Source organism: Oryza glaberrima, chromosome 1, assembly GCF_000147395.1.
Source record: "Oryza glaberrima chromosome 1, OglaRS2, whole genome shotgun sequence".
Classification (NCBI taxonomy): Eukaryota; Viridiplantae; Streptophyta; class Magnoliopsida; order Poales; family Poaceae; genus Oryza; species Oryza glaberrima.
The window spans coordinates 15,076,102-15,148,190 of NC_068326.1; the positions used below are offsets into that span (position 1 = coordinate 15,076,102).

A 72,089-nucleotide genomic window follows, 5' to 3' on the forward strand; every position below is an offset into this window, starting at 1 on the left:
GATTGGATGAAACAGGTTATTTTGAATGGACTATGTGGCGAGCACCATATGGAAAAACCGAGGACGGTTTTTCGTGAAGAAGGGGAGGATGATGTGACCATGGCTACTACAGATACAACCATAGCTCACATCATGGATGAACAAGATGATATCAAGATCAAGTCCTCCAAGTGCTGGAATCCGATTCGGCCACCTGCTACAATGCTGACTTCAAACGGCTACCGAATCTGCATACGACCTCCGTTTTCGGCCCATGAGTACTTGATGGAAAGTTCTCGAAGTCCTCTTTCCAACAGATCTAGCCTCATCAGCAGACTCTTATCTCGTTTGGCCGTAAATACAAAAACAAGGTGTTGCGTTACCTGTCATGGGCCAATGGGCTTGTAACTTCGTTTGGGACCCCAGCCCAAGTGGGGCCCATGTGGGGTGCGCCCCAAACTGGTGGAGCACGACCCTAGGCACCCCTAGGTCGTCCTCCCACCCCTATATATAGCTAGTTACCCCTTCAGGGTTTCTCGGGTTTTGTTTAGATGAAAGTTTAGCCATTGCTACTTCGCTTGCAGCGCGCGTGTCGGCTAGACCGTCCGTCTGCTTGTATTCGAAACCCCAACTTATCGTGTGTATTCATTCCTATTTGTAATTCAGATTGCTTTTATCTTGTTCTTGCTTGTTTCTTTGATTTGCTTGCAGGAATAAGGTTGATCTGCACCGGCAAGATCAACAACCCACGGAGAGGTGTATCGATCGCTAAGGCGCAACACAACGTCTCGTACGGTTGTAGTCGGATCGTCAACGTTTCTCCCAAATCGTAGTTATCACAACTCACCGAAAGAATTGGGCCAACAACAGCCTTGAGTGTCGAGAGGAACTCAGGGTTCATCACAAAACCAAGTCCTCCTCCTAGAACTGTTCGAGTTGATCATCGGACATGGCATTAAATAAAGCAAGAACAGAAGACTTCGATGAAGAAGCACCAACATCCAAAGAAGTCGAGGAAGAAACCAAAGCACTAGACTTAGAATCAACTTTACGAGCAAGAATATTCATCTCATGAGTTTTCAGCTTTGTATAAAGCGAATCCAAAGTCAAAGTAGACATATCAACTAACTCCTGAATAGATGTAACTTTCATCTCCCAAATAGACATGTCAAGACCATTCAAAAAGTGACGAGAAATCTCAGATTGTGGATAATTAGCATCATAAGAAGAATCAACAAATCTAAGATCACTCAAAATTTTATTAAACCGAGAAAGATAGTCATCCAAAGCTTCTCCAGGTTTCATCTCAAATTTAATATACTCCTTTTTTAAAATATCACGACGAAGTTCTTTAATATTATTTGTTCCTTGATGAAAATTACTCAAAGCAATCCAAATCTCATGAGCAGTTTGAAGATGAGCAACACAACCATAATCCGAACGAGAAATCCCACTCAAAAGAATATTGCGAGCTTTGCAATTTTGTTCAAACTCAGTTTTTGCAGCATCGGTATTAATAACTTCGGGAATCACATAAGGATGAGAAACTTTTCTCCAAATATCATAACTCTCAGCCATAATGTAAGATTGTATCCTACTACACCAATGAGAAAAATCCGTTCCATCGAAAACATGAGGCTTAGTTGAAAACTTATTAGAAGCAGCCATGGCAAAAACTCTAGATCGGTTAAAATCCAAAGAAGCAAACAAGGCTCTGATACCACTTGTAGGATTGAATAACAAGAACTAAGCCAACCAGAGGGGGGTGAATGGTTGGTATACCAAAAACCAAAAACTTTCAGCGGAAATAAAAGTTACCCTCGAATTCGACGGAAGTCGGTCTGACCGAGATTGATCTGCCGGTCTGACCGAGTGGATGCCGCCGGTTTGACCAGTATAGATCACCCGGTCTGACCGCCGATGTCACCTGCCGCGCCTATTGTCGCCGCCGGTCTGACCGCCGTGCTCCCGCCGGTCTGACCGCCGCCTTGCCGTCGGTCTGACCGCCGGTGAGTTGCCGGTTAGACCGCCGAACTCGAAGAAACACAAATCGAAGAACTCTTAAAGTAGATGATAACTTTATTACTTCTCTCTGTGTTTACAAAGTGCAACAACAGCACTCCTTACAAAAATCTCGAGTAAACTCGAAACCCTAACTAAACTAGCAACTCAATTGCTCTCCAAAGCGATACAGGGGTAGGCAGCCTAAAGCCACGAACCAAACTCATACTAAGAGTCCTAAACACCTTAGGAACCCCTCTAGTACAAGAAAGAAACTTTACATAACCAATCGTACCAAATTTGGACTCCTTCCAAATTCGACTCCGCATCCCATACGCACACAATACCTCCATCGTATGCCATATGAAATCTTTACCAACCACGTGCATCAACTCTAGCCTTAGTATCTCGCATGATATCTGACCACCACGGACATGATCTTACCACCAAGCCGACACCCGGTACATCACCACAAATACTCTCTCGAGGCATCGAGTCACCTACACATGAAATAAACAAAGAAACTATATTCCAAGACCAATATATCTCCAACTTTACTCATTAGTAGCAAACAACAGTATTACATACGCATAGTATCCATCTAGAAGCCATAACCATGAAACAATCACGGATATCCAAAGAAACAACCCAAAACTGAAACCGACTCAGCGTCGGCCGGTCAGACCGCGGGCCTAGCCGGTCTGACCGCACACATAGCACCGGTCTGACCGGCAACCTAGATTGCAATTACGAAAATATAACAAGATTTGGTGAAAGGTGTTAGACTTGCCTGAGATACCCGCATTCGAAGAACGAAAAAATCATTGTGCATATGAGATGTCTAGTTCCTAATGTTGGCGGATGGCATGAGGCCCTTCGACCAGATCTGCCGAAACCCGTGGCGAAGGCTATGGAGCAAAAACGGCGTGAGGCGAAGAGTCGCACGAGGGCCTTGCCAGGCCAGGGGCATCTCAGGCGAAGGGTGCAAGGCGAAGACTATCTGCCGAAGGAAGACGACTTCGCCATGGCAAGTTCGCCCCCGCAAGGGCCGAGGAAGCCTTTCCGGCCCATCAAGTCTAAGGGCCGGCGATCGCCAGACGGCCCATCAGGGGCCCATGAGACCCTATAACATTATGTACCCCTGTAAATGTCCCTTTCGTAAGGGTAATCATGTAAATTCCCCTGTACAACCTAAACCCTAGTAGTAAGAACCTGTAATGGGGCTATAAATAGTCCCCTAGGGCCATGTAATAGGGCGGGAGAAAGGAAGAGAATTCAAAAACTTAATACACTTCGTTTTTCCAACCACTGTTAAGTAACCATGTCTTTCGACGTATGCAGTTGTCATTTAGACAACAACTGGCGCCGACCGTGGGGACCTCCGAGCGAAACCACTGAGAGCGAATGCCACCGAAGAGGGTCGTGAAGGAGAAGGTTGCCAGGCGGAGGGAGAGCGACGCCGGACCGGACATGGCTGCTGTCACATCCTAAAAATTTTAAATATATATAAATTGTTGTTTAATTGGAATTATTAGAATTAATTTTAAAAGCCTAGAAGAGAAGATCTAATTTTAAATAATAAATTCCAATATAAAATGGGGCCAGATAAAATTTTATTAAATACTTTGCTTAATTCTATAATTCCTAAATTTTTCTGGGATTTATTTGAGCTAAGGAAGTATTTTTAATAAATGGAATTGCATTTCATGAATAATTTAAATTGGAAAAAGTTTCAAAAAGTCTCTTTTGGCTTTGGGCCGAAAGTCGGCCCAAAACCCTCTCTCTCTCTCCTCCTCGGCCCAAGTCAGCCCAGTCCGCAGCCGCCGTTCGCGCGCGTCCGCCCGCTGACAGGTGGGGCCTGCCTGTCAGGGTCGTCGTCTTCCTCGCGCCGCCGCCGCCCGAAACCCTAGCGTCGCGCCGCCGTCGTCTCCTTCCAAATCCGGCCGATCCTTTCCGTTTCCGATGAAATCAATAGAGGGGAAATGATCTTCGGGACCTCCTCTACCTTTTCCCTTTTGGAACTTTATCTAAATCGCTTTGGAAATTCGTGGATTCGATCTCGAATCGGATTCGTCTCTCTCTCCCGAACCCTAACCTTTCCTTCGCGTCGCCGGTCGCCGTGGGCCTTCGCCGCCGCCTCCTTGCCCCTTTAAAAGGATCCCCACTGTCTCCGCTACCCGTCGCCACCCTCGCCTTCGCCTCTCGTCGCCGGTAGAGCTCTAGCACCGTGTAGCTTAGCGCCTCCGTCGCCGCCGCCGCTCCAGCCGTGCGCCGCCGTCGCTCCAGTCGTCGCCGTCGCTCGGGAAGGCCGGCGTCGTGGTCGCCGTCGCGTCGCCGTCCTCGTCCGCCCCTCCGCCGTCGCTGTCGACCGCCGGAACATCGTCGCCGTCGTCAAGCCGGAGGTCGCCGCCGCTTCTTCTTCGCCGCTGTCGCCGACCGTTGTTCTTCCGCCGTTTCTTTGGTCACCGGTGAGTTCGCCGTGCCGTCCGCTACCCGTAGGTGCTCTCCGTTCGCGCCGCCGCGCCGTCGTTCGCCGGCGAGCTCGCGCGGTTCGGTCACCGCCGGAGGTGACGTCACCGCTGACGCCATCGGTGCCGACCGCTGAGGTCTGGCTGTGGACCGATCGATCCCGGCCGTTCGTTTTGGATGGATCGATCTCGGCCGTCCGTTCTCGTGAACCGTCGCCGTGCACCCGGTCCACCGCAAACCCTAGCCGCTGACGCAATAAATCCTCTTTTCCTTTTCAAAAATAATTCATTATTGCGTCATAATTCAATTAAAATCCATATAAGTGTTTTAATCCGATTTAATCTTTAAAAATTCATAACTAATTCATCTTAGCTCGGATTTAGTTGGTTCAAGTCTCTAAATTTTTCTAAAATTGAGATCTACATGTTAAAAATATCCACATGTACTGTTCATGCTTGTTTATGTGCTATTTTGGTGTTTTGCTCTTTTTTGTTTAGATTCCGACGTTTCCGGAGAGTCCGTTTTCGCAGGAGAAGAATTTGAAGAGTTCCAAGGCCAGCAAGGCAAGTCACACAGATCCCAAACAACCCCTTTGAGCATGTTGATCCTATTTAAAGCTATTGTTTATATTTAACTATTGCATTTATTTTCAAATGTCATTGGGTGGAATTAACCTATTGTTTGTTATAGCCCTTTTGTTCTTGATTACTTTATTCCTTGATACCTTGGGTTCTTATAAATTGACTAGTTGAGCTTTATATTGGTTCAGCTAGATATTAGATGTGATTGCTTAGCCATGCTTAGAAACTTTAGCACACTATTGGGATAACTTATGACTCACTATTATTTAATGATGGCTTAATGATGACTCATGATGGTTAATCATGATTGGTAAATTAATTAATTTGCCAACTAAAACCTGATAATGGTGGGTTGTGAGCACATGGTTTTGATGGTCGTGCTCATGACAATTAAGGACCGGTTCACGAGTTTCGGTTGTGAAACATTAACCGTGCCAACCACAAGCCAGCGTGGGCAACGGCTTTACCTTTTGTATAGCATGGTTCATGGCGGGGCACCAGACTGAGAAGTGGCGGAGATAAGCCCACGGGGGTCGCTGGGGAGTCCATGCCTTGTTTATAAGGGGGTGATTATGATCCAGGAACGGTGCGCTGTGGTGGATTGTGTTGTGCGAGGGGTACTGTCACAGCTCCTTTCTGAGGTACCATGGTGGTATCAAGGCGCATGGTGACATGTCGTGGGGCTGTGTCTTGTGGGTACAGTGGTACACCTCTGGTCAGAGTAAAACTATTCGAATAGCCGTGCCCGCGGTTATGGGCGGGTCTAACAATGTCTTTCGTGATTAGTCTCACACCTCTCATCATAATAAAAGATACTATGACTGGTAATAATTTGATTAGCTCCTGGTTTGGAATGGAATATTCCTGGTTTGGAGATAGAACTGTGCAGCCGGGATTGGTTGTTCAGAATGGTTGGGCCTATGCAACAGGGTATGTTGTATAGCGTTGGATTAATATTGTTTAATTATTACTCAACTGTTTTACTAAATTCTGAAATGTTTATTAAATGCTGTTTATGCAAATGAAACCCTACTATGCCATCCTTTGTTATCCTGTGCACTTGCATATTTGCTGCGTGGCTTGCTGAGTATGTCATATACTCACCTTGCAATCATTCATCAGAGGAGGAGTTCTACAGTGATGCTGATGGTGTGGAGGATTAGGTGTAGCCCTGGTCAAGCTGCCTGTGGAGTGGAATCGTCTGCGCCGTTTATCTTATTTTCCGCTGCTTAGATCTTTATTGATTGAGAGGAACTATCTACCTCTGTAATGACATTTTATTCGCTTATTAATTAGAGTAATAATTGTACTCTATTACCAATTTGTTCAATTTGTTATTGTGTGCCTCGGCTGATTCCTGGACGAGGGTTCGCGCACATGTAAGCGTTTGGGATTTTGGATAGAAATTCCGGGCGTGACAGCTGCCGAGGAAGGAGCAGAGCTTTCGGCACCCGTGGCCAAAGATGGAGGAGCATAAGCGCCATCACAATCGCCTTCGGCCCCTGTAACCTCTGTGCAAGTGCCGAACGCGACCGACGTGGCAAAGACGGCTGCGGTGGCAAGGGCACTCCAGACTAAGGCGGAGATCCTTTCGACAAGCCAACCGGTGGTGCCCCAAGCCGCTCCATCGCAGTCGGCAGCGGCCCCAACGGCGCCCGCCGTCGAACAGGCCCAAATAAGCCTTGACCCCGAAGCACAAGCCGAAGCCGACATGGAAGCCATGCGGTGGAACATGACACGGCTCCAAGACATGCTTCGCCAAATGCAAGAACAACAACAAGCATACGAGGTGGCAAGGCGGACCAAGGCCACGTCGGCTCCAATCCTTTAGTATTCGGCAGGCTATGTCCTACCTCAAGTCCATCCGCAAGTGACGACCCAGCCCTTTCCGCCACAAGCCGCACAAGCGCCGGTGTACTTCGCCGGGCAGCATCAACCACCTGGCCAAGCGCCACAATCAGTGGCGGAAGGGGCTTTGGCTCTATAAGCGCAACTCCAAGCTTTCCTTCAGCAACTCAACCAACCCCACTGCATTTCAAACACAACCCCATCGGCCCGCCCGGAGGGGAGTACAACTCAAGGTCCGCTTAATTGGTTGTCACCGATTCAGCCAGGCCTGGGAGTTTTACCGTGGAATCAAGGACCGCAGTTCGACTTTGTCAACGCTGCCCAGGCGCCAACCGCTCGGCAGCAAGCACCGACTCCAGGCTTCGGAACAAACCAAGCACCAATTCAAGCTGCCATGACGTGGTCACAGCCAATTTTTGACCCGTCCATGGCGGCTCAGCAAGTACCACCAGTTGGAGCCGGGCAGCCGAACGCCATGGCCCAACCTCATGCACAAGCTGCGATTTCGCACTTCGCCACACCGTACCCGCAGCAAGGTGCGGTAAACAGGGCGGGAGGCGAAAAGGGGCTACCGCTGAGTGGGGGAATCAAGACTCATCTAATCCCACCCCAGTTCAAGTTCCCACCCGTCCCACGCTATTCGGGCGAAACCGACCTGAAGGAGTTCCTCTCCATCTACGAGTCAGCGATCGAAGCGGCTCATGGTGACGAAAATACCAAGGCGAAGATAATACATCTCGCTCTAGACGGCATCGCCTGTTCTTGGTATTTCAATTTACCAGCCAATAGCATTTACTCATGGGAGCAATTGCGCGATGTTTTTGTCCTTAACTTTCGAGGCACCTATGAGGAGCCGAAGACGCAGCAACACCTTCTCGGCATTCGCCAAAGGCCGGGGGAGTCGATAAGGGAGTACATGCGTCACTTCTCGCAAGCCCGGTGCCCAGTTCAAGACATAACCGAGGCGTCGGTTATAAACGCCGCTTCGGCCAGACCGCTCGGGGCGAACGTTGAAATTCACACTCCCGAACACGGTTTTCCTCGTCCCAGCTGGGGTAATCACCGTCTTCGAGTTCACGGTGGCGAAGAATATGGCGCCGAAGAGCTCGGCGCTGAGCTCAAACCCGGAAGTCCGACACGCCCAGTCAAAGATGGAGATCCGAACTAGCGCCGACGAGCTCAGCTACGGAAGCTCCACCTGGAAGAGGCAAAGGATCTCCGGCAACAACACGTTGCACGGAAACCGCAGCCCCGCCTCAAAAAACACAGCGAACACCACCGTCCGATTATCGACAGGCTTCGGCACCACGGCTTTCCCCGGGGCGAAAGCCTGCCCCTCGACCACCGCCCCAGAGCTGACCAGCTTCACCAGCTCGACGTCGTCCACAAGAGAAACCCCCAAAAAGGCGGTGCTGTCGTCATCGACTCGGCCGGGATCCGGCCCTTTCGCCGAAGCAGGGTTTTGCTTGCGAGGAGCCATGGCGAGTGGCGTGTATGCGGTGGCGAAGAGAGCGAATGGGCGAAACACCTAAGGGGTCGAGAGACGCTGTGGAATAAAGAAACGGAGGAAGAGGGCGCACGCGGTAAAAATGGTGAGTGTACCGGTGAAAAGGAAAGAGGGGTGGAATATATAGCTTACCCGAGCGACCGTTCGCCTACCCACCAGTAATAAAGCGTCACGTGTCGCAAGGGTAGGCGAAACGGTAAATTCCCACCGTCTGAGCGGCACAGTAAAAAGCCCATGAAAGGAAGGCCCAATACTGTTCCGTTCGGCCCGGGAAAAGAAAATATATAACCACCACTCGCAGGAGGCAAAGCGCGGCAAAACCTTATAGCCGCACAAGTAACAAACTTCATTCGCAGGAATAATGTAGGTTTCGGCAGGAGCATCGGTTGAAAGGGGGTGCCACATACCATACCACATGGTTTTCACGGTCTCGGCCGAAGCTCCAATCTCACCCTTGCCCGTGAGGGGCTTGTTGGCGGATGGCATGAGGCCCTTCGACCAGATCTGCCGAAACCCATGGTGAAGGTTATGGAGCAAGAACGGCGTGAGGCGAAGAGTCGCACGAGGGCCTTGTCAGGCCAAGGGCGTCTCGGGCGAAGGGTGCAAGGCGGAGACTATCTGCCGAAGGAAGACGACTTCGCCATGGCAAGTTCGCCCCCGCAAGGGCCGAGGAAGCCTTTCCGGCCCATCAAGTCTAAGGGCCGGCGATCGCCAGACGGCCCATCAGGGGCCCATGAGACCCTATAACATTATGTACCCCTGTAAATGTCCCTTTCATAAGGGTAATCATGTAAATTCCCCTGTACAACCTAAACCCTAGTAGTAAGAACCTGTAATGGGGCTATAAATAGTCCCCTAGGGCCATGTAATAGGGGGGAGAAAGGAAGAGAATTCAAAAACTTAATACACTTCGTTTTTCCAACCACTGTTGAGTAACCACGTCTTTCGACGTATGCAGTTATCATTTCGATAACACCTAATATGCTCGATCTATGATAGTATAGATTATCGACTCTCACTCCATGACCCAACTAGATGACTTACATGTATTTTTAAGTTCAATATAGTTAAATATATTCGTATGTTTTGATTCAGTAAAGATATATGATTTATATAACAGAATTTAGTTTTGGACTAAAATATCTAGTGTTAAAACAAATATCATTACACTTTTATCTTTAAGAGAGCAATTATTTTAATTGAAAGAAGTTTTACTTTACTTGACACAGATTTTTATTCAATAATCAATAGTCCTTAAATCTCTACTACTTAAAATTAAAAAATAAGAGGTGCTTCCATCGTCCGTAAAAAAAACAGGTGAAAAAAAACCGGGCGAAAAAAAGAAAAGAAAAATCCGATCCGAAAAAAGGGGCGAAAAAAAACCGGGCCAAAAAAAACAAAGTTGTCCGATAAAAAACCCGGAATCTGTCCGATCCAAGAAAAAAATGGGCGAAAAAAACCAGGCAAAAAAAGAACAAAAGTTGTCCGATCTTAAAAAAAGGGCGAACAAAAACGGGCGAAAAAAAGAAAAGAAAAAACAAATATGTCCGATCTCTATCTTCTCTATCTCTACTTTTTTTTTACTTAAAAAATTTCAAATGTTTCCGTCGTCCGTTTTTAATAAAAAAATTTAGTGATTTCCCTAATCCGTATCCATATATAACAAGAAAAGTGCAAAAAAATCGGATGTGGAAAAAAGGGCGAAACCCGCCTGATCCTTTCCTCGGCGCTTCGTTTCTCCTCCCCTCTATTCTCTTTTTTTTATTATTATTTCTAACAAATAAATAAAATATCAGTAAATCTAATTGGAGAGGCCTCTCCAATTAGTCTTAACCAGAGACACCCACGTGCTAGTACTTTAGGAGTTTTGGTTGCTATTAATCCATTGAGCAAATAGGGCAAATATTCCTATCATCTATGCTTCAAATAAAATTTTCTCTTAAATTACTCATCTGATTTACAATCCGATTACACCGTTGTGTTTGTAATAATTAAATCTTTACAACAAGATCTCACATGATTATATTTTGATAAAAAATCACAAATTACTTTTATGATATGTCTAAATTACTTTTTAGATTTTACTAAGTTACTTCTTAGACATATAAAAGTAAATTCAGTAAAGTATATTACATATATTATAGAATTAACTTATAACAAAAAGAAAGTAACTTTAATTAATGCTATATATATATATATATTTATAGTTACTTTTAGATTGGATTAAAATACTTCTTATACATTCATAATACTCTGAAGTGATTACTTTTATTATTTTTTAAGTTATTAAGTTAATTCCATAATTTGTGCTGATTAATTTAATTTCTAGATAGAGTCATGTTTTTATCTCTACGACGGATTTACTTCAAATGGCATGCCAAAGTTACCTTCGTTTTGTTCTGAGTTACTTCTATAATATATGTAAATTACTTTTAAGCTTTACTGAATTTACTTTTATATATCTAAGAAGTAAAGTAATTTAGACATATTATAAAAGTAATTTGTATAAAAGTAATTTGTGATTTTTCATCAAAATATAATCATGAGAGATCTTGTTGTAAAGATTTAATTGTTACGAACACAACGGCGTAATCGGATCATAGATCGGATGAGTAGTTTAAGAGAAAATTGTATTTGAAGTATAGGTTGATGGTGCCTCTTATAGATGGAATAGTAGCCACTAGCAGTGTAGTTACGTCCATAAAATATCTAAATTCCTAATCACAAAATGACAAAAGATCTAATCACAAACAGATGAAAATACCATCCCCGTTCCGATCTCTTTTTTTTTAAAAAAAATAATTAGGATAGTGATCTATAATAAGAAAAGGAATTATGTCTCACCACACCCGTCCTGCTATCTTTCCTCATGATCTCATCTTTTTTCTTTATCTTTATCTTTACCTATATATTTAAAATATTCGTAGTGTTTTTGTTGTTTGTCGTTGTCTAGCATACATCAACGGTTTTCGTGTTCCTGCATTGTCGCCATAACAGCACGTGCAAGTCTGATCGCTCCCAAACCAAAATTCATCGCTTCCACGCCCTAGCAGCACGTGCAAGTCTAATCGCTCCCAAACCTAAATTCACCGCTTCCACGTTGATTGTCAAGCATCCCACATGTCAGATTCCAATAGGCTCCACGCACATCACATCTAATTTGCCTTCCCACACCAAGCGCACAACCATAAAACATATCCCGTTTCGCTTCTGCCCTACCTTTAAGTCTACAATTTAAATGATGTCAAACGATTGCCAACTCGTGAATTAGAAAATAACCGAGTCATTAATATAACAAACAAATATATAGTAACAAGCCTCATAATCCATATGACATGTGGGCCCATAATAATTAGGAAATCTAAATTAATAAATAATTAAAGTAGGTTCACTGTGTAGTGGACACGAGGTTTTTGAATATACACATGGAACTCGGTCTACATGAAGTCATGAACAAACACCCAATTGAGAAACAAACCATATGATAATTTTAACAATACGTTCTCGAGGAAGTGCCCGGTGCCTGGTAGCTTGAAGTGGTCAAATTTCAATAATACGTTATCGAGGAAGTGCCTGGTAGCTTGAAGTGACCACTGACGGTGACCTATACACCGACGGAGGCCATGCAGGTGGTGTTGAGTAGGCCTATGTGAGATTTAAGAGGCGGTGTAGAGTGTGAAGATACTCGCAAAGTCGCAATGGGAGGCAAAGTGTTCGGTGTCACAAGGCATCGGTGAGGCCCAACAGTAAAAGTGGTTTGATGAAAATGACAACGTACTAGATCCCGTTACAACGCACGGGTATATTTGCTAGTTCAATAATACTCCTATGTACAGTCCACATGTCAAAGCCCAACAGAAAAGCCCACCTACACCACCTTCTTCCTCTTCTCTCTTTTTCTCGTTCTCCCCTTCTCTCCCTCACGTTCTCTCCAGCGCCGCCGCTTCCTAGGCAGCGCCGGCGACCTCCCCTGCGCCGGCTGCCACGCCCCACTCCGGCGACCCCTCTAGCCGTCGCCGGGCTGAATCAGCTTCTTGGCTCCTCACTTCTCTGCCCCTAAGCTAACCCTAGCCTCTGACCTCTTCAACCTAAGATGCAACCGGCGGCCAATTCTGGCGAGATAAGGATTTAGGGAAGTTTCCCAGACCCCTACCGCTGGTACCACCTCGACTCCTCTCTTCTATCTCCTTCTCCCTGATCTCTAGTGTGTTGTACTGGTAAGGTGTTCTTCCCCCCTTGTGTGGTGATATACTGTGACTTGTGATGTATTGGGAATAATGATGGACTAACACCAACGGTTAACTTGATGACTCTATGATATGGATTGTGATTACTGACTCTAGGGTTCTAGGTCAATTTGTTTGCTAGGTGAATGATGCCTATGAATTGGTTCATGATGAATGAATATTGACATGAATAAACCTATGAATTGCATTACTGAAATAAAATCACACTAGCATGATTAAATCCTTAATTATGTTATAAAATGGCAATCAAAGTACTGAAATTTGCTACATACTAATAAACTAACATGATCAGATCCTTATGTTGTCGTGCCGAATAGTAATTCAGAGGATTAATATGGTTTCATGAATACACGATGCATCATGGTAGTATCACTTAAGGGATCTAATGTCCTAAGAATTATAAATCTTGATTTTGATGACAAAGTATATGAATTACTGAAATCACTGGTAAATAATGGTGTTTTGTGGCATTGGTCTTAGCAAAGTTATGCTGATCAACTACTAAAGTTCAGATTCTAATGTTATGCTCTTCTAGGACTTGTGATTAGGACTCATAGATTTCTGTTTATGGATCTGCATTTATACAAAAGATGTACTTGTACACTTGCTATACATATTAATTCTACAGATTCGGTATTACTTATATGAACTTAATACATTGGTTCATTTTTTTAAAAACTGTTACAATTCTCACTGTGGGATAAAATTTGTACTAATCTACATTGATGAAAACTAATAGATGCTTACCCTAGTCTAAGATCATTTACTCTAAACGCCCTGTTATAAGTAAATATGCCTACTCTGTTTATTATACCATATGTTTAGAATAATTCTTGTACTGAACATGCTGCTACATGCTATACAGGATACTAATATAAACTACTTATTTCCCTAAAGTATTATTGGAACTAGAGTCTGACTTGTTTAGGTTATAACTAATTCTAATTAAATATGCACATGTCAATGTTATGCCCTGTTTACATGACTAGAATCTGAAAGCTTATAAGTTCACATGCATGATTTGGTTCTTCTATATATGCTCTATTCCTAAAAACTTATGTCATGAACACTAGTTGATTTTATTCAAAAAATTTAGCTACAGATGCTTATTGTTACTATTCAGATTTCTTCTATGATAATTTATATATGTCAGGATTTAAAGACATGCACTTATATTTAACTTTATCCCCAAATTTTGTTACTTTTATTCATTTAGAATTGCTAAGGTTTTTGGTCAATATGGATGGTATATATATATCTGCATGAACTCTAGCTCTAACAAATGCTGTTACTATGAATGCAGGATCTACTCTCCTCCCCTATTTTAATTTTTGGTTACCTCTGATGATCCTACCGTGATTGAAAAATATGTGGTTCAGCTCCTCCTTCAGAAATCCAAGTCTTCTCTTCTACTGCTGCTCTTCTGGATCTAAGGTGATTTTGCTAGAACTGAGCTTCTCCACCTTGAGCTTGGTTGATTGTTCCCCCTCTTGAACTGAACCCCCTGCTCTACTTGGAACTCAGGTAATTCTCCTCCTTGGCTCTTGCTCTACTGGTAATACTTGACTGCTTCCTGACAGGATCTGCTACTGGTGATTCTCTTCCTCCTCTTGAGACTAATCCTCTTTCTTGATTTTCGCTCTATCTTGCTTCTTGACCTGAGTTTCATCTCCTCCCATAGTTGGAGTTCATCCAAGAACTGAACACCTCTACTTTTCCTTCAGATTTGGTTCACCACTCTCTGATTGCTTGGCCATGGTTACTACTACTTGTTGATTCATGTATTGGTTTGAGCTGGACTTCAGTTGAGCTATTTCTGTCCGGGTGGAGCTAACATTCTAGCTGATTTTGCTAAGCTTGGTTCTATGATTCTAACTACTACTGCCGCAGCTGCTGCTATTGCTCTACTGCGGTAGGTGCTTGAGGTGGTTTTCCAGCCGATGCAACCGAGGCTGGGGTTCACTGAATAGCTTGGTTGATATATATGTGAATTTGGTGAAGACTAGGTGACTCACCTACTTTAGTTTTGGTGGTTGTTTCACTGACTGACACCTAAGCAGTGCTTGATCGGTGGAGTAACGTGGGATTTCACTAAATTTTTCTAGTTACATAAATTCTGATACAATTAGGTACTTTTGCACTTGAGTCCCTCAGGGTCTCTAAAATTGAAGGTTACTCTGAGATTAGGGACTGATTTGTAATTGTTCTAGAACTCAAGAGTTTTTCTGAAAACTAAATAATTATTGAATCTTTGACTGAGATGGTTCAGTTTATGATATGATATCCATAAGCACCATGCATATGCACAATATATGTGATGCATACTGTATAAAATTTCTAGAGAACATGTATGTATGCAGACCTGTAGTGGTAAATTGTAAATAAAGAACTGTGATTTCTACTGTGCACATGTGTACCTCGCTTCATAACATCTAATCTACGCTATAGTTTAACTAAAACTAAATTATCCCACTCCTCACCAGGTTTACTAACTAAAAATAAATCAATGATGCATATGGATATGACTTGATAAATAAATAACAAGGAAACGATCAAAAAATCATTTAAGATCCATAATAGAACAACAATCAACATATTTATAGGTCTTATCCAGCATCGTGGCTCAATCGACACCGCTCTCAGCTAGTGTGACCAAGTCATTAGCGTGGCTAAGACTATAGCTAAAACCCGGGATGTTACGAAAACTTTCTATATGAAAGTTGTTCTAAAATATCATATTAATCCTTTTTCAAGTTTGTAATAATTAAAACTCAATTAACCACACGTTATTATCACATCGTTTTGCATGAAACACTTAATCTTTATTTTTATCTTCATCTTCAGGTCATTCAAACACCACCTAAAAGGGACTAAAAGTGCATATTGGGACTAAAATACATTGGTCCCTCTTGGAGGTAACTTATAGGGACTAAAGTGGCAGCCTCCTCTTCTCTCTTCCTTGGTCTATGTGCTTTTAGTCCCTTTTAGTCCTTGGATTTAAACAGTAAGGAACTAAAGTTTTTAGTCTAGGGACTAAATGATCCAAATAGGGCCTAATAATTTGGCCTAAGATGATTAGATTGATCAGGTCCAACACACAAAAGTCCACAATTAATATATCATTTCTAGAAATTATATTAAAAGTTAAAGCAATTTAATCAAGTGAATTAACGTGGGAATTAAAAATTTCCTTTAAAAACCCTGGTCGAGAGTATTTTGTAATATTCTTTGTGCCCTAATGAACTCTCTGAAATTTCCCGTGGATTTTCGGAGCTCGAGAAATAATTTAAATAGTACAAAGTTCATTAAACCCATTTAAATTAAATGAAAAACAAATTATTTCCTCCTCCTTCACTTTGGGCCCCTTCCGGTCCAAAGCCATCCCTCTCTCTCCTTGGCCCGTTTCCCCCTCCCTCCTTCCCTCCTTCCTCTCGAGCCGGCCTCTGTCCCTCGGCCTGCTCGCCCTTGAAGTCTATTCTTCCTCCCCCTCCTGGTTTCCCTCTCTCCCTCCCCGATAGGTGGGACCTGAGGCCCCACCAGTCAGGTCCATTCCCAACCTCTAGCCCACCTCCATGGCCGCCCAAACCTCCCCACATCGCCACGGATTCCACGCCACCCCGCCCACCACCTCTACCCCAAGCGCTCGCGCTCAACCATGGGGCCTCGTCGCCCATGTCCCCGGCCTCCTCCCCTACTCCTTCGGAAACCGGCGCCGAACCGGCCACCACTTTCCCCACGATGCCATCCCACTTGCTGGCCGTTGCCGCCTCATCCCAAGCTCCCCGTCGCCATCTCGCACTATAAAACCCATGCCCGGAATTCTCTCTCTATTTTTTCCCCGATTCCCCGAGCTCCCCGCACCCTCTCCGGCTCTCTCCACGCCGCTCCCTTTCGTCGCCGCTCGCTGGCGACCTTCGGCCGCCCACCAGCACCACTCCCGCCGTCCCCGCGTGTCGTCGCTTGTACAGCCAGCTTCGCCGCCTCAAGGGAAAGCTCGCCCGCCACTTCTCTCTCCCTCGCCACCACCGAAATCACCTCTTCCACCACACACCCGAGCCACCCTTGCCATCCGCAGCCTTCGGCCGCCGTTTGGCGCCACTCCCGGCCACCTCACGTCGCGCCACCGCCTCCATCGCGTTCGCCTCACCCCACCGTATCCCGGCCGCCACTCCAAGCCACCGGAAACCCGCCAGAGCTCCGTCCCCCTCGCGTGCCGGTGAGCTCCACTACCTCCTCCGCCTTCGACCGATTTTTCCCGCCACCCCATGCCTCCTCGCACTCGCCTAACCCATCCATCGCTTTCCCCAGGTTGCCCCACACCCCGGTTGCCCCTTCGCCATTGCCGAGGCTACCGGATCGCCATCCCGCGGATGCCGCTGTCATCTCTTACCGTCAACGAGTCCTCCCAGCCACCGCCGCTCGGTGTCTCCCACCGCCTCCCCTCCTTTTCCCCTCCTCCATTGCCTCCCATGTCCGGCACCACGTTGTGCCGCCATCATCGGCCATCCGCCGCCGCCTTGCCGGGCTGTATGGTGAGCCAGCCCTCCGCCACCTTGCCGTTTGGGTCGCTAAAATACCAATATGAAGTGCGTGATCACAGACATTTTGCCATTTTCTCCATTTTTGTCATTTTCAATTCCATTTTCATTGGAATGCAGCTTGATGAGACAAAATTGCCCTTGCTCGCCGGCTGAAAGAGGATCGAGATCCAGCTCATGGGAGGAAGAGGTGACAGAGGCGACCACCGTGACCACGGCACCTCGACGAGGAGCTCTACCGTGAGCAGGTCACCACCCACATTGAGGAGCTCATTGGAGGAGCGCTCAACCTCTTCCGGGAGATGCAGCGGGACAACGAGCTTGTGCCCAACGTATACACCGTGCATAGCATCATTGGCTCGTGCGCCGGTGCCGGCGCTCTCCGCAACGGCCTTCTTCTTGGCGCTCCCCGAGGGCCGCCAGCTGCACACGCTCGCCACCAAGCTCGGCCTCGTCCCGTCCCACACCATCGTCGCCAAATCGCTCCTACACCTCTACTCTTTCGATGGCTTCTCGGGTGTTGCGCTCGACCTCTTCCACTGCATCCCCGACAGGTTGCTTGTGTCATGGAACACCGCCGTCGACGCCCTCGTTAGCAATGGCGACCACCTCGCCACGCTCAACCTCTTTCTCGGTTCCTTCCATGAGCTAGATCTCGATCCCCTTTCAGCTAGCGAGCAGGGGTAATTTGGTCTCATCAGACCACGTTCTAGAGAAAATGGAATTGAAAATGAAAAAAATGAAGAAAATAGCAAAATGGCAGTGATCACGCGCTTCATATTGGTATTTTAGCGAAACGCATTTTCAGTATGGCATTTCAGCGAAACCGCTTTTTGAATGTGGCTAAATGTCCATTTTCTCCACCACAACGGAACGAGGCTCAGAATGGCAATGGCGACCGACGACGAACGAGCACAGCAAGGATGACTTGGGGTAAACCGGCAGCGACCGAAGGACGAAGGCAAGACGAGGCCGACACAAGGCTTGATGCCGCAGAGCCGAGGACGAAGACGAGACTAGCGCAGCGGCACACTTGATGTAACGGGAACGACGGCCGGCTACGACTTTATGGAGGGAGGGCCGACGACGATGACCAGGAACAGCAAGAGGATGACGATGGTAGCCAACAACGAGACCGAGGAGGAATGCTGCTGCGATGCTTACGACAATGGTGGCGCAGCGGGGCGACATGACGGCGAGGAGGAACAGCCAGCCAAAGGGGGCGCTGATGAGGACGAACGGCGATGGCGACGGCAGATTCCGGCGAGGTTCGGGCGATACTGTTGGGCTAAATTCCTTCCACATTGACCCTTTCATCTCAGCCCATGTGCAGCCCAAAAATCCAAAGAATTTGAGCCATTGATTCACTTCTAAAATGGATGGTGGAGATTGCCTCATCTCAGCCCATGTGCAGCCCAAAAATCCAAAGAATTTGAGCCATTGATTCACTTCTAAAATGGATGGTGGAGATTGCCTCATCTCTTTGGGGATGAGAAAAAAAACCCTAGCCTCCTTTGGGAGTGAAGCAACCAAGCAAGAACAGGAGAGTGGAGAAGAAGGTGTGCAGATTTTCAGTTTGGTGGCTCTAACCCGGTCTTCATCAAGTCAGCGATTGGAGTGTCAAACGTGCTTGGATCAACACCAAACTTGGTGAGTTTGTTCCTCACTTGGTGAACTTCAATCTAGCCAGTTTTGGTGGGGATTGGTTGAGTAGAGCATCAGATTTAGGTATGGTTTCTTCAGCTCGAGTAACTGCAGTTTCAGCATGTACAGTCTGTGGTAGAATATCAGTTTGAGGGGTCAAAAGGTGTCCGATTGGGCTGGTTTTTGGATAGCTTTGAAGGGACTCATAGACCATCATTTCTGCGAAGTTTCGTGCAATTTGCATATGTGGTTTGGGAGATCTCAGCTGAGAACCGAAGAGGACAGAATCTGTCATTTCTCTGCTTGTTGTTGTTATACCTCTTGTTAGTTGCTATGGTTGATGTTAATGATGCCAAGTGTGTAGCTTGGTGTTATGGTTGTTGTTGTGATGTGCCTCTAGATGTTCTAGAGAAGACTTCATTTGTACCCATTGTTGATTATAGTGGAAGCTTGGAGTGGACCGTTGGTCCCGTGGTTTTTTACTCCTCACACCGAGCAGGTTTTTCCACGTAAATCACCGTATCTTGTGTGCATGTGTTTATTGTTATTCCGCTGCTGATTTGCTAGTTGAAACTATCCTCAAAGTTCATAGCAAGATGAGGGATTGATTGTGTGAATTGCCGGTTGGTGAATTGTAGTTTGCACATTGAAGGTCCTTTTGGTTCAGCCCCAACAAATACGAGGTGAGACCGAGGATGGCCTTGCCACTGCGATGCCGGTAGAGGAGATGGCCCAGCATACCAGCGCACGGACAAGGAGGAAGGGTTGGCCGTACGTAGCACTGACGGCGACGATGATCACAGGACGTCGGCGACGAATGGTGAAACCGAGCAAAAAGGAGGGGAGGTGCAGGATGGCATTGCGGTGCCGGGGAAGACGACGGTGCGGCTAGCTGGTGCTCGGGCGCCGAGGCAGAGGCGGCTGGAGGGCCGGTAGCACGGTGGAGAGAGGATGGGGCGACGGGGCGGCTAGGGACTTGGGAGAGGGTAAAATGGAGAGAGTGAAGGAAGGGTGCTACGTTTTATAGGCCATGGGAAGGGGTAGAAACGGCGCCGGAGGAGGTGGCCGGTTGCATCAATGGCGGCATAAAGGAGGGGATTAAATCCCGGCAATTGGGGGCGGGAGGGGGAAAGTTAGGGGAAATAAAGAGGAGAGGATGGGGATTCCATTTTTGCATTCAATACGGCCGGAACTTGCGCGAGAGAGTGGGATTGAAGGGTGACAGCGCTAGGTTTTCACGGGAGAGAGAGCAGATACCGGGCAGGAGGAGGAAGATGCGCCTGACAGGTGGGTCCCACCTGCCAGCGCGCGGACGCGGAGGGGTATGTGCGCGGCTCGGCGTGGGCCGGGCAGAGAGGCGGTCCAGGCTAGGGAAAAAGAGGAGGGAGAGAGGAGGGAAGGGGAAAAGCGGAAAGGCCGAGCAGGCCGGCAGGCCGGCGGGGACAAGAAGCAGAGTTTGAGCCGGACTGGCCCAAAGGAAGGAGGAGGCTTATTGTTAGGTTTTTCTTTTTAATAAAATCTGTTAATTGTTTTTATTACTTAATAATTATTTCCAGTGCTATCAAAGTTCAAGTAAAATTTAAGTGCTCACTTAGACCAAGGAGAATTAGAAATACTTCGGGTCACATTTGAATTTTTCTTGTATATATTTTAAAGTTTGAGATATCATTTCGCATTTTAATAAACTCCATTATTCCTTTAAGCGATTTTTTTTAATTTGGGATAAATTTATTAGGACGTGACAGTCGCCTCGTCTACCGCCGGCTGGTGTCCTCGCCGCCACACTTGTGCGACTCCGTCTCCACCGCTAATAGGCGTCATCGTCTTCACCACCGATTGCCTCGTTTGCCACTGACTGGTGTCCTCGCCGCGACAGTAGGGCGACTCCGCTATCACCACTTGTAGGTGTCTCACCGCCGGTCGCCTCATCAGCCGCCGACTAGTGTCCTTGCCGCCACAAGTACGTGACTCCGACATTGCCACTGATAGGTGTCATCGTCTTCACCCCTGGTCGCCTCGTCTGCCACTGAGTGGTATCCTCGCTTCCATGGCTGTGCGACTCCACCACCACTGGTGGGCATCATCGTCTTCACCGCCAGTTGCCTCGTCTGCCACCGACTCATGTCCTCGCCTTCACGGCAGTGCGACTCCGAACACCGCTAATGGGTGTCATCGTTTTCACCGCCGGTTGACTCGTTTGCCGCCCGACTAGTGTCATTGCCTTCACGGCTCCCCGACTCCACCATCGCCAATAGGCATCATCGTCTTCACCATCGACTACCTTATCTGGAACCGACTGGTGTCCTCACCGCCACAATTGTGCAATTCCACCGTTGCTATTGGGCGTCTTCGTTTGTTACCTCCTGTGGGGACACCCCGAAAATCCACACGTGATCATCCAGGATTTCGGTCACACACAGATTGATGTACAGAACAACTTTCAATTATTTACACAAATTTGTTTATACAGGCTAATTATACAAGTGTTAAAGGGTGAAAAGATCCAAACTAATACATCCTTATTTGAAATACAAGAAAATTCAAAGTGCTAAACTACTAAACTCCTAAACTCTTCAACTACTAAAACTACAGCTAATAAACTCCAAAGAATTCCAAAGAACTCCACATGCAAAACCTTGAGTGTAGACTAACCTAGAAGAAAAACTCATTATTGTCGTAGATCTCGCTTCCTTCTGGTCTTCTTGTTAGCACAATATCTGTATGTTAAATTATGCAAGAGTGAGTACTTATGTGGTCAGCAAGACATATTATAAATAACTAAAGGTGAAGAGATATGAATAAATAAAACAATGAGAAAGTAAAAGAGTAACGAAAAACCATAAATCATCTTATTCCTCAACATTTTAATTTTAAAAACAACTTATACATCAGGACTAGGAATCACCCTTATGACACAACTCCAGAACCGGGAGTACGGCACATTCAAATGATTTAATTCACCTCTGCAGAGACTGTCCAGATTTACCCACACGATGTCAACAGTTTGCAAGGCTGAGGACACCAGAGCCGTTCGAAGGTCCCACTTACTACTAGTTACTGCACAGTGGGGTCTTGGCTTATCATAGTGGTCGAACTCTTGCCAGGCCTAGGGCAAGGTTACTTTATCGTCACACTTTCAAGAGACCCACCGTTGTGAAACACTGCCCCCTAACTCCTTACGCATGTTCACCCCAAAACCGCTCATAGAGCCACCCAACAGTCTTTCATATAGTGGGACAATGTACTAGGCTAAGTCCAATGTCTTGGTCGTGTGGATGGATACAACTATGTCATTTCCCATGGTATAAGGGGGTAATTATAATCTGGTTAAACCACCAAAAACTTTCCAAGCTCCCCACACCATCTTCATCATTCATCAACATTCATAATCACAATATTCACAATCTCAATTCATAAATGCCCATTTTAACCGCATTCCTAAGTTTGTAAAGATGTTTGAATAATAAACCACATAAAATGATCTCAAATGTATCTTTCATTAATATCATGTAATCATGTTTAAAAGCATTTAACTCTACCCATCAGATGTTAAAGAGTAAGATATTATGCATCAAATTTAAATATGAAGATTATATCAAGTTTTATATATGATCAAAATTTTAGTTATGTCTTGCCTTGCGCCTTAAGATTTCCCATGGCTTCAGCGTAGCCATTTGGGTCCACGTCAGCTCCTTGGATGCCGATAGAACTTGCTGTACGGTCTAACATACGAATATGAAAAAGATGGCAAATAAAGCCTATAAGCAAATTGCTACAAAGAAACAATAAAACCAAGGAATAAATAAAATTGGAGCAAGGCGAGAGAAAAAAGAATGGTTCAAAATAAATTTTAATTTGAAAACAAAAGAAATCGGGGAAATAGATAATTTGGATAGGTGGGGTTTATTTGGTGGATTTGGTTTCTAGTCGGTGCTAGAGTTGAGCAGCACGATTGATAGATATTTGAACTGGTTAGCCGATGCTAAGGTTGGACAGCATAACGGCTAAATATTTGGCTCATCTAGTTGATGCTACGGTCAAGCATCACGACTAGTGAGTTGGGAAAATTTTGTGTAGGTTTACGGAATAGTGTTACTCTACAGTTATGAGTGATAGTAGAGCGGCTAGGGTCGCACAGAGCCCGAAAGCTGGTGTGCTGTGGATGTCGAGGGAGTAGTGAGCCTCTGACCACTGTAAGCATTGAGGCGTGGGGTGCGAAGAGCAACACTTCGACATTGGGATTAGGTTATGCCGGGTTTTACGGCCAACGGTTTGACGTCGGGGTTTGAGACCACGCGAACGTCTTCATAGAAGGCGTAAAATTCCAACAGCGGATTTTTAGTGGCTAAGGGATGGTTTGGGAAGGTTTAGAAATAAAATGAGTATTTAAATAAATCAAAGAAATTTAAACACAAAAGGGGTTTTAAATAGATTAAAGAAATAAAATTTAAAATGGTAAAAAAAGGGGCATTTAAAAATTAAAGGATAATTAAAATTTAAAAAGGTTTTTAAATAAAACAAGAAATTTAAAATTAAAGGGGATGTAAAGTAAATCAAATAAATTTAAAATAATTTTTAAAGGTTAATTAAAATAATTTAAAATTAGAAAGTAAATAAATAAATAAGGAAAATGGTTTTTAAATAAAGAATTTCAAATAAAATTTTAAAAATAGGAAATTTGGTATCAAAACGAAGAGTTTGAAATTATATGAATTTAGGTCAAAGTCTCATTGGGATTGGATTTGTGGTTGGAAAGATATGGGTGTCTAAAGATTGAAATTGAATTAAAATCAAATAAAAGAGGAAGGTTACTGTGCAGCGGGGCCTACTTGTCATATGTCTCTTCTTCTTCCTCCCGTTCTTCTCTCCTTCCTTCTGTTTCTTCTCCCGAGCAACAACAGAGAGGAAAAGGGACAGGGCGCCGGTGCTTCGGTGGTTGAACGGCCTCGACGGCAGCGGCCAAGCGTGTTCCCGCTCGCTGCGCATCCGGGGAGGTCGGTGGAAAGCATAGGGAGAAAAGAGGATGGCTGGAACAGCGGCAACAAAAGCTCAGCTCCGGCCGGCTTTGGTGGTGCCGTTGGTGGCTTGTGGAAGTGGCTAAAGGAGAGGGGAAATAGGAAAAATGGAATCACCGGAGTGAGGCAAAGCCTATGGTGAAAGGGAATAGGAAGGGAAGCAACGGAGGAGGAGATCGGCTGGTGGTAGACAACGCCGGCCATGGCAGGAGAGAGAGGAAGAGCTCGAGGCTATGTTGATGTGGGGAAAAAGAGAGGACCTCGTCGTCATTTTATAGGCTGCGGAGGTCGGTTGCCGATGGCGGTTCACAGAGAAGGGTGAGGAGAACTCCGTGACGGCGGCGTGGAAAAGAAGGAGACGGCGCCGGCTCTGTTCATCCATTGGTCGGCCAGGGCGGCGCGCACACGCGTCGGCGGCAGCGAGGTTGGACGACGGAGGAGATGGATTACGGCACGGCGCCGGCTTGCCGTGGTTGGCAAGGCAGCGGCGACGGCAGCAGAACCGCGGGCGCAATGCCGCGGTCGGCGGCGTCTCATGGCGTGCGGTGGCGGCGCCCACAGAGGAGGTAGAAGGCGGCTTCGGTTGGCCGGCTCGACTGGGCTTCGGCTCGGCTGGGCTGGCAGCGCAAGAAGAGTGGAAAGGAAAAAGGAAAAAGTACACCGAAGGTCCCTCAACTTGTCATGGGGATAAAAAACATCCTCAAACTGTAAAACCAGATATACGGGGTCCCTTAACTATACAAAACCAGTCACCCGAGGTTCTTCGGTGGTTTTGACCCCGGTTTTGATGTACGTGACGGCTGAATTAGCGAGGGACCCACGTGAGACCCACATATCATGTGTCCACGTCACCCTCTCTCTTTCCCCTTTCTTTTTCTCTCTTCTTTTTCCTCTCCTCTTTGTGGGGCTGAGCGGTGGCCGGCTTGCGAGCGCGTGGCGGCCGGTGAGGCGGCTTGCGAGCAGAGGGGCGGAGGAGGAGGCGAGAAAGGAGGAGGGCTCTGCGTCGGCGTCCTGCTCGGCGTCACCGTCATCGTCTACCTCCAGGAGAAGGTCGGCTGGGGCGCTGCCGCCGTCGTGCTCGCCGCCGTGATGGCCGCCTCCCTCGCCGTCTTCCTCGCCGGCTGGTGCCACTACCGTGTCACGCCCGGAATTTCTATCCAAAATTCCAAACGCTTACATGTGTGTGAACTCTCGTCCAGGAATCAGCCGAGGCACACAATAACAAATTGATAATAGAGTACAATTATTACTCTAATTAATAAGCGAATAAAATGTCATTACAGAGTAGATAGTTCCTCTCAATCAATAAAGATCTAAGCAGCGGAAAATAAGATAAGCGGCGTAGACGACTCCACTCCACAGACAGCTTGACCAGGGCTACACCTAATCCTCCACACCATCAACATCATTGTAGAACTCCTCCTCTGATGAATGATTGCAAGGTGAGTATATGACATACTCAGCAAGCCACGCAGCAAATATGCAAGTGCACAGGATAACAAAGGATGGCATAGTAGGTTTCATTTGCATAAACAGCATTTAATAAACATTTCAGAATTTAATAAAACAGTTAAATAATAATTAAACAATATTAATCCAACGCTATACAACATACCCTGTTGCATAGGCCCAACCATTCTGAACAACCATCCCGGCTGCACAGTTCTATCTCCAAACCAGGAATATACCATTCCAAACCAGGAGCTAATCAAATTATTACCAGTTATAGCATCTTTTATTATGGTGAGAAGTGTGAAACTAATCACGAAAGACATTGTTAGACCCGCCCATAACCGCAGGCACGGCTGTTCGAATAGTTTTACTCTGGCCAGAGGTGTACCACTGTACCCACAAGACACAGCCCTACGACATGTCACCATGTGCCTCGATACCACCACGGTACCTCGGAAAGGAGCTGTGACAGTACCCCTCGCACAACACAATCCACCACAGCGCACCATTCCTGGATCATAATCACCCCCTTATAAACAAGGCATGGACTCCCTAGCGACCCCCGTGGGCTTATCTCCGCCACTTCTCAGTCTGGTGCCCCGCAATGAACCATGCTATACAAAAGGTAAAGCCGTTGCCCACGCTGGCTTGTGGTTGGCACGGTTAATGTTTCACAACCGAAACTCGTGAACCGGTCCTTAATTGTCATGAGCACGACCATCAAGACCATGCGCTCACAACCCACCATTATCAGGTTTTAGTTGGAAAATTAATTAATTAACCAATCATGATTAACTATCATGAGCTATCATTAAGCCATCATTAAATAATAGTGAGTCAAAAGTTATCCCAATAGTGTGCTAATATTTCTAAGCATGGCTAAGCAATCATATCTAATATCTAGCTGAACCAATATATAAAGCCCAACTAGTCAAGTTATAATAATCCAAGGTATCAAGGAATAAAGTAATCAAGAACAAAAGGGTTATAACAAACAATAGGTTAATTCCACCCAATGACATTTAAAAATAAATGCAATAGTTGAATAGAAACAATAGCTTTAAACGGGATCAACATACTCAAAGGGTTGTTTGGGATCTGTGTGACTTGCCTTGCTGGCCTTGGAACTCTTCAAATTCTTCTCCTGCGAAAACGGACTCTCCGGAAACGTCGGAATCTAAACAGAAAAGAACAAAAACACCAAAACAGCACATAAAAAAGCATGAACAATACATGTGGATATTTTTAACATGTAGATCTCAATTTTAGAAAAATTTAGAGACTTGAACCAACTAAATCTGAGCTAAGATGAATTAGTTATGAATTTTTAAAGATTAAATCGGATTAAATCACTTATATGGATTTTAATTGAATTATGACGCAATAATGAATTATTTTTGAAAAGGAAAAGGGAATTATTACGTCAGCGGCTAGGGTTCGCGGTGGACCGGGTGCACGGCGGCGGCTCACGGAAACGAATGGCCGAGATCGATCCTATCCACAACGACGGCCAAGATCCATCGGTCCACGACCGGGCCACGGGGAACGACGACGATGACGTCAACGGTGACGTCACCTCCGGCGATGGCTCGGGCGTATGCTCGCCGGCGAACGACGGCACGACAGCGCGAACGGAGGGAACCAACACGTAGAGGGTGACGCAGCGAACTCACCGATGACCAAAACAACGGCAGAAGATCAACGGACGGCGACGGCGTCGAGGAAGAAGCGGCGGCGACCTTCGGTTTGACGATGGCGACAGTGCTCCGGCGGTTGACAGCGACGGCGAAGGGGCGGACGAGGACGGCGATGCGACGGCGACCACGATGGCGACTTCCCTAGGCGACGGCGACGACTAGAGCGACGGCGGCGCACGGCTGGAGCGGCGGCGACGACGGCGGCACGAGGTCTCACGGGGCTAGGGCGCTACGGACGACGAGAGACGAAGGCAAGGGTGGCGACAGGTAGCGACGGGCTTGGGGGTCCTTTTATAGGGGCAAGGAGGCGGCGGCGAAGGCCCACGGCGACCGGCGACGCGAAGGAAAGATTAGGGTTCGGAGGAGAGAGATGAATCCGATTCGAGATCGAATCCACGGATTTCCAAACGAAATTAACCAACGATTCCATAAGAGAAAAGATAGAGGGGATCCCGAGGATCATTTCCCCTCTATTGATTTCACCGGAGAAGGAAAGGGGCGGCCGGATTTGGAAAGAGACGGTGGCGGCGCGGCGCTAGGGTTCGGGCGGCGGGCGGCCGGAGGTAGACGACAGGCCTGACAGGTGGGCCCCACCTGTCAGCGACAGCGAGCGCGCGCGCGGGCAGCTCGGCTTGACTTGGGCCGACTTGGGCCGAGGAGGAGAGAGAGAGGGTTTTGGGCCGACTTTCGGCCCAAAGCCAAAAGAGACTTTTAAAAAACCTTTTCCAATTTAAATTATTCATGAAATGCAATTCTATTTATTAAAAATACTTCCTTAGCTCAAATAAATCCTAGAAAAATCTAGGAATTATAGAAGTAAGCAAAGTATTTAATGAAATTTTATCTGGCCCACTTTTATATTGGAATTTATTATTTAAAACTAGATCTTCTCTTCTAGGCTTTTAAAATCATTTCTAATAATTCCCATTTAAACAACAATTTATATATTTGAGATTTTTAGGGTGTGACAAACCTACCCCCCTTAAACAGAATCTCGTCCTCGAGATTCAGAAGAACTGGCGAACAGATGCGGATGAGCTGACTTTAATTCATCTTCTTGTTCCCAAGTTGATTCTTCCTCTGAGTGATTACTCCATTGAACTTTACAAAAATGGATAACTCGATTCCTGGTTCTTCTCTCATCTGTTTCCAAGATACGGATTGGTTTCTCAACATATGTCAGATCCTCTTGGATTTCTATTTGTTCAAGACTAGCTTCCTCAGTGGGTACCCTTAAACACTTTTTCAATTGCGACACATGGAACACATTATGAACTCCTGCCAAAGATTGAGGCAATTCCAACTGATAAGCAACCTCTCCTCTTCTACTGACAATCTTATAAGGTCCCACAAAACGCGGTGCCAATTTTCCTTTGGTGTCAAAACGATGAACTCCTCGAAGAGGCGTGACACGAAGGTACACATAATCTCCTTCGTCAAAACTTAGATCTCTACGACGATTGTCGGCATAACTCTTATGACGAGACTGGGCCACACGCAATCTTTCTTGAATGATTTTCACCTTTTCTTCTGCTTCCCTCAGGATATCAGTCCCGAAAACCTGACGTTCTCCCGTTTGATCCCACAAAAGCGGAGTGCGGCACTTCCGACCATACAGTGCTTCGTAAAGAGCCATTTGGAGACTAGCTTGATAACTGTTGTTGTACGAGAATTCGGCGTAAGGCAAATTCTTATCCCAACTCCCACCGAAATCTAAAGCACAGGCTCTCTACATGTCTTCCAAAATTCGATTTACCCTTTCGGTTTGTCCGTCTGTCTACGGATGATAAGCAGTACTGAAGTTCAGCTTAGAACCCATCTCTTCCTGAAGTTTCTTTCAAAACTTTGAAGTAAACTGACTTCCCCGATCGGACACTATTTTCTTAGGGACGCCATGCAAACACACAATCCTTGCCATATACAATTCCGCCAACCGACTTCCGGAATATGTTGTCTTTACTGGGACGAAATGAGCCACTTTGGTAAGTCTGTCGACTATCACCCAAATAGAGTCGTGTCCTGATGACGTTCTGGGTAGACCAGTGATGAAATCCATACCGATTTCCTCCCACTTCCATTCTGGTATCTTCAAAGGATGCAACAACCCGACGGGTTTCTGATGTTCCGCCTTGACTCGCTGACAAACATCACATACTGCTACGTATTCTGCGATTTCACGCTTCATACTTGCCTACCAAAATCTTTCCTTGAGATGCTGGTACATCTTGGTACTACCAGGATGAATGGAGTATAAAGTATCATGAGCTTCTTTCAGAATTGCATCTTTTAAATCTTTGTGTTCGGGGACACAGATTCTCTCGCCCAACCATACAGTTCCTTGCTCATCCTCCAAGAAACCAATAGCTTTTCCTCTTCTCATATTCTTCTTAATTTCTTGAATATCAGGGTCGTTAATTTGAGCTTCTCTAACTTGATCAATTAGAGTGGGCTTCGCTTCTAAGGCTGCAACGAAACCTCTACTGATAATTCCCAAATTTAATCTTTCAAATTCCTTGCATAACTCCAATGGCAACTGTCGTCCTTCCGTAACATTGCAATAGCCTTTCCTGCTAAGAGCATCTGCTACAACATTAGCCTTTCCCGGGTGATAATGAATTCCCATGTCATAATCCTTAATTAATTCCAACCATCTCCGTTGTCTCATATTCAGATCTGGCTGAGTAAAGATATACTTTAAACTCTTGTGATCGGTGTACACCTCTGTACGAGTACCGAAAAGATAATGACGTCAAATCTTCAATGCATGAACCACTGCAGCTAACTCAAGATCATGAGTAGGATAGTTCTTCTCAGGGCGGACGTAACTGACGAGATGCATAGGCAACCACCTTCCCATCTTGCATCAGAACACAACCTAACCCAAGTTTAGATGCATCGCAATACACTTGGAAACCCTTCTTTGGATCAGGTAAAATCAAAATAGGAGCTGATATTAAGCGATTCTTCAACTCTTGAAAACTCTGCTCACATTCTTCTGACCACTTGTACTTTACATCCTTTTGAAGCAGTCGTGTCATGGGCTTAGCAATCTTGGAGAAATTCTCTATGAACCTCCGGTAATAACCTGCAAGACCCAGGAAACTGCGAATCTCTGAAACTGTCTTTGGTCATTTCCAATTGGTTACGGATTCCACATTACTAGGATCAACGGCAGCTCCTCCGGCTGAGATGACGTGACCAAGGAACTTCACTTCAGACAACCAGAATTCACATTTGCTAAACTTGGCATACAACTGATGTTCTCGCAGCTTCTCTAGTGCAAGACGAAGATGTTCTTCATGTTCTTCTTTAGTTCGGGAGTAGATAAGAATGTCATCAATAAAGACCACCACGAACTTGTCTAGGTATTCCATAAACACCTTATTCATTAAGTTCATGAAGAAAGCGGGGGCATTGGTAAGTCCAAAAGACATAACAGTACATTCGAACAATCCATACCTAGTGGTAAAAGCCGTCTTAGGTATATCTTCCTCTTTGATTCTCAACTGGTGATACCCTGAACGAAGATCTATCTTGGAGAAAACGGTGGCACCTTTAAGCTGATCAAACAAATCATCAATACTGGGCAGCGGGTACTTATTCTTGATAGTTACATCATTTAGTGCACGATAGTCCACACACATCCTCTGGGTATGGTCTTTCTTTTCCACAAAAATAACTGGAGCTCCCCATGGAGATGAACTCGGTCTGATGTATCCCTTTTGAAGCAAATCGTCGACTTGCTTTTTGACTTCTGCCAACTCATTGGCCGCCATTCTATATGGTCGCTTATGGATCGGAGTGGTTCCTGGTACCAAATCTATTCTGAACTCTATATCCCTTTTAGGCGGCATACCAGGTAAATCGTCTGGGAACACATCGGGATACTCCCTGACTATAGGAATCTCTTCCAAAGCTATTCGGTTCAGGCTTGACCTTAAAGACTCAGAAGACAGTGCATGAACAGTTACAACTCGACCATCATTGCTGGTGAGAGTTACTTTTCTGTTGGCACAGTCTATCACACCTTTATATCTGGCTAACCAGTCCATCCCTAGGATGACATCAAGGTCTTTGGATTCTAATAGGATAAGATTGGCCAGAAATGGTACTCCTTGAATTTCTATTCTGACAGAGGGGCTACGTTGCAGAGAGAGTGCTTGATTACTCGGGGTACTAACCATCAAAGGACGTCTAAGATCTTCTACTTCCATCCCATGATTTCCCGCAAAACTCATAGATAAAAATGAATGTGTGGCACCAGAATCGAAAAGCACTGTTGCAGGAATAGAATTAACAAGGAACGTACCCAAAATCACATCTGGAGCACCTTGAGCTTCTGCAGCAGACATGATTGACACGAGCCTTTGATGCTGGTGCGGTAGAGTTGCTCTGGGCAGGGACAACCTTCACGCGTCGGGGCTTCGGACACTTGTCAGCGTAATGGCCTGGTTCACCACAGTTGAAGCACACCCCGGGCTTGCTGCCTTGCTCCCTCTTGGCAGGCTGTTGCTGTGTTGGAGCTGCAACAGGGCGTGGAGCTTGATTGCGGATGTTGTTGCCAACATTGTTGTTGAAGAACTGACGCTACGGACGAACAACAGACGAAGTACCTCCCTGTGGCATGGACTGGGGTCCTAAAGTAAGACGCGGCCTCTAACTATTCCCCTGTTGTGCCTTGAAGTGAGCAATCCGGCGTTTCTTCTGCTCCATGCGGTTGTACTTGTCCTCCTGGCGAATAGCCTTATCCACTCACTTCTGGAAATCATGATAATCCCCAGTCAGGAGTCGGTAAGAAAGCTCATCATTAAGTCCTTCCAAGAATCTCTCCTGGCGCTCTTCATCAGTGCGCACATCTTCCGGAGCATAACGAGCCAGACGATTGAACTCGTGCAGATACTCAGTGACCGTGCGAGATCCCTAGGTGAGCGACCTAAATTCCTTCTTCTTGAGAGACACCACTCCCGATGGTATATGCGTCTTCCGGAAAGCAGCAGTGAATTCAAGCCAAGTGATAGGTTCAGCAGTAGTCTTGTTAAGGCGGAAGTGATCCCACCACTCAGAGGCAGGGCCATGCAGTTGGTGTGATGCAAATGAGACCTTCTCCTGATTAGTGCACTGAAGCAAATCCAACTTCTTCTCTATGGCATGCAGCCAATCACCAGCTTCAACAGGATTAGTGGTGCTAGAGAAAGTGGGCGGCCTCACACGAAGAAATTATGCTAACTTGTTCTGGGGAGGTGCATGGTTATTTCCCTGGTTCTGCTGGTTCTGAAGTTGCTGCATCATCATGTTCATAAGCTGTGCCTGTTGAGCCAGGACTTGGGCAAGCGTGGGATTCTCTCCATTGTTGTTGTTGTGGTTGATGTTGGGGCCATTCCCGTTGCTGCGAGTGAGCACCATCTGGCATGGGCAGGAGCACAAGAAGAGAAACCAGGGAAAAACTACTTAGGACAGAGAATTAATTTTTTTTACTTAACTTTTATTAATCTTAACTGAGTTTCATTATTACAAAACTAAAGACTCTCACACCACTAAACTCACCAACTACCTAACACTCGAAAGCAAACAAACGCATGCACTTACATCCCACCACTGATGTAAACCACATGCAGGACCAACACACACAACCAAACTTAAAACAAGCAAACTAACACAACGATCTAAGACAACGGCTTGACAAGACATTCTAGGTCTTCCGGGCATCGGAGTTGATTGAAGGCTCGTTCGGTTCGTCTCCATCATCTTGAGTTGCTCCCCACTCGATCTTGGAATGGATGCGCTTGGATTCTTCTTCACCATCATCACTTACATTGACGACCGGAGTATCCGCTAGGGTTGGGGTAACTTCTTTCTCCACCACACGGACCTTTGGCGCCAATTGGTAGCGAGGGACGAATAGAGCTCTCGTCCTTGCGGTAAGATGAACCCTGGCCTTCTGCGGCGGTGCTTCTCCCTTTAATGCGGCTAGTTCCTTCTCCAAACGATCCACCTTGTCCTCTAGCTTGCAAATCTTACCACGATTCCGGTCTTCACGATCTTGAGCTGCTAACACAGTCTCCGCGCGGGTTTCATCCATAGCCCACAGCATCTCAACCAAATGCCTTGTGGTAGCATCATTCTCAATCCCCTCAGTCTCAAGGTAGCTGCCACGGTCACTTCCCTGGGGTTGGCGAGGATGGTAGCGATACTCAGTGTCGGCTAACTGATCACTGTAGTGATCGCGGAGCTCTCCTATGGCGATCCTTGCCACCTCCTGATATGCATGAATGTAGTTTCCTCCTCCAGCTTCGAACATCACTGATGGGATATCTTCACTATTACTGTTCAAGGTGACTTTGACTCGGCACTTCTCTTCATCACGATCATGAGGAATCTGGGCATACAAAGGGGCAGTCCCAAATCCTATGGCAAAGGACATCGTACGCAACTCCTGGACAAATCCCTCAACACCAAACAAGTACTCAGGCTTGTAGCGCGGCATCTAAAGACAAGTGAAAGGAGGGAGTTAAGACATTTATCCAATCAATAGCACAAGTTTTTGGATTAATTTGAATAAAGTTAGAAAATCAAAGTAAAAGGTAAGTAAATAAAGTAAACCAAGCTTGCAAGATAAGTTGAAACAGTTGGAAACAAAGTCACAAATTTTGTACTTTTGAACAACAGGTTCCAAAAGAAATAAAAGAAAGAAAGTTATAAAATCAACATGCTAACTTTATTTCATTGCAACAAGATTAAATAAAACAATGTTGTAAAACTTTTGCTGGTAAATGAGCCATTAGTACAGTAATAGATGTACAGTACTAATAACACTGGAATAAATTTTGGATGAGAACCACTAAAAGAAATTATGAAGTGCATGTGCTATTAGTTTGGTTTAATTAAAAGAGAAAGGGAGGAGAACAGTTCTACTTTTCCAATATTTTTAGAGGGCTTCTATGGGTAACCATTTGGCATAACCTAGGGTCAAGGAGGCTCTGATACCAACTTGTCACGCCCGGAATTTCTATCCAAAATTCCAAACGCTTACATGTGTGTGAACCCTCGTCCAAGAATCAGCCGAGGCACACAATAACAAATTGATAATAGAGTACAATTATTACTCTAATTAATAAGCGAATAAAATGTCATTACAGAGGTAGAGAGTTCTTCTCAATCAATAAAGACCTAAGCAGCGGAAAATAAGATAAGCGGCGTAGACGACTCCACTCCACAGGCAGCTTGACCAGGGCTACACCTAATCCTCCACACCATCAGCATCACTGTAGAACTCCTCCTCTGATGAATGATTGCAAGGTGAGTATATGACATACTCAGCAAGCCACGCAACAAATATGCAAGTGCATAGGATAACAAAGGATGGCATAGTAGGGTTTCATTTGCATAAACAGCATTTAATAAACATTTCAGAATTTAATAAAACAGTTAAATAATAATTAAACAATATTAATCCAACGCTATACAACATACCCTGTTGCATAGGCCCAACCATTCTGAACAACCATCCCGGCTGCACAGTTCTATCCCCAAACCAGGAATATACCATTCCAAACCAGGAGCTAATCAAATTATTACCAGTTATAGCATCTTTTATTATGGTGAGAAGTGTGAAACTAATCACGAAAGACATTGTTAGACCCGCCCATAACCGCAGGCACGGCTGTTCGAATAGTTTTACTCTGGCCAGAGGTGTACCACTGTACCCACAAGACACAGCCCCACGACATGTCACCATGTGCCTCGATACCACCATGGTACCTCGGAAAGGAGCTATGACAGTACCCCTCGCACAACACAATCCACCACAGCGCACCATTCCTGGATCATAATCACCCCCTTATAAACAAGGCATAGACTCCCCAGCGACCCCCGTGGGCTTATCTCCGCCACTTCTCAGTCTGGTGCCCCGCAATGAACCATGCTATACAAAAGGTAAAGCCGTTGCCCACGCTGGCTTGTGGTTGGCACGGTTAATGTTTCACAACCGAAACTCGTGAACCGGTCCTTAATTGTCATGAGCACGACCATCAAAACCATGCGCTCACAACCCACCATTATCAGGTTTTAGTTGGAAAATTAATTAATTAACCAATCATGATTAACCATCATGAGCTATCATTAAGCCATCATTAAATAATAGTGAGTCAAAAGTTATCCCAATAGTGTGCTAATGTTTCTAAGCATGGCTAAGCAATCATATCTAATATCTAGCTGAACCAATATTTAAAGCCCAACTAGTCAAGTTATAATAACCCAAGGTATCAAGGAATAAAGTGATCAAGAACAAAAGGGCTATAACAAACAATAGGTTAATTCCACCCAATGACATTCAAAAATAAATGCAATAGTTGAATAGAAACAATAGCTTTAAACGGGATCAACATGCTCAAAGGGTTGTTTGGGATCTGTGTGACTTGCCTTGCTGGCCTTGGAACTCTTCAAATTCTTCTCCTGCGAAAACGGACTCTCCGGAAACGTCGGAATCTAAACAGAAAAGAACAAAAACACCAAAACAGCACATAAACAACAATTTATATATTTGAGATTTTTAGGGTGTGACATACCGGTACAGGGTCGTCGAGGGCAGCCCACTCACGCCGCTCGTCCACGTCACCTCGCACGGCGGCCGCGCCGCCGGCTGGTTCGGCATGGACCTGAACAGCAGCAGGCTGGACCTCTTCTACTGGCTTCTCACCTGCATCGGCATCGCCAACCTCGTCTTCTACGTGGTCGTCGCTACCAGATACTCGTACAAGACCGTCATGGCCGGTGGCAAGGTCGTCGACGACAAGGCCAGCACATCGAGTGCGCCGCCGCCGCAGCTGCTGCCTACTGATCAATCAAGCAGCTGATCGATTAGCTACCTAGCTATAAAATCATGGTAAGAAAGAAAATGGCATCATCATGTAGGAGTATATATGGTCTGCTTCGTGGTACGTGACAACCAAAAAAAATTGTAATGATTAAGTCGTTCTTCCATGTATATGCTTGATCTGCTTGTGATTGCCATCTGATTGTGTGCGCTACTGCTACTGCTGATGTTGCCAAGTCCTAAACTGTTTGTTAGTGCAAGCGCTCAACTCCGATACGGAACTGAAGAAAACAGAGCAAGAACAGAGTATCGAGGAATTTCAGAACTTAGCGAAATCACGAGCAAATGTGGGGCAATTTTCTGGGGTTTTTCATTCAACTGAATTGTAAACCTTACAAGGGAAAAAATGAACTGACTGCTACTTATACTCTAGAAACAGAAAGAGAAATCCTAGGCCTAAAATCTCGTGCCATCCCACGACTCGGTTCCTCCCGGACTCCATGCTGATGCAAAATGCCACTCCGCACGCCTGACGCAATCGTCGCCACCTTCCGCAGCTTCGCCGCCAACTTCGTGCATGCATAACAAACTCCAAACAGATTTTATTCCTCCAGCCATTGCAACTGTCAAGATTGGATCATATCGGGGCCACAGCTGAAATAACAGCAACAATCTCCCCATTAATTCTGCCGTGGCCTAATCAAACGAACACCTAACAAGTGCCGTGCCGTCGCCAGCTTCGTTGCCGGCAGTCCCTTTGTCATTCCATCTGCCCGCTGATCCTCGGATCGAATGAACTCAACAAGAATTTGCCCGCCTTCCACACATTCACGGATGAAATGGTAGCGGGTATCAATGTGCTTGCTTCTCCCATGGAAAACTGGATTCTTCATCAACGCAATTGCAGACTTGTTGTCCACAAACAGCCTGACTGGTTTCTCCTCCACGCCCGCCACTTCACTCAGTAAGGCTCTCAGCCACAACGCTTGACAAGCTGCTGCTATGGCTGCCATGAACTCGGCCTCGCATGACGATAAAGCCACCGTCTTCTGGTTCTGTGAACTCCACGAGACCAAGCTCTCATTGACAAAGAACACCATACCTCCAGTACTGCGACGATCAACCGTGTCTCCAGCGAGATCACTATCTGAGTACCCAGTAATCTCCAGTCTTCCACTGCCCGCAGGATACACCAAACCACAATCAATTATGCCCTTCAAATATCGAAGTATTTGCTTGATCATCCTGAGATGAGATGTGGTTGGTCTCTCCATAAATCTGCTTGCCACCCCAACAGCGAACGACAAGTCTGGTCTGGTATGTAACAGGTACCTGAGACACCCGATAACACGACGGAATTCAGTGACATCAACAGGCATTCCTTCTGCATCCTTTTGCACCACTGCTCTAGGATCAATGGGAATTGCAGTTGGATTGCACTCAGTCATTCCCAACTGCGACAACACCTTTCTAGCATATGCTGCTTGCTTGATCATGATCCCTTCTTCTCCTTGATCAACCTCGATCCCCAGATAGTAGGTGAGGAGACCGAGATCGCTCATCTCAAACTCCCCCATCATCTGTTGCTTGAAAGCTTGAATCTCTCCTGGATCAGCTCCCATCACTATCAGATCATCAACATATACTCCAATAATCACTGCATCTATTCCCTTTCCTCTGATATACACTACTTGTTCCTGTGCACACCGCACAAACCCGAGTGTCTTCAGACTTTTGTCAAGCCGAGTGTTCCAATCCCGCGGTGCTTGCCGCAACCCATACAGAGCTTTGCTCAGTCTCAACACCTGATGTTCTTGCCCCTTCTTCACGAAACCCTCTGGCTGAACAACATAGACTTCTTCCTGCAGCTCACCATTAAGGAATGCCGATTTGACATCAAGGTAGTGTACCTGCCAACGGCGATCTGCCGCGAGTGCAAGTATCAACCGCACAGTATCAAGCCTTGCCACTGGTGCAAACACCTAATCAAAATCCACACCATGCTTCTGCACATATCCCTTTGCAACAAGTCGAGCTTTGTGCTTGATCACTTTGCCCGCAGAATCCTTCTTGAGTTTAAACACCCATTTGAGTCCAATCGGCCTGTGCCAGGTAGGTAACGTGGTCAGCTCCCACGTCGCATTTTTCTCGATTGCCTCCATCTCCTTTCTCATTGCATCTTCCCATGCTGGTTGGCCAACTGCCTCACGGTAGCCTGACGGTTCCTCCATCTCCACAAGGTATGCCTCTCCGTCGTGTTCATCTTCCACCAAATCAACTCGCGGGGCGTCCTGCATGATTTCACCAAGACTTCTGTACCGCATCGGCCCGTTGTTGCTCTCCGCGCTACCGGCAGAGAATGGGGACGCCTCCACCCCGGCAGAGTGTGTCGATGAAGAGCCGGGAGTGGGCGTGCTAGGCAAGGTTGGTGACAACCTTGCCGGGCTTGCAGGGGGTGAATCTTGCTCTGCCTCCGTCACCGGCTCCTTGCCGGCGCGCCTGCCTGACGACGGTGCCTAGTACCGCGGTACCGAGCTCCCCGGGTCTGCTTCATTCGGCAGGTGCTCGCCGTCGCCTTCCTCAACCTCGAACTCGGTTGAGTTCTGCTCCCCTGCACTTGCACTCCACTGCCAAGCAAGTTTTTCCTCAAAAACAACATCACGACTTACGTGTATTCACCCACGACGCAGATCGAACAGGCGATGCTCCTTACTCCCTTCCTCCACGCCCAGGTACACGTACGGCGCACCCCTGTCATCCAACTTCTTGAGGTGTGGCGCTGTGTTCTTCGCATGCGCCGTGCAACCGAACACCCGTAGGTGTCCGAGCTGTGGTTTTCTCCCCGTCCACGCCTCGAACGGAGTTCAGTCTCCCATCGTCTTCATCGGCAGGCGGTTGAGGAGGTACACCGCATGGCGCACCGCCTCCCCCCACAACCTGCCCAGCACAGACATCCCCTTGAGTAGGGATCACGCCATGGCCATCACCGTGCAATTTCTTTGCTCCACAACACCGTTCTGTTGAGGCGAGTACGGCGCCGTCAAGTGCCACTGGATTCCCGCCTCCTCGCACAGCCGTGCAAAATCCCCAGACAGGACTCGCCACCCCGGTCTGACCGCAGCGTCTTGACGTGCCCGGCAGCCGTGTTCTCGGCCAGCGGCCTGAACTTGGTGAAGGCCTCCAGTGCCTGGTCCTTGGTTTTGATGACGAACACCCACATCCACCGAGTATAGTCATCAACAATTAAAAGGAAATAGCGATTACCAGCCATTGTACTCGGTGTGATCGGTCCGCACAAGTCCATGTGCAGTAACTCGAGCGGCTCCTCCGCCCTGTAGTGCGCCTCCACCGGAAATGGCGCCCTGATCTGCTTCGCTACCAGGCAGGATTGACACAGCTGGTTTGGGTGAACGATCGCCGGAACTCCTCCCGCCAGCTTCAACTCAATTCGGTAGAGGCGATTCGCTGTGCGCCTCACCTTCATCACCAGCCGCCATGGCCTTTTGTCGAACACCTCAAGTACATCATCATCCATGACCACGCGGTGCCCCGTCTCTGTGAGTTGGCCCAAACTCACCATGTTACACTGCAGACTAGGGATGTAGTAGATGTCCTGCAGGAGCCATTGATCGCCGTTCTTGCATGCAAAGAGAATCGAACCCTTCCCTTTGATCTGCACTGTGGACGCGTCGCCGAACTTCACCTGCCCGGTGATCGACTCGTCTAGCTCACGGAACTTGTCGCGGTCCCCAGTCTTGTGGTTGCTGGCGCCATTGTCGAGGAACCAAACATCGCCGGCCTGCTCAGCAGCGTTTGCCAGCAGCAGTTTGGGCCACACGCGCTCCTCGTGCACGACCAAGCCACACGATGTGCGCTGTGGCTCGTCCTCCGTCACCGCGAGCAATAAAGCAGGTCCAGCATCCTCCGTCTGTGCCAAGTGAGCTGCTTCCCCTTTCTTCTTCTTCGGATGAGGGCACTGGTTGGAGTAGTGCTCGTACTCCTCACAGTTAAAGCACTTGATGTGACTCTTATCACGGTCTGTGCCGCTAGAGCCACCACCGGAGTCGCCACGCGGCGCGCCGCCGCATCCACCTGCGCCGCGACCTCTGCCGCGACCACAACCACCCTGGCCGCGCCCACCATTGTCGCCGGTTGATTTGTTTTTGTGTGGTGATGAGGATTCTCCCCCATTTTTCTTGAAACGAACCACCCACTCGGCCTGAGTGAGCAGGACCTGCCCGTCGGCGGTGACCCCGCCGGCTGCAGCCTTCTTCTTCCGTAGGCGTTCCTCGTAGGCCTTGAGCCAGCCCACTGCCTCCTCAAATGGCATATCATCAATCTCATAAAACTGCTCAATACCTGCGATGAGGCTGATGAATTTTTCCGGCACCGTGTCGAACAGCTTCTTCACCATCGCGGAATCACCTAGTGTCGAGCCCAATGCCGAGTGACGCACGCTCATCACGGTGATGCGGCCCGCGTACTGATCCAGAGTTTCCCCTAGCTCCATCACCATGGCACCAAATTCACCCTTCAACGTCTGCAGGCGCGCTTCGCGAACGCGGTCCGCGCCCACGAACCTTGTCTTCAAGCAATCGCACACTTCCTTTGCCGATCTCTTCTTCGCCACCTGCATCAGCAGGTCCTCCGGCAGGGACTGCAGCAGATGGGACTTCGCCTTCTTGTCCCTTCTTGGGTCGACGGCCACACCGGCCGCTGGCTCGATGGCGTCCCACACGCCCTGGTCCTCCATCATCGCCTGAACCCGAATGCACCAACTAGTGTAGTTCGTTGCCGTGAGTTGTGGGTAGGAGAACGCACTCCCTGAGCTCCCCCTCGCTGGATCCGCTCCCGCCGAAACCAACGCCATGGTGTCAAATCAGCCCTCAACCTGAGTGCTCTGATACCACTTGTTAGCGCAAGCGCTGAACTCCGATCGAACACCTTCCGGGCGAACTGTAGCCGTCCGGCACAGAAACTCCAAGCACAGCTAGCTGGCGGAACTGAAGAAAACAGAGCAAGAATAGAGTATTGAGGAATTTTAGAACTTAGCGAAATCATGAGCAAATGTGGGGCAATTTTTTGGGGTTTTTCATTCAACTGAATTGTAAACCTTACAAGGGAAAAAATGAACTGACTGCTACTTATAGTCTAGAAATAGAAAGAGGAATCCTAGGCCTAAAATCTCGTGCTATCCCACGACTCGGTTCCTCCCGGGCTCCATGCAGATGCAAAATGCCACTCCGCACGCCTGATGCATTCGTCGCCACCTTCCGCAGCTTCGCCGCCAACTTCGTGCATGCATAACAAACTCCAAATGGATTTTATTTCTCCAGCCGTTGCAACTGCCAAGATTGGATCATATCGGGGCCACAGCTGAAATAACACAACACTGTTAACTTATGCGTGTCAGCGTGTGCTTAGTGCAAGAGGCGGCTTGCGAGCAGAGGCGCGGAGGAGGGCGGCGCCTGCGTCACACTGGTAGCGGCCATCCATGTGCGTGACCCGTCGCAGCGCTACGAGGCGTTGGGCGCGCCGATGGTCACCGTCGTGGAGTCGGCGAGGCTGCTCGGTGCAGGGGGAACAACGACGGGAGGTTCAAGGTAAGGAGCACAGAGCGCTGGAGGAGGCCTCGGGCTTGAAGGCGAAGAGCGCCTGGAGGCCGTGCTCCGCTTGGATGGCTCGGACCTGGAGGTGGTCGCGGCGAGGGCCCACCAGGGCCGACCGGAAGACGACCACCGGGCTAGCGCCTTGCCGGTAGAGCTCGGCTCCGGCGAAGCCGAGGAGAAGGCCGGGCCAGCTTAGACTGGCGCGTCGGCCTCCATGGAACGGCTGCCGCCACGTAGAAGAGGAAGAGGAGGACGCCGGCCGTGGCGTGATCCGGCGGGGACGAGAGGGACGACGACGCCAACGAAGAGGAGAGGAGACGAGGGGGACGACGGCGGGATCCGGCAGGGACGAGGGGGATGACGACGGCGCCGCCCGCACGCTGCCTCCCCACTGCTGCCGCCGCTGGCGGCCGCCATCGCAGCGCCACCCTCCTCCTTTCCCGCCTCCTTCTCCGCGCCTCCGCTCGCACGCCGCCTCGCCGGTCACCGCGCGCTCGCAAGCCGGCCGCCGCACAGCCCCGCAAAGAGGAGAGGAAAAAGAAGAGAAAAAAAGAAAGGGCAAACAGAGAGGGTGACGTGGACACCTGATATGTGGGTCCCATGTGGGTCCCTCGCTGACTCAGCTGCCACACAGACCATAACCGGGGTCAAAACCACTGAAGGACCTTGGGTGACCGGTTTTGTATAGTTAAGGGACCCCGCATATCTGGTTTTGTGGTTCGAGGATGTTTTCGTATCCCGATGACAAGTTGAGGGACCTGCGGTGTACTTTTTCCAAGGAAAAATAATGGGAGGGAGCAAAGGAATGGGCCAAATGAAGAATCTCTGGCCCAAATTTAATCAGAAGCTTTGATAATTTGTGTGGAGGGTTTTGAATAGAATTCAAAGGAGATGAAAATCTAAGGGATGAATATTTGTGGACTTTTTGAACTCGGACAAGGAATTCAAATAGGATTTCTAAATAATGGAGCTAAAGGAAGATGTTAGTGGACTTTTTGAAGTTTGGAAAAGAAATAGGATTTCTAGGAAATTTTGACTGCAGAGTTTTAAATAGGTTTTAAAGGAGATAAAATTTAAAAGAGAAAAGTTTGGGGTCTTTTGAACTTTATAAAAATAATTTAAATATAAAGTTTTAAAAGCAAAAAGGAGTTTGAAATACTTTTAAAATAAAATCAAAGATATTTATTTCGAGATATAAATTTTGAAAAGGATAAAAATAAAGATGCTCCAAATTTATAGAATTCAATAAGAACCAAATATAAAACTTATCACAAAAGATTTTCTCTATATTTTAAAATTTAAAAATTAAATAGTCAAATGGGATGGAAAGGAAAGGAAATACAAATAATTTATCTACTAACGTTGGATAAATTTTTGGGATGGTGGCAAAAATAGATGGAAGGAAAATAACTAGGATTTTAGCCCCGATATACGTGGTATGGATTTTTGGTGATTCAATTGGGCTAAAGGAGATTTAAACTTTTTGAATAGGAGGGATTGAAAAGGTTTCTTACCACAAGAGCAATTATTCTGGAAATATTATTCTTGTGCCAGAAAGAATCAAACCTTGGGAATCAAACTGGCGGTTTGATTTATAGATAGAAGAATTTGGATAGTGGAACATCTAGAGGAGTTTGTGGAAGGTGTTGTATGAAAGAGAACAAGGATTTCTAAAGATAGGTCTAGATCAAGGGTTTGATCCAGAATAAATTCCAGCAAAAAGGAAATTATACTAGTTTAGCCCCAAGGATAAAATTGTTAATGGATCAATATAACAAAGAGTCGGCTCAATCGGGAATTATTGGCCCAAGCTAAATAGTAGACTTTGGAATCTTGAATGGATAATTTAGATGAACGAGATTTCAAAGGGGAAATATTTGTTGGAGTATAAAACTGGATTTGGAAATATATGTGGATGGGAATTTCTACAGGAACAGAATTGGTGGTAGATTGGTAAACTCTAAAGGATAGGTATATTGACTCAGGGAGATTGAAAAGGATATTTTATGGACTATGGGAATATTTTGGTGGAGATCAAAAGGAAAGATATCAACATTTCCTGTACTCTAGAGATATTGGGGTTGAGTTCAAAGGGAGAGTACAAACTCTGAGGAAATTGGAAATTGTCATTTTATGTACTCTAGGGAGGTTAGAAAATGACATTTCATGTATTCTGGAGATAGTTGAGTGGAGATCAAAAGAAAAGTAGTGGTTCTGGGGAAAATAGGATTTGGTATTTCATGTGTTTGGGTAGAGATCAAAGGGGAAATATTTGGTGGAAGATAAAACTGGATTTGATGGTAGTGTGGTAAGCTCTAAATGAAAAGGTATTAACTCTAGAGATATTGATATTTCATGTGCTCTAGAGATGGTTGAGCGGAAATTGAAAGAGTATTTGTTGGAGATGTTCGGGAATGGATTCAAAGGAAATATAATCTAGAGCCAAAGTTAGAGATTAAAGAAAATAAATAGAAAGGTTTTGTAAAATTTAAAAGAGAGCGATTAACTTTGCAAATAAAGTCTAAATCCAAGTTAAAAGAAATTAAGAGAAGGCAAGATCACTTCAATAGAAGAATCGAGAAGAGTGCAACTAAAATATTTAGCAAAAATTTTTCCCTGAAAATTTGAGTCTGTTACACCTCCGCAACCTTTGTTGCCTTAACTTAACCAGCTTTGCTACTTCATCAACCTCGACGTCTCCGAGAAACTCAACACCTCGGCATGTTCCACCAGACACGACATCGTGCTAATCTACTACAACAAGTAGTGCTCAAATCCTCAAGCTTTCTACTTAGACATTCTCAATGCTTATCTTCACTCAAGCAATGGCTATTCAACAACAAGAAATTATAGTTATTGACTCTATATTTAGTCGCTTTCCAACCAAGCATAAAGTCGGGGGCTACACAAACACAAGATTAAAATTCGACAAGCATTATGTCAAGATGAAGCAATCAATTAAACAATCAACGAGTTCTATGAAAACAACTTCTGGAGTCATTAGCTTCATCTTCGCTGCTGAACAGGCATTCTATTCCAGCAACTCCAAAATTTTCACCCTTTTGAAGATTTCAGAAATACCTCGAATTAGTCCTGTTACAAACAACTACTAGTTCCAGTTATTCCTTTAAAGCATCTAGAAGACAAATTCCTTAGGGAAACCATTCAGGAGTTAACAACCATTGTGAGTAACAAATTGTTGAGGGAGCTAGAGCTATCTCCTGAAATCCTTCGGGTCAGCTCCCCTTCCTCAACTATTCAATGCCTCATAAGGGGAACCAAGGTGGACATGCTCTCCAATTCCACTATCGGCGCCACACATAATCTCTGATTCCTATGCCTTGGCCATCTTAGGTGACGATCCATAAGCACTGACCAACGAAACCTTCAAAAGCCCCTCAAGACATCTTTTAGAAGATCTACAACTTTTGTTTTGGTCATTTTGCTATATGACTTTATTTCAATAATTTGAATTTGAATTTAAAATTATGACAACTTCAAACAACATTTTCAAATACTAAATGATTTCAACTGAAAAATTCATCAACAACAAAGTTGTATAACTCATCAATATCTATAACTTTTATTTTGGTAATTTGTTCATCCGACAAAGTGATTTGTAACAGTGTTCACAAAATATACATATCTCTTAGATAGTTTATAAACTATAAGAAAGATATGTAAATTCTTTGAACAATGTTACTATTACTTTATCGGATGAAGAAATGATCAAAATAAAAGTTATAGATATTGATGAGTTATACAACTTTTATGTTGATGACTTTTTCAGTTGAAATCATTTAGTATTTGAAAATATTCTTTGAAGTTGTCATAATTTGAAATTCAAATTCAAATTATTGAAACAGAGTCATATAGCAAAATGACCAAAACAAAAGTTGTTGATATTGATGATTTATACAACTTTGTTGTTTAGAACTTTTTCAGTTGAAATTATTTAGTATTTGAAAATGTTGTTTGAAGTTGTCATAATTTGAAATTCAAATATTATATAGGTCAATCAAATTCAGATGGAGAAATAACCAAAATAAAATTGATAGATCTTAATATGTTATACAACTTTGTTTTTGGCAACTTTTTCACATAAGTTCATTTAGTATGATTTTTTGTGTGTTACTTCACAATGGTACAATAAATAAAAAGAAAAAAAAATGTTAAACAGAGATGGAATGAAAGAAGGCCTGTTATGGGCCAGCCCTTTTGCTCCTCCCACGCCAAGAAGTCCATTTTGCCTCCCTTCTCTCAATTAATTTCAAAATATGAAAACTTCGGATCGAATTTTATCATAATAAATGACCTTATATGAAAAGTAGTAAAAACAAAGTTGTATAACTTATTTAGATCTACCTATTTTATTTTGATTATTTCTCCATCTGAGTTTGATTGATCTATATAAAATTTGAATAACAAATTATAATAACTTTAAACAACATTTTTGAATACTAAATGATTTCAACTCAGAAGGTCATCAACAACAAAGTTGTATAACTCATCAGTATCTACACCTTTTGTTTTGATCATTTTGCTATATGACTTTGTTTCAATAATGTGAATTTGAATTTTAAATTATAATAACTTCGAACAATATTTTCAAATACTAAATAATTTCAATTGAAAAAGTCATCAACAACAATGTTGTATAACTCACCAATATCTATAACTTTTATTTTTGTCATTTCTTCATCCGACAAAGCGATAGTAACATTATTCACAAAATTTACATCTCTCCTATACTTTATAAACTATATCAGAGATGTTTACATTTTGTGAACAATGTTACAAATCACTTTGTCGGATAAAAAAATAACCAAAATAAAAATTATAGATCTAAATGGATTATACAACTTTGTTGTTGATGAATTTTTCAATTGAAGTCGTTCACTAATAAAAAATTCTATTTGAAGTTCTCAAACTTTTAATTTCAATTTCAAATTATTCAAATAGTGTCAAATATAGAAATGACCAAAATAAAAATTTTGCATCTTGATGAGTTCTACAATTTTTGTTTTGGTGACTTTTCCATTTGAAATCATTTATTAACCCCAATTTTTATTCGAAGTTGTCAATTTTTGAAAATTAAACATTTGAATTGTTCAGATGAACTTATTCTCGATGAATTTTAAAATTTTGTTGTTTATGATTTTTGAAACAGAAAAATCATCCCAAAATTAAATTTAATGTTCTCATAAATTTAAGGTGAAATGTCCATTTTGTCCATCAATTTCGTAACTACTATTAACTCACCAGGGACAGTTTGGTATTTCGTAACTACTATTAACTCAACCAGTGACCAACCAAACCTTATCCTCTCCCTCTCCAATCTCCCTCTTCCTCTCCTCAGATCCGTGTGCTCGGCTCCTTCCTCCCCTCTTTTCTCCCCGCTTTTCCCGTCCAATCCCGGCGGCGGCGGTGGCTCGGTGACGAGAGGAGTAGCAGTGGTAGTGGTGGCTCAATGACGAGGAGGGGCGGCGAGAGCTCGGCGACAGGGAAGGGCGGCGAGAGCTCGGTTCCTCCCTCCCCTCTTCTCCTCTCCAATCCCGGCGGCGGCTCGGCGACAAGTAAGGTCGGCGGGAGCTCGGCTCCTTCCGGCAACTGATGGGAGAAGACGCCCCTTGTGGAGAGCTGCTGCCGGTGCTGCCGTCGTCGTCAGCGCAGCCGTCGCAACCAAGGGGACACGGCTTCCTTGCTGGAGAGCTGCTGCCGGTGTTGCCGTCGTCGTCCTCCCCCGCCGATTACGAGTGCTACGTCCACTACACCGAGTGTAAGCGACCTCGCCCTCACCAGGATGCTTCGTTTCTAGGGTTAGGTTTGGGGTGCTTCAGATTGAGGAAATCTGGGGCTTAAATGGTCAATTAGGTTTAGGGGTTATGAAATATATGTAAATATACGTGCGGTAGTAGTACTGATGGAATAACAAAAAAGATTAGGGCATTTTGTTCGCCACAGCAGCATGGTTGGTACCATTAGGAACTAGAAACTGAAGAATACAAATCCAATTGATCTGTTATAATGATGCATGAAAGATGTTTTTCTTTCTTTTCTTCTATTGGGGTGGGTTCATTTCAGAAATACCCAATTTGTTAGGTTGGCCACATGTTCCCATTTTGATCTGCGACGTCACAGACAATTCTCTTGTAATGTATATGTGCATTGTTTGTCAGAAACCTGTCGAATGGGAGGCACCATCATAATTATATGATCCAGCATTATGAAGTAACCATCAACTGATCTAAGCTGGGAGGTAATTTCTAAACCTCACCTCTGATGTTTGATGAATTTCATTTTCTTGTAAATACTTTTTTTGACCGGATTTCCTGCCATATATATTTACATATATGATTGTGTAGATACTAGCTAGATCTTTCCTCTTAGAGCATGGACAATATAATGGTTCAGGCGACTATTGTCTACATAATCTAGACGACGCACACAATAGAATATTTTAAGCAGATTTTTCATAAGTGCCAACCACTGCCTATGTTAGAAAAATCTTCTCAAGCATATAAGCATATAGTCTGATGGTCATTTCATAAAAATCTCTTGATATGATTTTATAAGTGAACATGATCAAATTAATTTGAATGTACAAGCTGATATGAAATTAAAAGAAGTAGAAGTTTATGACATGCTATTAAGAAAATTTAGGTGAACTAAATCCTTATTATGCCTTTTTTGTTTTCTTCTGACACAATTGTAAGTTTGTTTAGAGTACTGTAAGCTGTGGCACCGGGGATGGCCAACCTCATTGGCTACTGCTGCGACAGCGACGAGCGGCTTCTCGTCCCCGAGTTCATGCCCAACGACACCCTCGCCAAGCACCTCTTCCACTGTGAGTTTCCTCCCTCCCTCCAGTCCCCTGCAATTTAACTCCGGGTCTCTATATTCCCCTCCCATTTGATGATCCTACCAACGATTGGATCCTTTTGGTCATAATGGATGTTGCTGTGCTTCGTGTGCTACCTCTTCAGTTCTGTAGTTACACAGCCAATGGCGCAGCGAGCTTGGATTTTTATGATGAAATGGCTAGCTTCGGTAGCTGATTTAGAATTTTGCAGCGGCAAAATAAAAAGTGATAGCTGAAGGAAAATCTTGGATTCATGGTAGTATTCATGCACATCAACTGGCATTAGACAATCTCACATTTTGCTTGCTTAATTTACACACAATCAAAGCTTAATTCTATGTTAACATCAGGATTTTGTTGTGCCTAAGTAACACCTCTTTTGCTATGGATAGATGAATCGGAAGCAGCAAGGAAGCATATGTCCTTTGTCGTTTGATTGGCCTCAACACTCAGGTCAACCTCAATAAGGTTTTTGTCTATTCTCTTAATGTTACCTTGCTAATTCAAGATCTTTTGATTCGTGTGACTTGGATATGACTTTGCTTAGGTCAATGTGTGAACGACTATTTGGCATTTGGCTGGATTTGGTGGTCAGTGACTTGTACTAGTGATGTATTGACCTGGTCAGTGAACCTGTGATGTAATTGAACATGTTTTGGATAGTGATTTGTGGATGTAATTAACTGACTTGTCATGTAACTTACTTGAGGATAACATGTGATCTTTTTTTTTTTTCTGAATTTGTGATAGCCTGTTTTGTGAATTTGTATTAAATATGAGCTGAATGTTGTTAATTGGGCTGTAAGATGCCAGATATGTGGATGTTAATTGGGTTTTGTATTGGATTTTAACTGGGCTCATTCTGTTTGATATATGGGCTTCTCGAGTGTGTATGGCCAAGATTCAATTTCATTGTAATGCTTGGGCCTATTGGGCCTTTTGAATATATATGGCCCACTTACAATACGCCTAGCCCATAATTTGGCTAAATTTATTAAATCTAATTGGATTTACAATAGGCCTAGCCTATAAACAGATTGCTCACTACATGGGCCTTAACAGGCCACATAGAATCTTATGATGATTTTTAGGTTTGATTGTGACGAAAATGGGCGTTATAACTCTATGACGACAGAAGGATCATTACTAGATCAATGACAAAAAAAAAAAAGGTTTTGTCATAGAACGCCATTAGAGACGCATGATAGGTGACGAATGAAACGCGAGCGTCACAGATTACACAGTAAATTTCAATGTTTGTGACGTGAATGAAACGTCACCTATCATAAGATCTCTTGTAGTGAATTCCGGAGTTGTCGGTAATCTTCTCCTATTTCTTTTATTCTGTTTATTACTCTGAATTTAATATAATATTCTTCTTGAGTAATTTAGATTTATTTTGTGAGAATTATCTCTTGGTTAGTTCCTAAATAGTAAACGGGATTATTGTTCACTATAATCAACTAAAATATAATAATTGCTTTGGTGAGTTATAAGATATTAATTGCTTAGATGTGGTGTTTAAGTAATTGTTATCCAGTAATTGCTGCGTATCCCACAGTATGTTTGAGGTGGGTGTAGAGGTGGTGACAGCTCTCGAGATCACTTAAGTCCTCTCTGTTCGGGTACGTAGTAGAGCGACATCTCGGAACAGTGGGTTGCCAGTGCATGAAGTATTGTGTTAGGATTAAAGTTAAGCTTTCCCTAGACACTGTTTCTCACTAGTAAATCCTCTCTATCCTGGTCTATCATTTGCTTGGTGTCCTTGGATGAACCGGAGGAAGATTTGACCACACACGTTCCCTTGGATTCGATACCCTTGGAATACTCCGTAGGGGAAGTGCTACATCGATATATCGGTGCACTTGCGGATTTTATCTCTGATCGTAAGAAATACCAACAAGCATTTCTAGCGCCGTTGCCGGGGAACGGTTGCTGATCATTTCCGAACCTTGTTCATCCTCGTATCCTTTTTGCTTTTTTATTCTACCTCTACCCCTGCTATCCTAGAGAAGTATTCTTGTCAAACTCTTCTCGACCATGGAGCTACCTCTTTTTCAGCTATCTGCTCCTCGGGGCGAATTCTATGAGCCACCTCCTTCATCGGAGCCCATTTATACAACTGGCTATGAAATTCGTCCCGAACTAATTAGTATGGTTAGGGAAAATCCTTTTTCTGGCTTTGATCTAGAAAACCCCTACCATCATCTACGAGACTTTGAACAAGTCTGCTCATGCCTTAAGATTCGTGGCATAAGACAAGAAATTGTGCGGTGGAAATTGTTCCCGTTCTCTCTTTAAGAGAGAGCAAAGTAATGGTACACCTCTACCGTTGGATGTGTAAATGGTAGTTGGGAAAAGCTGCGAGACAGATTCTGTCTTGCCTTCTTTCCAGTTACTCGTATTACTGCTCTTCGAGTAGAAATTCTCAGTTTCAAGCAGATCGAAAACGAATCAATCGGTGCAGCTTGGTCCAGATTCACTAATTTAGTGTAGTCCGGACCAACCTTGTCCTTACCTGAGTATGTGCTTCTTCAACATTTCCATACGGGTTTGGATAAGGAGTCTGCATTCTATCTGGACATAACCGCTGGAGGATCGTTCATGCACAAAACGCCGTCAGAAGGAAGAACAATTTTGGATCGCATTCTAGAAAATACTTCCTTCGTGACCCAATCCAATGAACCCAAGCCGAAGGCATCCATGTCCAAGATAGAGGAACCTCTAACGATCGAGCCACTCGCTGAACCATCCACTTATGCTAGCTCAATTGATGAGAAGGTTCCTGAGCAGCCGTCCATCGAGAATGAAGAAATTCAGACTCCGGATCGTGCTGCAATCCTGTTCAGGGACGGCTCTGACGGAGACTATGGCAATACCCTGAACTTTTTTAGCAAGAGGAAACCACTCGTTCCTTTGCCACCTACTGATCCTATGGAAGTTGGGTTCCTACGAGAAACTATTCGGGAGTTAACATCCATAATGAGCGATGAATGGCTAAGGGAGGCAGAGCTTTCATCCGAAGTAATTTGGATAAATACCGCTCCCCGAATCATTCCTTGCCATCTGGAAGGGAACGACGTCGGTATTCTCTACAGTCCAACTGTCGAGGCCAATCTTGTTTCTGAGTCTTTTGCATTCGCTTATTTAAGCGATAAGGCAGTAACCCCGACAAACAAATTCTTCAAGCATCCAAACGGAAATATCATCGAAGGATTTGAGATTGTGCAAGATGTGCCTGCCTGCTTTGATGACAGGGAGGCGATCTTTGATTTCCACGTCTTTGAAATCCAAGATTTTGACATCCTAAACGGGCTGCCCATTGAGCAACTTCTCATCAACACACCCCGATTAGGTAGCCTCAAAATAACACTGGGAGAGAATGAATTTTCAATTCCATTCTCGTGGGTAAGGATCACCTTGACCGACCCTCTCCTAGAAATTGAGTGAGCGGAAGAGGTTACCGCAGTTCCCCCTCATGAGTCTCCTGAGGCCCTTCTGGAAGATGAGGTCCCCGATTTCATCAAGGAAGAAGCAGACCCCGGTGAGACTCTCGACCTGCCAATCATGGAACCGCCATCTCGGCCTCCGCTTCTGCTTAAACCTCTACCTCCAGGCCTACGATATGCTTTCCTACATAATGATAGAGTGGCCCCTGTCATAATCAGTGACAAGCTCTCTGAAGACGAGACTCAACGTCTTCTTGCCATGTTGGAAAAGCATCATTCTGTTCTTGGCTACTCGCTTCAAGATCTTAGGGGTATTAATCCCGCACTTTGCACCCATCGTATTCCTATTGGCCCCGAGAGTACTCCCTCTAGGGAACCTCAACGACGGCTCAATAATGCAATGCGAGAAGTTGTCAAGAAAGAAGTCTTGAAACTCCTGCATGCCGGGATTATTTATCCCGTACCATACAGTGAGTGGGTTAGTCCAATCCAGGTTGTGCCAAAGAAGGGAGGAATGACGGTTGTTGCAAATGCTCAAAATGAACTAATTCCGCAACGAACCGTAACCAGATGGAGGATGTGTATCGATTACAGGAAACTTAACAAGGCTACAAAGAAGGATCATTTCCCGCTACCCTTCATTGATGAAATATTGGAACGTCTAGCAAATCATTCCTTTTTCTGTTTCCTTGATGGGTATTCCGGGTATCATCAAATTCCTATCCATCCGGAGGACCAAAGTAAGACTACGTTCACATGTCCGTATGGCACCTATGCATATCGTAGGATGTCCTTCGGACTGTGTAACGCTCCTGCATCTTTCCAAAGATGTATGATGTCTATTTTCTCGGACATGATCGAAGATATCATGTAAGTCTTCATGGATAACTTCTCGGTTTATGGAAAGACTTTCGGTCATTGTCTGCAAAATTTAGACAAAGTCTTACAACGATGCCAAGAAAATGACCTGGTGCTTAATTGGGAAAAATGCTATTTCATGGTCTGTGAAGGGATAGTTCTTGGGCATCGAGTGTCCGAACGAGGAATCGAAGTTGATCGCGCTAAAATCGATGTTATAGATCAGCTTCCTCCTCCTGTGAACATCAAAGGAATCCGCAGCTTTCTTGGGTCATGCCGGCTTTTGTAGAAGGTTCATCAAGGACTTCTCTACAATCGCCAGACCTCTGACCAATTTGCTAGCCAAGGATGCGCCCTTTGAGTTCGATGACGCGTGCCTAAAATCTTTTGAAATTCTCAAAAAAGCACTCATCTCTGCTCCAATCATTCAACCTCCTGATTGGACTCTACCCTTCGAGATTATGTATGATGCAAGTGACTTTGCTGTTGGTGCGGTCTTGGGCCAAACCAAGGATAAAAAGCATCATGCAATCTGTTACGCTAGCAAAACTCTAACCGGAGCTCAGTTGAATTATGCAACTACCGAAAAAGAGCTACTTGCGGTTGTTTTTGCTATCGATAAGTTCAGGTGTTACTTAGTGGGAGCCACAGTGATAATTTATACTGATCATGCTGCTTTGAAATACCTGCTCACTAAGAAAGATGCTAAACTATGTCTCTTAAGATGGATTTTGCTGCTACAGGAATTTGACTTAGAAATTAAAGATAAAAAGGGAGTAGAAAATTCCATAGTAGATCATTTGTTCGGGCTGCAGATCACTGACATGCAGGAACAACTGATAAATGATTTCTTGAGAGACGACATGCTGATGACGATTCACGACTCCAACCCGTGGTATGCCAACATAGTAAACTATATGGTATCCAAGTACATACCACCAGGGGAAAATCAACGAAAACTGAAGTATGAAAGTCGGCGTCATATATGGGATGAGCCATACCTATATCGTGGCTGCTCCGATGGCTTACTACAAAGATGTGTGTCGACTGATGAAGGACTTAAGATCATAGAACGATGCCACGCCTCACCCTATGGTGGCCATTACGGTGCATTCCGCACCCAGGCCAAAATCTGGCAAAGTGGTTTCTTCTGGCCAACAATGTACGAAGACTCAAAAGAATTCGTCAGAAGATGCACAAGCTGCCAGAGGTAAGGAGGAATCACTGCTCGCGATGCAATGCCCCTTACAAACAATTTGCAAGTTGAGATATTCGATGTTTGGGGTATAGACTTTATGGGATCTTTCCCTAAGTCTCGCAACTGCGAGTACATTCTGGTGGCAGTCGACTATGTCTCCAAGTGGGTTGAGGCTATGCCGTGCAGCGCCGCGGATGCGAGGCATGCCAGGAAGATGTTCATAGAAATCATCTTCCCAAGATTTGGTACCCCTAGGATGGTCATAAGTGATGGAGGTTCTCATTTCATTAACAAAACCTTTCGAGACCTCCTACAAGAGATGGGAGCCAAACACAATGTGGCCACTCCTTACCATCCACAGACCAGTGGTCAAGCAGAAACATCGAACAAACAAATCAAGAATATTCTGCAGAAGACGGTCAACAAAATGGGAACATGATGGAAGGATAGATTGCCGGACACACTGTGGGCATACCAGACAGCGTATAAGACACCCATTGGAATGTCCCCATATCAGATAGTCTATGGAAAGTCATGTCGACTGCTTGTAGAACTTGAGCACAGAGCATACTGGGCCATCAGAAACTGGAACATGGATTTTGAGGGAGCAGGAGAATGGAGAAAAATGCAGATTGCTGAACTTGAAGAATGGAGAGAGAAGGCCTACCACAACGAAAAGATATACAAAGAAAGGACGAAGCGCTGGCATGACAAAAGGGTAAAAATCAAGAAATTCAAGCCAGGAGACAAAATACTGATGTTCAACTCCAGGGTTAAGCTCTTCGGCCACGGAAAACTGCACAGCAAATGGGAAGGACCGTTCGACGTCATCGACACCTCTTCGCACGGGGCAATCGCACTCCGCGACGATTCATGTAACATATTTAAGGTAAATGGTCAACGCTTAAAGATTTTCCTTGAGCCAAATGAAACTTTAGATGAAGAAGTGGATGTTATTGAATTAATCGATTATGAAACATAATGATCTCATCTATTGCATGCTTAAAACCCTGTATAGTTGTCACTTTTGTGCTTAGAATAGGATTTAGTGGGCCTAGGAAGAAAAATGGGGGCCTGCCGGACCCACCAGGGTTCGGCCGAACCTGATACCAGGGTGGTGCCCGATCGACCCCAATTTCGAATCCTAGTCTCCCTCGCTCGTCCATAGTCCGTTGTGATGCGCATTTAGAGGTAGAACAGTCGTATCCATCCTAGAGCCTTGTTCTTCCTCCTCTCTCCCACTTGTGCAATTCTCCTCCCCATCTCATCTCAATTTCTTTGCTCCATTACCCCCAATTCACCAATGGCTGGAAAATCTTTGATCCAATTTCACGTACAACCTCACAGGAGAGCCGACACCGGTGAATCAACTCATCCAGGTGGAAAACTACACAGTAGAAGGGGTGAATGCACTGTGGGTGCAGCCCCTTGCAACAGTGCTGGGCTCCCCTGCAAATTTGGAACCCGTCGGCGAGCTCCGTGGTTCGGCCGAACCCTTCTCGGCCCCGTTCGGCCCCTGTTCAGTAGCGCGATCCCTCTCCCCTCACCATGTCACAAAGGCAAAAATCCGGGGGGATTCGCCTGCGCGACGGCCGACAACGGGAGAGCTCGGTCTTTTGAAGGCACGACGCCTTTTTCAAGATGACGGGAAGGCCGCGCCGCCTCCCGTCGATCGCTATGTGGGCACCCTGTTCACCAAGGCAGGGGATGAGATGCTCCACAAATATGCCACACCGACCGCTACTCCATCCACTCCGAAGGAGGAGCGATTCCGCATTCAGGGGGTGTGAACTCTCGGCGGTGGGTATGGCAAAGGATTGCTCCAGCCTTTGATGGCATCGGGGAAGGAGGGGGCAGCAGAATCCCGTAGCCCTCCACCTATGAAGGTGAAGCGTCATTTGACGCCTCCTCCAATTGTGAGGGCTCCCGACCAATTCCAAGAAGATGAGGTGAAATTGCTGGAGCCCTCGATCCATAAGCTCGTCGCGCAAGTCAAGAAACTCCGCAAGGAGAACATAGAGCTTAGGGATTGCCACGCGGTGCTAGGGGTAGAGCTTGCTGAAATTAGAAATAATTTCGATACCCTTAGTCGCGGTTTGTTCGCTAAAATCAAGCGTGCATTCAAAGAGATGGGGAAGTAAAATAAGTATTATGCTAATTAGATGTTTCCTTTCCCATGAATAAAATAGTAGTAGGTGATTGGTTTTATCTTTCCAATCATGTAAGCACTTGCTATGAATAATGTGGCTCATTGGTGTTAACCACAATGTTTGCCAAAATTTGTTTTATTTCATGTTTAATAAAGTTCAAGTTTTGAATAAGTGTGGGGGAGATATCCTAGCTTCTGACGTGCATATACTCTGAAAACTGTTGAAATCTCTGAACACCTGGGAGCACTGAACTCTGTAGAAAGTTGCAGAGGGATTAGGCGCCAGAGTGGTTCGGCCGAATCACCAGGTTCAGCCGAACCAGTGTTGGCCCCAATCCCTCTCAACTTTCACAGGTAAGCAGGTGAGCACGTCCGTCATCTGTATATCTCCACCATGGTATAGTACTAGAGTTGGAAATTCAGAAAACAATTGGTTCAAGCATAAGAAAGATAAAATTTCCAACCAATGAAATTCTTCATGTGATTGATCTTGTATATTCATTATTCTCAGCTGAACTTGTGCTTGTGAACAACCATCCATGTTTAGGGAACCTTATGCATCTAAGTAATTGCTATATGAGAGATGATTAAAGATGAAGGGAATTCTTGTAACTATTGTTATGACTCTTGGGAATTTGTTTTCAAAATAAAATTGTTTTAAAAGCTCAATCCTCCAATTGACTTCACCTTATGCCTACTAAGGCCATATGCAAGTACATCAATGATCAACCTTATCATGCATATGACTGCTTGACATTATATTGAGCATTGTCAAATTTGTGTGACTCATGTTAGATATCTTTCATACTCTCATGATCAAGGGGTCATTATCATATCCACTTCCCATTTCCACATATAAAATTTAGCTAAGCTTCTACACTAGAGGCTGGCTCTCCACAAAAATATCTATTCAAATAAATTCCTACTGTAGACTTTATGCTTTCTTCTCCTAAAAAAAACTCTTGGCAAAAAGAAAATGAGAAAAGGAGGGAAAGGCATGGCTAGAAAAAAAAAGAAGAAAAGAAGATGGAAATAAAGCTTGCTCTCAAAACATTGAGCAAAGTTGAAAAGAAAATATAGCCATGCCCCTTCCATGATCATGCCAAGAAATCAAAATGGAGAGAAAGTATAGGAAAAAGGAAAATCATTTCTTTATTCCACCATTCCACAAAAATATTTTATTTTTTTTCATTTTCCACCATAAAGACCCTGGATCTAAGAGTATGACTGATGATCTTCTTGAGTTCATATTTTTGGCTTTGCAATATATATGATGTAGGTATGTCATGATTTATCCCTACCAAGCTCCATATATTAGCCTTAGAATAGGGATGAAATCTGGCACATTTTTCCTTTATGAGGATCCAAAAAGAAAATATACATCTTTGAGAGACAAGAGAGAGTCAATATGAGGAAAACAGCTAGTTTGTGAAAATTTATAAAAATCCCATGAGTCTGATAGAGAAGCAAGAAGGACTGGAATCAAGATCATTCCATTTATCAATTACTCAAGATGGTAAGATAGCCACTGATAAAGTTCACAGGTGCAGGTATGGTTGTGAATGATTTATATGCTTGATTCATATCTTGAAGAAATTCATTCTACACTAACCTTTACTAAGGGACGAGCAAAGGGCTAAGTGTGGGGGGTTTTGTTGGCGGCTGTTAAATGCCAATTCTACAAGTGATAGGTGCTCAATCTCACATATTCCACAAGTGTTGGTGTATAGTTGTATGTAGAAGATAAGCCCCGATGTTGGAGGAAATCTAGACTAAAGTGAGGAGAATTCTGTATCCATACAAGGATGGGTTGTGAACTTCATCAAAATATCAAAGACTCAGTCCAAAACTCCGTGAAATGGATAGAGGAGGACCAGGGGAGGACATGGGCCAAAGGCCAGGCCAGATGGACCCAGCCCAGGTACGGCTGAACCCCCTGGTTCGGCCGAACCCCCTGGTTCGGCCGAACCACTATCTCCACCGTTGGATGTGGGGTTTGGCGTGGACGTCCCAGATGCATCCCTGATGGCGGTTGAAGGGCACTTCGGACAATTCCCCTTTTGCCAACCGTCATACCTACCCCTATATAAAGACATCACTCCCTCACTCCACACACACACTTCCAAGCTTGAGCTGAATTATAAGAGGCTATATTGTACTATATTGTATACTAGAATAGGAAGAGAGTAGAGTAGAAGAAGTCGGAAGAATTTCGGTGTTGTCGGTAATCTTCTCCTGTATCTTTTATTCAGTTTATTACTCTGAATTTAATATAATATTCTTCTTGAGTAATTTAGATTTATTTTATGAGAATTATCTCTTGGTTAGTTCCTAAATAGTATACGGGATTATTGTTCACTATAATCAACTAAAATATAGTGATTGCTTTGGTAAGTTATAAACACTAAAGTAGATATTAATTGCTTAGACGTGGTGTTTAGGTAATTGTTATCTAGTAATTGCTGCGTATCCCATAGTACGTTTGAGGTAGGGTGTAGAGGTGGTGACAACCCTCGAGATCACTTAAGTCCTCCCTGTCCGGGTACGTAGTAGAGTGACATCTGGGAACAGTGGGTTGCCAGTCTCACATCCTGATTTTCGTCTTAGGATTTATAAAGTATTTAATAAATTATTATTAGAATTTATATTAAATGTTCATTAATTTACAAGTGAAGTTAAATGTGGGAAATAAAATTTCCTAAATATAAGGCATGGATGGATTTAATTTTTATTAAATTCTCCATGGTTAATTATACTCTCTGGAATTTTCTCGGATTTTTTGGAGCTCAATTCCTAATTTTAATCATACAAAAAACATTTCAGTAATTATCCACAGATTAAATTAATCAGTAAATGGTCTGATTGTAATTTTGTTAAGTACTTTGAGGGTCCAAGTATTTTCAAGATTTTTCTTGAAATTATTTGAGCAATATAAGTATTTTTAACAATTCAAAGATCATTTCAATGATTAATTTAATTGGAAAAGTAATTAAAATTCACCTTTTCCTTTTCGGGCCGAATTAGGAAAAGTCCTCTCACTCTCGGCCCAGTCTCCTCTCAGCCTGCAGTCCTTTCCCTCTCTTTCCTGAAGTCTGCTTTTTGTCCCTCCTTTAATCAGTCCTTGGAAGTAGAAGCCCAGCCAAAAGTCTAGTTTACCTCCCTGTCGCTACAGTGCGTCTTCAAGCTCCAGCCGCCGGCCGAGCCGAGTTGGTTGCCATGCCGAGCCGCTTTGCCGCGCCGTTTCCTCCTCAATCTCTCCCCTTTTCTTCCGATTGTTTGAGGGGTTTTGATCCTCTCGTTCTCCTCTCTCTTTACCCCCAAAAATCGGAGCTAATCGTTGAGTATCTTATCTGAACCGAACTCGTTTTCGAGTTTATCTCCATAACCGAGTTTTTGATTTCCCGAGCCGATTTCCTGCGGCGGGAGTCCGATCTCTTCAATTCAAGGCTATAAATAGGACCCCCTAGTCCTCCTCTTTCGTTTGCCCCATCTTCCGTCCTCTCCCGTGCCTCGTAGCCGTCGCGCCGCCGCCGCTTAGCTTTGCCGTCGTCGCCGGCCGAGCTCCATCCGCGTCGCGCCGCCGCCTCCATCATCGCCGCCGGTCGCCGTCACCACCGTTAGGTGCGCGGGAGGGTGGAGAAGCCCGGCCGCCTGACCCCCGAAGCCGCCGGTCACCGGAGCCCCGTCGCCGCCGTGGACCGAAGTCGCGCCGCCGCTAGACCTCGTCGCCGGCTGTCGTTGTTCGTCGTTTGGTTCGAGGGTGAGTACCGTTGGGTTCGTCTTGTTGTCCTCTACGCGTAGGTGTCCTCCAAAGTCACAGCCGACCATCCAATCTCCAGCGAGGTCGCCATCTTGGTCCGGCCATTGATGAGGTCATCATGACGTCATCATCGTTTTTCTTTTTCCTGTTTTTCTAATAGATTAAATCCTCGGAAATTCATAACTAAATCATCGTAACTCGGATTCGACTGGTTCAAGTTGCTAAATTCATCTAAAATCATGATCTACATGTTAAAAATATCCACATGTACTGTTTTTGCTTGTTTTTGTACTGTTTTGTTGATTTTGTTCTTTCGCTTTAGTTTCCGACGTTCCGGAGGAGAGCGTTTTCGTTGAGGAAGGTTCAGAAGTGTTTGCGGAAGATCAAGGCAAGTCACACAGATCCCAAACAACCCTTTGAGCATGTTGAACCCATTTAAAGCTATTATTTTATTTCAACTTATGCATTATTTTCGAATGTCATCGGGTGGTGAGCCTTTCCCGATTAATTAATGGCCGAAGATGACTTTATTTTCCTATGGGTTATAATTTGATTAGCTAGAACCTTATATATTGGTTTGGTTCAGCTAAATGCTATATATATATAATTGCTTAGCCATGCTTAGAAACATTAGCATCATTAATGGGGTGAATTATACTATATTATTAATTATGGTTATATTTAATGGTAGCTCACGATGGTTAATCGTGTTATGATAATTAATTGATAACTAAAACTTGACAATGGTGGGTTGTGAGCACATGGTTTTGAAGGTCGTGCTCATGACAATTAAGGACCGGTTCGCGAGCTACTGTTGTGAGACATTAACCGTGCCAACCACAAGCCAGCGTGGGCAACGACTTTACCTTTTGTATAGCATGATTCATTACGGGGTGCCAGACTGAGAAGCGGCGAGAAGTCCGTGGGGGTCGCTGGGGAGTCCATGCCTCTGGTTATATTTATAGAGGGGGTGATTATGATCCAGGAATGGTGCACTGTGGTGAGTTGTGTTGTGCAGGGGGTATTGTCACAGCCTCTATTCGGGTACTTTCCAGTATCGCGACGCATGGTAGACATGATGTTGAGGCTGTGTCTTGTGGGTACAGTGGTACACCTCTGGCCAGAGTAAAACTATTCGAATAGCTATGCCCGCGGTTATGGGCGAGTTGAGCAATGTTTTTCGTGATTAGTCTCACACCTCTCATAATAATTATGGATGTTATAACTGGTAATAATTTGCTTAGCTCCTGGTTTGGAGTTAGATCTGTACAGCCGGGTATGGTTGTTCAGGATGGTTGGGCCTGTGCAGTATGGGTGTGCTGTTCAGTGTTGATTAAAATTTCTGATTAATTACTCCACTGTTTTACTTCTCTTAAATCTTTGCTAAATGCTGTTTTTGCAAATGAGCCTATTTTATGCCATCCTTTGGTATCCTTGTGCACTTGCATATTTGCTGTGTGCCTTGTTGAGTATGTCATATGCTCATTCTTGCAATAATCAATCAACCTCAGTTGAAGAAAAAGGATCCAGAAGGAGAAGACGTTTGGCTTATACCCAGTTGAGCTGCCTGTGGGAGCGGAGCTGAAGCCATCGCTAGACCGTTAATTCCGCTGCTGTTTTTCTTTTCTTTTGTAAGTATGTAACGTTATTATTATGATGGATTTGTATATTAAATTGTCAGTTTGTGTACCTCGGCTGATTCCTGGACGAGGATTTTATGCACAAATTAGTTCGGAAATTATTAGTGAATTTCCGGGCGTGACAAGTTGGTATCAGAGCCATCTCGACTGTAGGATAAGCCAAATGGTCAAACCTTAAGGACAAATTTTCCGAAAACATAATTTGTGAAAATTTTCCTTTCTTCCTTCTCTAGAATTCTTTGCAAATTGTTTTGTCGTTCTCTCCTCTTTTCCCTCTTTCAACTTGAGTAGTTGTTAAACTTGATGGAGAAACTCGAAGACGTCGATGTTGTCAACTTCTGCATGTCAAGTGGATCGAGGAATAAGAAGATGATAGTCGAATCAACGTGTTCAACCGTCAAGATAGAGTGAAGTTTGGAACCTATCTTAGCACCTATACCACCAAAGTGACTTTGAAGAATAGTTAGTAGGGTAGAGCGCTGTTGTTTGCTTTGTGTGTAGGTATGGTTGCATTCCTGTCATTGATGTAGTTCAGTGATGAGCGTGTAACTATACTAGGTTGTTTGCTTAATCAACTTAAATAATATAATGAACTACACACACCAGATCAGTGGTAACTTGGTTAAGGTCTTGTCTTTAGTGTAATCCCTCTCCTTCTAACTTTTCCAACTCTGCAACGGATCAAAAAAAATGCAAGCTATAGTGGAAGCAACAACAATGCTAGTGGATCAAGAAGTTTGGACCAATGGAACAATTTAGGACAATCACTTGGGCAGAGTTCACAGAAGCATTCAGGAAGACACATTCAGGAAGACACACATACCTGCAGGAGTTGTTTCTTTGAAGAAGCGTGAGTTTAGGACACTGAAGCAAAAGGATCGTACCGTGACAGAATATCTTCATGAGTTCAATCGTCTAGCTCGCTATGCTCCAGAAGATGTGCATACTGACGAGGAAAGGCAGGAGAAGTTTTTGGAAGGCTTAAAGGATGAGCTGTCAGTTATGTTGATCTCTCATGACTATGAGGATTTTCAGGAGTTGGTTGACAAAGCAATTCGACTGGAAGACAAGAAGAACAGGATGGACAATCGTAAGAGAGGAAGGATTGTTTTCCAGGAGGCACAGGGTACTAGCCAGAGGCAGCATACCAAGCCACTCCAAATTGGTGAATCTTCTTCTACCGGTCAAGAACAATCACAACAGTTGGACATCAGTGGTGAGATCAACTCAGAGACTAATGCAAGCAATGAAGATATTGTTGAGCAAGCTACTCAATTAGTGCCAGTTCAGCAGGATCAGTCTCAAGAAGGTAATAGTAATGGAAGGGAGTAGCGGGTGTGTTTCAATTGTTATGAGCCAGGTCACTTCGCAAGAGAGTGTCCGAAGTCGAAGCATCAACAGCCACAAGGTCAAGTCAATAACATCATCCTCACAGGAGCAAATGCAGTACCGGTTGCGTCTTCAAGGGATACAGCTCAGCCACCAGTTTCAAAGCAGCAGTAGTTTTCTTTAAAACCTTAGAATAATTATCGGAGTAATGAATAAGATAGAGTGCAGTTTACTTATTTCCTTTTTCTTTCTAGCCATTTCGAATCTCGGGACGAGATTCTTTGTAAGGGGGGTAGATTTGTCACATCCTGATTTTCGTCTTAGGATTTATAAAGTATTTAATAAATTATTATTAGAATTTATATTAAATGTTCATTAATTTACAAGTGAAGTTAAATGTGGGAAATAAAATTTCCTAAATATAAGGCATGGATGGATTTAATTTTTATTAAATTCTCCATGGTTAATTATACTCTCTGGAATTTTCTCGGATTTTTCGGAGCTCAATTCCTAATTTTAATCATACAAAAAACATTTCAGTAATTATCCACAGATTAAATTAATCATTAAATGGTCTGATTGTAATTTTGTTAAGTACTTTGAGGGTCAAAGTATTTTCAAGATTTTTCTTGAAATTATTTGAGCAATATAAGTATTTTTAACAATTCAAAGATCATTTCAGTGATTAATTTAATTGGAAAAGTAATTAAAATTCACCTTTTCCTTTTCGGGCCGAATTAGGAAAAGTCCTCTCACTCTCGGCCCAGTCTCCTCTCAGCCTGCGGTCCTTTCCCTCTCTTTCCCGAAGTCTGCTTTTTCTTTTCTTTTGTAAGTATGTAACGTTATTATTATGATGGATTTGTATATTAAATTGTCAGTTTGTGTACCTCGGCTGATTCCTGGACGAGGATTTTATGCACAAATTAGTTCGGAAATTATTAGTGAATTTCCAGGCGTGACAGCCAGTGCCTGCAATATTGCGTTAGGATTAAAGTTAAGCTTTTCCTAGACACTGTTTCTCACTAGTAAATCCTCTCTATATTGGCCTATCATTTGCTTGGTGTCCTTGGATGAACCGGTGGAAGATTTGAACACACACGTTCCCTTGGATTCGATACCCTTGGAATACTCCGTAGGGAAAGTGCTACATCGGTATATCTGTGCGCTTGCGGATTTTATCTATGATCGTAAGAAATACCAATAGCGATTCACATGAACAAGATTAGAGTGTCATGAAGATGTAAGCACTAATCCCGAGAACGCAAACCGTCATAACAAGTTTTACCTCTTTGTCGGAGATCGAACTCGATGCAGCCCAACTCGAAAGCAAGAACTCGTCGAAACAATGATAGTAGGAAAGGGTGGCGATGCGCCGAAGTATTATTGAACTATTGTTGTTGTTTACAGGGTTTTGTGGTCATATTTACACCCAAAGTATATAGCATGTGTGACATCCCGGCCTAGGGCTTAATAGGATTAATAGAATACTTATATTAACAAGTTGTAACTTCTTTTCCGGAAGCCGGTCTCGAAAGAACTCTGAGGTTAAGCTTGCTTGGCCCGGAGCAATTTTGAGATGGGTGACCGACCGGGAAATTCTTCCCAGGTGCACACGAGTGAGGACAAAGTGTGCAGAAAAGACTTGTGTTGGTTTGTGAGGGCAGTCTATGGCCTATGATAGCTGCCAGATGTAAGTGGGCCCGGCCTAGGAGAGGCGAGACGTTATAGCATGTCCTTGCTGGACACGATTCTAATTCTGTCACAACTCTAAGATACGAACAAGTCCCTTAGGCGGACTCTTACCGAAAATATCTCTAAAAAACTAATGAAATATCATAATTAATAGGTACAATTGCCTTCCTCGAACTCAATCCAAACGTGGCAATACTTGTGCAGCACACCAAACGATCCTGACAACGATTCTAAAACCACTTTACCAAGATCGGCTACATCGGCTTCTCCCTAACCGATCCGGTATCAGCCGATTTCCATACCTGCTTCGGCTTTGATTCCAAATCCAATCTATGACTTGCCAAATTTGGTCATTAACAAAGCCGACGCTAGGGAAGCTCAATACAAAGTTAGGGAAGGAAGTTTTCTAGTTTTCTGTCCAAATCTTTCATAAGTGATGTACCGAGATTAGGGTACTAATTAATATCATAGACATGGTGTCTAGGCCGTAGATTAACTTTGTTTATTGTGTACTCCACGGGTTGTAGAGGTAGGCGACAGATGGTGACAACCCTGTCTGTCCCTCGTAATCCTCCATATTCGGGTACATCATAAAGTTGTAGGCCGGAGGCTCCTTGGCAGACCAAGGGTAAGCCGGTACCTGTTGGTATTTGTTAAAGACATTACTAGAAATATAATACCTAGTAATGGCGCAGAAATACTCCTTGCATATTATGGTTACAGAGTTTATCCGCAAATGCACATATATACTATTGTAGCATTTCACCCGAGAGTATTCCAAGGGTATCGTATTTATTTAATCCCGTGGGAAGATCATGGTAGAGAGAACTTGACTAATAATTTATATGTTACTTTTAATAATCATAGTCTAAGCAGGGGTTGAGATAATTCAAGGGTAGAGTGACACACAAGCAGGAAGCTACTCATTCTCATACTAAAATATCTAAGCTAGGTGGAAAGAAAAGAGAAAGAGAATCTAGTTATCTGATATACTAGCTAATACCCTCTATCCAATACTCTTCTAGTTCCTTGCGACAGCCCGTCATGACCATACAACTGGGGCTAAATACGAAGGAGTACCCTCCCCAGGAAATTAACTTCGGACTATATACACGCGTGGAGGAATACCCGTACTGAGCTGCCACCATCAGCGGCCCACCTCTCATTCGCAGCATATAAACCTTAATAATGATATCCCCTAATCTAGACACCACGCCTAAATTACCATATACTACTCTAATATCATCGTCATAACATAAAGTAATTGCGTATGCGAACATTATACCCGCACTAGAGTATCTCCCGGATAAGCTAGCAGTATAATCAGTATAACACGAACATAATGTAAAGTTGGCATTCATACACTCGGAAAGTATTTCAATACCATAAATGTATAAAGAAGAGTATTCTAAATAAAGTAGAAACCTTACAAAAGAGAAGAGAAGAGCTACTAGAGCCATACCCAAACTCTTCCGTTGGCTTCCGGACTCCGATTTCTACTCTATTCCTATTTCACTAGCTTAAGAACACTAACTAACTTGAGAGAATATGAGAGAGCTCTTGCTTGAGGTGTGTGTTGAAGTGAAGAGAGTGAACTCCTTTTATAGGCAGGTAATGACGGTTATGACAGTTGGAATAGTTGGTAATACCCTCCAACCGTCATTGGGGATCAATCCCAGCCGTCCATCAAAACCCTGCATACATCGGGGCTGCGGGAGGTTCGGCTGAACCCCGAACCAGGGGCCGGCCCAACCAGCCCAAGTTTCGGCCGGTGGCCTCCTCCGTTGCTTCACTTCGTAGATTTGTGAATTTTGGACCAATTCATCGCAATTCCGAGTTCTTGGCCCATTCATACATAAGTCTGATTCTCGACATCGTCCGATTGATCTATCGTCTGAGTTGATGTCGATTCTTCTCCATTTTATGATTATTCTCTGCAAAAGGTTAGTGAACCAAATACTAGTGGAATATTATTATTCTAACATGTATATGCATTGCAAGCATAACTAGTTCTCCCCTATTTCGGTAATATTGACGGTCGAAACTGATCGCTAACGACCGTCAACAAAACCCCCCAAGCATGAACCTTTGCTCGTCCCGAGTGAAGGATGAACTTGGTTGTTGATCAGGAGTTGCTACTATGATGTATATCTCAAAGGTACAAGTGAAAGGTATATGTACTCTCTCTCAGATTAAATAATCTTTGGCACGGTGGCTTACCCTTACCCCTGATTCCCACGAGACACTGCTTCTCCTTGCCTTGGCGGTTGAAAGACAGAACAACAATTAGAGCACCAATCACCTAATCTTTATTCAACTTTTATTCCGGAAGTTTTCAAATGATTTTGCAGAAGAAAACCAAGTTCCTCAAATGATTCATTCAGTCTCTCTAGGTGTATCAATTTGAATTCCTCACCATTTTTGCCTTTTTGATAAGGTTTGATATGTGGAGCTTGGTAGGGATCAAACATGGGATACTTGCATTCTCATTTATTACTAAGTGAAAAACTCAGACTAAAGCAGATGACTGAACATACTCAAGATCAAGATCGTGCAAAGTGTGTGTGATATGGTGGAAATGGCACATGAAAAAAAATAAAGAAAATGCTTCTCCTTTGTGCTTACTTTCTTCTCCCAAAAATCCTTCTTTTATTGATTAGAAGAGGGCATGGCTACATTTTTTTTCAATATCCTGCTCAAGTTATGCTTGCTCATGCTCAGGGTAAGTTATTTCATTACACTGGTTTATCGGTGTCTTCCATCGAGACATCAGCTGATGAATGAGTGCTAGACTCGTCATGACGACTTGATGGAGAGCCCGACCCCTTGAACAGACGAGACAATCGCCTCCTCATTCTGCACAATGGAGCAAGAACGGACTAACTCGGCGGGGGTTAGAAATAGCACGAGTTTCACCCGCCGGTTAGTTTCACCAAAGCAACTTGTATATATGCAACTAAGTATTTGAATTTGAGGGAAACTATCAAAGCTTGAATGAACCTGAGAGAAAACTTTGGAGAGGGAATGAAAATGTGTTGAAATGGGGTGGAGTTCCCTCTCCCGACCGGTTGGCTTAAGTAGTGCACCCACAACGGTCAAAACTAACCTGTTGGGCCCACTAGCCGTTACCTTGCCAAAAGTGGCAGGTGGCCGTTGCCTGGCCGGTTCGGCTGAACCAGTGGGTTTGGCCGAACCCCTGGTGGGCCTAACCGGCCCCACTTTTGGCCGTTGGATTCCAACGGTCAGTGTTGTCGTGGCAAAAAATGAATTTTCGTTGAAAATTTTATTTTGGTTTGCTCTGAAAAATTCATTTGAAGAAGTTCCTCAAAAATTCAAAAATCCTAGATGCAATTTTGAAATTCAAATATGTGTTGATGTAAAAATTTAAATTGTTGGAAACAAATATGCGGATACATACCAATTTACCTGTTGGCAAAGGCCACATCATTTTAGGTCCGACGTGTAAGACCGTACCTCCTTACTGTTCAGTTCGCAGATTTTCCACCTGTCTCCGGAGGTGATGGAGCAGGCGTCTTTGGGTTTTCCCTCCACACTCTTTTTGTTTTTGGTGCGGGAGACGGCTTCCTCTAAGCCAGCTGCTCTAGCTTCTTGGCCGGTGTGCTTGATTTTACCGGCATCTTCTAATAACGATTCCTAGGCATCATTGTTTCCTTCTCCAGGAAATTTTGCATGAACTTTACCAGGCTATCCATCTTGGGCGGCTCCACTTTGACCACTTGAATATTCTGCGGGTTTGGCCCGTACTTTATTCTGACCATGGAGTATTGTTCAGTCCTCGGCTAAAACTCAATCTTCTCTTCCTTCCCGTTAATATGGAAACGGATACTTCCCGTCCCTACATCAATGTTGGCTCCTGCGGTGCTAAGGAATGGACGCCCCAAGATGAGTGGCGTTTCTTTTCCTGTGTCCATGTCTAGCACCACGAAGTCAACCGGGATGAAGAAATCCCGTATCTTGACTGGCACATCCTCCGCTATCCCTGCCGGGTAACGGACTGACGAGTTAGCCAGTTGTAGCCGCATCAATGTTGCTGACAACACCGTGAAGTTGAGTTTGTCAAAGACGTCTTTGGGCATGACGCTGACACTTGCTCTGAGATCACATAAAGCTTGGTCGAATTGCTGTGCCCCGATCGAGCAGGTGATCGTAGGACACCCCGGATCCTTCTTCTTTTCCGGGAGCTTGTGGAGTATAACATTGCTGCATTGCTCTATCAGCTTGACCACCTCCGTTGTTGGGAGCGATCTCTTGTTGTTGAGGATATCCTTGAGATAACGGGCATATGTTGGCACTTGCATAGCATCCAACAACGGCACATTGATGTGAATCTTCTGGATTACTTCAACAAAACGAGCAAACTGCTCGTCCACTGACGGTTTCCTACTCCGTTGAGGAAAAGGCAGCAATCGTGTGTCGTAGTGTTCCTGTGGCATAGCCTTCTCCGGCTAAACCTCTTTGTCAGCCGAGTCACTAGATGGCGCTTCTCTGGCGATCCCATTAGTTCCTGCAGGATTAGGATATGGCAGATCACGACTGGACTTACCTCCCCTCGTTGTGATCGCCTTGACGTTTTCAATGCAGGAGTCGGGCTGCCCCGGAATCCTCCCAGATTCATTTGCAGGGACTAATGAAGCCAATTGATCTAGCTGGGTTTCTATAATTTTATTGAAACTCAGCTGGTTTTGAAAAGCAGAAGCGAAGCCATCTAGCTTAACATTAATGTTCTCTAGGACCTTGTTGTTGGTAGCTAGCTTTTTGCTTAAAGCATCAGTAGTTTTAGCTTGCGCAAAGACGAAATCCTTCAAGAAGGGTTGGTTAGAAAAGTTACCGTTGTTATTACCTCCTTGATATTATGGGCGTGGCTGGTTCCATCCCTGACCTTCTTATGGATGATACTCGTTGTTGTTGTTGCCCATGTACATCGCCTCCTCACGGATTTCCGGGCAATCATTCCCATAATGACCCGTGCCGCCGCAGACCTCACACGTGACGTGTGAGTCCAAGGCCTTGACGGTGCCTTGTGGTCGTTTGTCGTGGTCGTCCAATAGCTTCATGAGGAGGTCCAGCTTGGCAACAAGCAATTCCATCTCCTTGACGGTATGCATGCCTCGCTGACGGGTTTGGAGTCGTTCCTCGCTCCAACCCATATTGGAGACCATCTTCTCTATTAGATCAACGGCTTCTCGAACCGTCTTAGAGAAGAAAGATCCTCCAGCTGCCGCGTCTAGGTGGTCATGGGACATGGGAGTGAGTCCATTATAAAAGTTCTACAGGATCAGCCAGTCGTCCATCCCATGATGAGGACAGGCGGCCACATATTCCCGAAGTCGTTCCCATGCTTCAGGAATGGACTCGTCCCTTGTATGCTGGAAACTTGAAATCCTTCCACGAAGGGTGTTGGTTTTGCCCATCGGAAAGAACTTCGAGAGGAATGCCGTAGAGCATTTGTCCCAGGTGTTGATTGTAGCACGGTTGCTGTAGAACCACTACTTCGCTTTCCCGAGGAGGGAAAACAAGAACAGCTGTAGCCTGATGGCATCTGGACTGACACCCTTTATGGAGTATGTGCTATAAATCTCCAGGAACTGCTATAGATGAGCATTGGCATACTCGTTAGGCTTGCCACAGAACGGGCTAGCCTGCGCCATTGTAATGAGGGTGGACTTCAAATCGATATCTATGTCTCCCATGTTGATTTGCGGCCCAATGGCCACATTGTCAGCAGAGGGAGCAGCGAATTCACGGAGGGTCTTGTCAGCCATAGTCTTGAAGGTCGGTGGCGCAGGTACAACTAGTTTCTTTGTCGATAGAGTTTTTGCGGAGCGACGACTCGCGGCTTGACGCTCGGGAAGAAAGCTTCTGGATATTCCTTAAAGTTTTCCAGCAAGTTGAAACCAGTCATGCACTACCCTGTTTCCACAACAAGAGTGAAAACAACCAAGGTTAGCCTGCAAAGGGCAGTGATTATACAGAGGTAAATATAAAGTATTAGTTCAGGTAATCTCTATTATGAATCTTCCCCGGCAACGGCGCCAGAAATGCTTGTTGGTATTTCTTAACGACATTATTGGAAATATAATTCCCAGTAATAGCGCAGAAATACTCCTAGTATATTATGGTAATTGCGTATGCAAACATTATACCCGCACCAAAGCATCTGAGTTGATGTCGATTCTTCTCCATTTTATGATTATTCTCTGCAAAAGGTTAGTAAACCAAATACTAGTGGAATATTATTATTCTAACATGTATATGCATTGCAAGCATAACTAACTCTCCCCTATTTCAGTAATATTGACAATCGAAACTGATCGCTAATGATCGTCAACAGTACCCAAAGCAATTGATAGAGTTTTACCTTAACTTAAAATTAAGATAAGTAACTCATAGAATCCTCTCTATCCTCACCTACCACGTATCTTGTGTCCTTGGGTAACCTAGCTAGAAGACTAGTACACACTTCACACACGTTCCCTATGGATACGATACCCTAGAATACTCTTGGGTGAAGGCTATAACGGTATCTGTGCGCTCGCAAATTATTCTATGTTCGTAATAAACAATGGGTCTTCAACAGCTAGACCAGCCGAGGAAGGCCTCGGCTGGTCTGACCAATGACTAGAGGCTGGTTGTTGAGGGCCCTTAAATATCATATCTAATGGTCATTTCTTGCGTAAAATCAAATGAAATAAAATACCAAACGTAGTGGTAGGGTTTATTACTAACCATTTCGACAACTATTGGAATATATTTGTATGCAGGTGATTATGGATGAAAATACACCCGTGATGTGAAGGAATACACTTCCGGCCAATCAAGAGAGAGCACAAGGATTGGAGGGCCAAGATGTTAGTCAAAACAAACTATAATTCATCCAATCCATGGTGCAACATGAAGAGGGCCTAGTAGTCAGTCTCCTAGCCAAAGGAGTGGCCGAGAGGTGGGACCAAGAGGTCAGCCGACATAGGGTGTCTACTGAACCGCCTTTGCCTCCCCTCGCCATCTGCCACCATGTGGAGGACCCTAATTTGCTCTCAATGACGGTTAAGGTTGGAAACCGCCTTAAACCATCGCCGTTGTAGCCTACGAAACGAATTCTCACTTCACTCTTAAGGCACAACACAACTCAAGTGGAGTATGGATCAGGCCCACCTGCTATCTCTAGTCGGATATGTAGGTTGTGTGTGTAATCAGTACATATATTCTCCGGACTGAAGTCAATTTGTCAGAGCATCTTCTTCAAGAATCTGAATTCGTTGACCATGGTGACTACGTTGGAAGAACAGCTAGGTTTCCCTTAGAGCTCAAGACCTCTTGTAAAAGTTAATCATAATCCCACACACAGGAGTAGGGTATTACGCTCGATAGCGGCCTAAACCTGTATAATCCCTTGTCTTTCACAGAGGCTAGGTAGCGGTCTAGCGGCTAGACTGCAAGCAGAAGTACACTCTTGATCATCGCGCCATCTCTCCCGGCCGAACTCACAAAGGGGGGGGGGTCTCACGACCACCTGCTAGAGAGGATCTCTCCTCGACAGCTGGCGCGCCAGGTAGGGGGAAATCAGCGCACTTGAGAAGGAAGTCGTTTTCTTCCGCCCCAAGTTTCTCTCCAACCTCAGCGACCATGGTTGAGGTGTTGGAGCAAGAGGCGGTGGTGCGCACCCCTACTCCTTCCGGGAGTGACGATGCAAGCGGGAGCCGCGATCCCCGCCACCGTCACCAGAATTCTCCGA

The 72,089-nt window shown here is 44.8% G+C and overlaps 2 long non-coding RNA genes, 1 other non-coding gene and 1 pseudogene across 5 annotated transcripts; 3 read left to right on the top strand and 1 right to left on the bottom strand.

Annotated features, from left to right (window-relative positions):
- The first annotated feature begins 12,240 nt into the window (after positions 1-12,240).
- On the top strand, positions 12,241-15,147 carry LOC127764750 (uncharacterized). Its single transcript, XR_008015942.1, has 3 exons — positions 12,241-12,543; positions 13,936-14,224; positions 14,357-15,147. It is a non-coding gene; the product is annotated as an uncharacterized LOC127764750 (long non-coding RNA).
- An 8,386-nt stretch (positions 15,148-23,533) lies between these two features.
- LOC127767392 (uncharacterized) lies at positions 23,534-24,033 on the bottom strand (annotated as a pseudogene).
- Positions 24,034-46,715: 22,682 nt separating this feature from the next.
- LOC127760727 (uncharacterized) lies at positions 46,716-49,121 on the top strand. 3 transcript variants are annotated; one of them, XR_008015127.1, is made up of 5 exons: positions 46,716-47,178; positions 47,579-47,658; positions 48,125-48,246; positions 48,654-48,729; positions 48,809-49,121. It is a non-coding gene; the product is annotated as an uncharacterized LOC127760727 (long non-coding RNA). The 3 variants fall into 3 exon arrangements; XR_008015126.1 differs by having other exon boundaries at positions 46,717-47,178; positions 48,654-48,714; XR_008015125.1 differs by having other exon boundaries at positions 46,718-47,178; positions 48,654-49,121.
- Positions 49,122-69,646: 20,525 nt separating this feature from the next.
- LOC127760876 (small nucleolar RNA R71) lies at positions 69,647-69,753 on the top strand. Its single transcript, XR_008015153.1, has one exon. It is a non-coding gene; the product is annotated as a small nucleolar RNA R71 (small nucleolar RNA).
- The last annotated feature ends 2,336 nt before the right edge of the window (positions 69,754-72,089 follow it).